This window comes from Telopea speciosissima, unplaced genomic scaffold (assembly GCF_018873765.1).
Source record: "Telopea speciosissima isolate NSW1024214 ecotype Mountain lineage unplaced genomic scaffold, Tspe_v1 Tspe_v1.0015, whole genome shotgun sequence".
NCBI lineage: Eukaryota > Viridiplantae > Streptophyta > Magnoliopsida > Proteales > Proteaceae > Telopea > Telopea speciosissima.
In genome coordinates, this window is record NW_025317351.1 from 659,331 (window position 1) to 731,419 (window position 72,089).

Sequence of the window (72,089 nt, forward strand, 5' to 3'; positions counted from 1 at the left end):
CTTCTAAGTCACCATGTAAGAAAGCATTCTTTACATCAAGTGTATAATGGCCAATCAAGGTTTGCGCCATTGAGAGGAGTACCCGAATGGAGTTATGCTTGGCCCTGGAGCAAAGGTTTCACGATAATCGATGCCATACACACAGGTATAGCCCTTAGCAACGATCTTGCCTTATATCTCTCTGATACCATCGAGACTTGAACTTGTGTGAATACCCATCTGCATCCAACAGAACTCTCCCCTTTGGGAGTTCAACAAGATCCCAGTGTGGTTCTTCTCAAGGGCCACCATCTCGGTATTCATTGCTTCTCTCCATTTTGGATCAGCCATGGCCTCTACTACATTCTTAGGAATAGAGATGGAGGAGATAGCCACTGTGAAAGCAATACCTGTAGGGGAGACAGAATCATAGGAGACAAACTTGGCAATGGGATTAGTACAAGCTCGAGTTCCTTTGCGGTGAGCAATAGGAAGATCTAAGTCTGAGGGTGTAGGAGTAGAGGAAGGTATACCTGTCTCAGGATGAGGAGACGAAGGAGGATTTTGGCAGGTCTTCTGTATAGGGAGCCATGAAGGAGGATTTCTCTTGTCCTTTGTGTACACAAGTAGCTCCCCCTCTCTCTGTTCACCTCTGCACTCGGAGACTCCCCCTCAACAACAGTATCCTCGGACCTTTTCTTTCCCTTGTCAATTTGAAATGGGGAAATAGGGACGAGAGAGGGGGAAGGAAATGATAGAAACTCAGGAGCCTCTTCAACCTCACTACCACGACACTCCCCCTGAAGAGGTGACTGAAAATACGGGAGATGTTCAAAGAAAGAAACATCTTTGGAGAGAAGCCACCGACGGGTAGGAGGGTGATAACATGTGTAGCCTTTAGAGGTAGAGGAATACCCAAGAAAGATGCACTTCGAGGACTTAGGATCCAATTTAGTGTGGGCAGATTTGCTAAGATGGACATAGCAGATGCAACCAAAGACCCGTGGGGGAAGTGAAAAAGAAGAAGAAAGTAAGGGTAAGACCGCAAGAGGTACTTTGAAGTTCAAGACACTGGAGGGCATATGATTGATAAGAAAGACTGCAGTGAGTAAGGCATCGGACCAAAAGGTTTTTGGAACATGCATTGTAAACCAAAGAGACCGGGCTACTTCCAGCAGGTGGCGGTTTTTTCTTTCAGCAACCCCATTTTGTTGAGGGGTATCAACACAAGCCACCTGGTGGATAATGCCACGGTCAGAAAAAAAAGGACTCCAAACCACCATACATATACTCTCCACCTTTATCAGAACGGACAATCTGAATACGAGTTTGAAACTGAGTGTAAACCAACTCATAAAAGTTTTTAAATGCAACATAGACATCACTCTTTTGTTTCAAGAGATAAACCCAAGTAACTCGAGAGAAGTCATCAATAAAGGAGACAAAGTAGCGGAAGCCACGTAAAGAAGTAACAGGGGAAGGGCCCCAAACATCAGTATGAACAATGTGAAAAGGTGAAATAGATCTATTGCTAGAAGATGGATAAACTGTCTTACAACTTTTTGCAAAAAGACAAGGTTCACAATGAAAAACATGATTGACGAGGAAAAGAGGTAAATAAATGTGGCAACATTTTTCTCATAATGAAAAGGAAGGATGTCCCAAACGCCGGTGCCAAAGCAAAATGTCCTCCTGTGTACGTCCGCCATGTTGCCCACACACATAAGATTGAGCTATCGTCACAGGGGAAGCACAAGTGTCCAGAACATATAATCCATCAGTCTCACGTCCACTGCCAATCACTCTCTTCGTCACCAAATCCTGAAAAAGACAATGGGTAGGAAAAAATGTGACAAAGCAGTTCAAAGATTTAGTCAATTGGCTAATGGAAAGAAGATTAGTGGCAAAGTTGGGAACATGAAAGACAGACTTCAAAGGGATAAGTGGAGTAACTTGGACATCTCCCTTACCCGAGATGGAAGAAAGGGAACCATCAGCAATTTTTACCTTATCTTTTCCGAACAAAGCGAGTAGGAGTTAAAAAGCTGAGACCTACCAGTCATGTGATCCGTGGCCCCTGAGTCAATTACCCAGGTGTAGTGGCAGATGAAGTAGAGACCAGAGAGCGATGGAAGTAGTGGGTGCGGAGAGGAGGATCCATCCAAGTGTGCTACAATCCGACGAAAAGCTGCTATGTCTTCTTTGGAGAGGGAGGATGAATCGAGACTCATGAACCCCAACATGGGCTTTAGGCCCATTCTTCTTCGGTCCTTTCTGTCCTCCAGATGCAGTAGAGGGTGGTTTCCCATGAAGATCCCAACAAAACTCCTTTTTATGCCCGGACTTGCCACAATAGTCACGGGAGAATCGGCCTCTACCAGCCCCCTTAGTGAAGGGAGGACGGTCTGTGGAGTGGATGAAACAAGAGCGAGCGCTCAACAAGTGGGAGTGGTCTCCATAGCACTTCTACGCGTCTCCTCACTCTGTAAATAACCACACACCTCCTCCAGGGAGGGAAGACTTGGTCGGCCAAGTATCTGTACCCGTATGGGTTCAAACTCAGAGTTAAGACCTCCAAGAAGGAACAGGACCCTCTCCTTCTCAAATAACTGATGCACTTTAGGCTCATCAACAGGACACAGCTGGAGATCTCTGTAGTGATCATACTCCTCCCAAAGTCCCACAACAAGGCTATAGTACTCAGAGATACTTTTGTCACCCTGACGCAGGCTAACAATCTGTTGAAGAAGTTGATAAACCTTTGTAGAGTCCCCCACTCTATCAAAAATACGAGCAACACTATCCCAAATATCTTTGGCTGTCTCCTTGCTCATAAACCTTCTTCCAATCTCCGGCTTCATTGAAAAAATGAGCCAAGTCATCACAAGGGAGTTCTCGGTTTCCCATTTAGAGTAACCCGGATCATCAATGGAAGGGGCCTTAAAGCTCCCAGATATATATCCCAACTTCCCCCTACTTCGAAGGATAAGCTTCATTGACCGTGACCAATCCAAGTAATTGTTACTATCAAGCTTAACAATGGGGAGCTGAACATTTGGATTCTCATATGATAGAGGGATTGGCAAGGCTGCTGTAACAGTGGGAAGTTCAGATGTCTCAACAGTTTTTCACCCATTGTGGTTTTAAAACAAACACTTGAGAGGAGCAATCAACAGCACTTCAAGCAAGAACAATAGATTCCCAAGTAAATGAAAAAAACAGAGGTAACCTAGACCACAAAGCTTGAAAAAACTTGTAGAGCCTCACACAAACAGAAAACAGCAGCGGAGTAGAAAAGAAAAGTCTTCCTTACCAAGAAACGACAGTGGGTAGTCCAAAACAGCTCCCAAACAAAGCTCTAGTGAAGAGCTATTGCCAATCCCACACTCGGGTGGCGGAAAAACAGGCGAGCAGTCCTGGCCGAGATTCACTCCTGTCCCTTGGATGCTCCCAAGCGGCTTGAGATGACACAATGGGAAGAAAGGTAACCTCCAAACGAAGCTAGAGCACTTGGTTGCTCTCCATTTGGATGAGAACCGAGAGAGAAAACAGATCTGTGAAGAACCGCAGGTTGGAGCTCAAACTCCAGCAACAACCAAGAGAGGAAACCACCTCTTGGTCCACTAAACACCCTTCTAACACCTTCAAACTCCAGGAAGAGTACGCTCTGATACCATGTTCAGTTTTAGAGAGGAAGGAGAAGAAGGAAAAGAGAGGGAAAGAGAAGAGCACATACGGTTGTGTTTAATCTCATCTATCTCAAACTAGAGACAAACTTCCTTATATTGAAAAAGAATAACTAATTACACAGGGGCCCCTGGCCTTATACAAATAACAGAAGAAATATAAAATACATGTGGTTATATACAAGAATACCCTTAAACTCCTATTCTTAACATGTTCTGCTTACTGTTTTGTTGTTACTATATCCCCATTTGAAGATCTCTATGGCCTTCCTTTACTCTCAACATGTCATGGAGAAGAGAGGGGTTAGTGTGTTGGTTGCAGTCCTGATATGCACCACCGTTCCAAGTTGCAGAGTGAGAGGGAAAGGAAGAGAGACAGTGAGATCGATTCGTAACAGAGGGATGGGAGCTCAGAGGGTAGAGATGGGAGTGGGTGAAATGTTAAAAGGGCAAATTTGGGATCAATTTGGGGTAGGACTAAGCTCAAAAAGAACCCCAAACATCCCTTTTAAAACTTGAGGTACCTAATAGGTACTTCAATCAAATTTTTGGGACCTTGCATGTAATTTACCCTTACTTTTATGGATGATTTGTATACACCACTTCCAGTTGCAACAGTAGCTAAATGTTGCATATGGCCGGGAAGAAGAAAGGAGCACAGTGGGGGAAAGGGACAGCTTAAAAAAAGGAAAAATCAGAATTGTAAAAAATGAGAGAAAGTTTCATGTACTCAGGTAACATAGTACATTCCTGTCCAACTTTTTCTTACAGAAACATTTCTATCTATTGACTTGTGGCTATTGTTCATCAGCAGCACCTGTGGAGAGCAGCAGAGGCAAACACGGTAGTTTCAAAATCATGCTTCTCAACAATAAAAATAAGGTCCTCCAGTATTTGTGCACTGCTGTTGAGAAGTAGGTAAAATAGTAAAAAAAAAAAGGGTTTTTTTAAAAAACTATTTACCCCTTTTTTTCTTACTGATACAGTAGTTTCAAAATCATGCTTCTCAACAATTATCACTTCGTTTTATACTTGAGTAGTATAATCTGAAGTTTTCATTTGAACAACAATGTCTAATATTGCATTTGCAGAGGATTGCTCCATTTTTGTCTAACTTTTTTCCTTTCTTGAATATTGATCTTGAAGCTGATCGACTGCCACCAGTATTTTGATGCTTTGCTTACTCATTTTGGTTGTTTTCTGATGTTTTGCTTGATACAGGTTGTTCAACCTCCTATGAATTCAGTTACGAGCCTTAGTTTCAGTCCGGACGGAAATTACCTCGTCACTACTTCTTAGGACAAGCAGGTTTTTTGATCGCCGCCACAACTGAATTTCTCTTCTTTATTTTTAGTCATTCCCTCACAGTGCTCATTCTAATTTGTGCTAATTTGAAGTGAAGATCGTAATTTATTCTTTTCGCATTTCCTTTTATGTGTGAAACGTTACTATTTCTTAGGAATTCAGGAGTTGAGGCAGTCACTCCAGTCAGCCATACACGCCCGTTTCATTCCTTCCTAAGTCAGTAATGCTCTCTCCCCCTCTCCCTCTCCTCGCAAAGACCTCATCTAGGTGCTTTCCATGTTGAGTTACGCTACCAGCAGAGACCACTATCCAAATTCTTTGAACAGGTGAGGGGAAATTTTTGGTTGGTTGAAGAAGTGCACCAATAAGTAAAACGTTCGCCATCCAAAAACACTGGATAACTTGATTCTTCTTCCTCAAGGTGAACCTCTCTCTCTCTCTCTCTAGAGAATCCATATGGGATAATTTTTTCATGCTTTGCTTACTCGTTTAGGTTGTTTTCTGATGTTTTACTTGATGCAGGTTGTTCAACCTCCTACAAATTCGGTTACGAGCCTTAGTTTCAGTCCCAAGGGAAATTACCTTGTTGCTACTTCTTGGGACAACCGGGTATCGCCGCCTCAATTGAATTTCTTCTCTCTTTTATCTTCCTTATTTTTTTAGTCTATTCTAATTTGTGCCATTTTTAAGTGAAGATCGTAATTTTGTCTGTTCGCATTTCCTTCCTCTTTTCTCTCCTTTATCTTCATTGAGCTCCAGATTCAAGCATATTAAGGACCGGTTCCATATTCGTCAGAACCGTTTTCTCTGCCGTCGTTGAACTCATCTATGCTTTACAGTTACAGAAGCCAACTCCAGAGCCACCAAGAACAATCCACCTCTGCGGAGCCTTTTGTTCTCACAACGCCTCTTTATTACATAAATGCCCCTCCCCACATGGGAAGCGCCTATACTACCATTGCCGCCGCCAAGAACAATCCGCCTCTAGTTTTGATTCATGATTTTCATCCTCGTTTACTGCACCGCCGGTATCTCTGGTGGGTAATCCATTTTTTAGCTTCTTATTCTGTTTTCTGTTGTTTACAATTTTATTATAAACAATTGTGTGTGTGTGTGTACAGGACGGCATATTAACCCCGCAGTGACGTTTGGGCTTTTCATAACCCGTAATGTGTCACTAATCCGTGCTGTGATGTACATGGTGGCACAATGCTTGGGTGCAATGTTTGAAGTAGGGCTAGTAAAGGCCTTCCAAAAGTCTTACTATGTTCAGTATGGTGGTGGGGCGAACGAGATCCCCGATGGCTACAGCAAAGGTGTGGGTTTGGCAGCTGAAATTATCGGTACCTTCATCCTTGTCTACACTGTTTTCTTAGCTTAAATCCAAGCTTAAGCTTATCTGGCGGGGGCTTAAATTTTGCTGGTTCAACGTTTTACATTGGAGTTTCATTTCTGTCTTATGATTGGCAATGTGAATTAGATAATTCTCAACTCAGGTTAGGCGCAAACTGTTGTTCCTGTGTTAGATACTATTATTATGATTGGCAATGTGAATTAGATAATTTTCAACATGCTTCAACATGCTTTGCCATGGATACTATTATTTGATTAAAGTACTTGGGAGGTACCTCAAATTTCAAAAGTATCATATGAGGTTCCTTGTGAACTTAGTCCTACTCCAAACCGAAGATATTTCCAATTTTACCCTCTCAACCCCACTCCTGGCCTCACCTTCACCTTCACCTCCTCCACCTCCACCACCTCTTTCACCCTGCTGCAACCACCCGCTCCTTCCCCTTAGACCACCGCCCCCCCACCCCCTTGTATAAACTAGCGTTGGGTTTACATAGTATAGAAGGTACTTCTATCTATCAGAACCACCCATCTCTTTAAGCTGCGCTTCTCACTATTTTCAACCCAGAATTCATGTCGAAATCTGGTTGAAATTGATGAAGTCACAGTTAGGAGAAAACGAAGGTCACAATCCATTGAGCTGAAGCATCCTCAGCTCCTTTATGGGAGAAGTCACCGGATTCAGGTGTGGAATTGATGTCTCCCGGAGCTGACTCACATCGGAACCGGTGTTATCCCAAGGCCACTTTGAGGGAGAAAAACAGATTGTAATGGTGGGAACAAGTGAGTGATTCTCTATTTCTTTTAAATGTGAGCTCTTTTTTTTCTGTTTCTCGTTTCTGGAATAAAACTCTTTTTTTCTTCCTCGATCTTTCTTCCTATCTAACATGAATTTTTATTCCCTTAATTTTTTTCCCGTTTGAAAATTTACAGCTAGAAGCATCCACGAACCAGGAATTTAATCAGCAAATTCCTATGTGTAATCTTCCTTTGAAGATCCTTTGTCGTGTTATACACATTGAGTTGCTGGCATTCCTCTTTGTAAATTCGCCTCTCTTTCTCTCTTTGGGTGTTTTGTATTTTTGTTGATTTCTACTATTTCCAGGCTGAACAAGAAGCAAATGAAGTTTATGCGCAAATTACCTTACAACCTGAAGCAGATGTAAGACTTACTTTTCAAATTTCAACCCGTTCAATTGTGAAGTTGTAAGTGGAGAAAATTTAAATTAAAGTTTTCTGATATAATTTGTACAGCAAAGTGAGCCCAGGAGTCCTGATCCAAGCAATCCTGAACCTCCGCGACCTATCGTTTACTCTTTCTGCAAGATTTTAACTGCATCTGATACAAGTACTCATGGCGGCTTCTCTGTTCTTCGGAAACATGCTAACACATGCTTTCCTCCATTGGTATTTCTCATTCTATTTTGTTGTTTCTATGTACTTCACTTCCTTTAGTAGTTTTCTTTCTTGAAGGATATGAACCAGTCAACTCCAATCCAGGAATTGACTGTAAAGGATCTTGTTGATATACGGGCCAGAATACCGTGGTGGTATTCTGGACATTTTTCCTTGTTATTTCGTTATTTTATGTATGTGGTTTAGTCCTACATTGCCAATGTACAGATTGGATTATTTTCTATTCATTATAAATATATGGCTTGGGGTCTGCCTTAGACATCCAAGCATTGAGTTCTAATTCTGATCCTCTTAACATGGTATCAGAGCTGGTTGTGAATTAGAACTCTTTACCATTCTCGATCCCCCTCCTCTCTCTAATTCTCGATCTCCCTTCTCTTCTCTTCTCTTCTCTTCTCTTCTTCCCTTTGTTTTGCTTTCTTTTTTGTCCATAGGGCAGCACTGATGAGGTGATCTGTTGATCCAGTTGCTGCCCTCCTTTTTTTACCTCATCCCATGATATTCAGACCTGATCGATAGGGTTTTTGCCTCTTTGCTGCGACATTTGAAGACTTCAGCCTTCCTGGGACAGATTCCATCTCTACTATAAGGGATTTGTTCACCTATTTTGAAGCTTAGGAACTGCAGCAGATTGGTATTCCAGCATCTACATCAAGTTGAAGACCCCTCAAGTTCGATTATTTTTTCACAATCTCAGGGTTTTTCAAAACCCTGACAATAATCGACCTTGGGGTTCCACCTGTCAGTTGATTCTGATTTTTTGAGGAGTGATTCTCCCCTATTCAAGGCATCTTCGACAGCAACTTCAGCCTCTTCTACTCACTGTTTGGGCATCTTCTCCTCTTATCGATTTCAGCACTTTCAGGGTTTTGTTCAAAACCCTGAAAAAATTGATCTCAAGGTTCTACTTATCTATTGTTGCTGATTTTTGGAGGCATTCATTCCTTCATTACTAGAAGGTTCTCATCCCTTTTTCAGCCCTTAACTTGAAGGTTTTGTTGGGTTTCCCTTCACTACAGCCCCATTCTGCGATTTGGGGTTCTCTCCTGTCTTCATGGGTGACTCTGTGGATTCGACTGCTACTTCTGTTGGTGATGGAAACAGCAAACCAGATTATCTTAATTTTTCCCCAAATCCAATCAAGTTGGATGGCACAAATTATCTGCTTTGGTCTAGGTTTGCCTCCTTTGCCATTGTAGGCCGTGGCCTTACTGGTCATATCAGGGGAACCACTGTTATGCCTACTGAGGTTGGAGCTGCTCAGGACAAGTGGCTTGCCCACAATGGAGTTCTTATGTCCTACCTGATCGGTTCTATGATTACAGAGCTACAGAACAATTTTCTTCTCCTTGACACAGCCGCCGAAATTTGGGCTGCTTACAAGGAGACTTATGGACAGCTTGGCAATGATGCCCAGGTATATGAAATCAGGAAGAAGGTCCTTCACACTACTCAGGGAGAGTTGACAGTCTCCAAATATTATGCTACCTTGCGCAGCCTTTGGCAGCAACTGGACCATTTTTCTAACTTTCACCCGAGTACAGCTGCTGATATTGCCTCCTATAAAAAGCATGTGGACAAGATTAGTATGATTTTCTGGCTGGCTTAAATGTGGAGTATGATCAGATTCGTGTTCAAGTGTTGGGCCATAAGCCTTTTCCCACACTTGAATAATCTTATGCCTTGGTGTCCTCTGAGGAGAACCGTCGGGCTGCCATGTTGCATCCTCCAGTTACTGACAGATCAGCTCTCAAGGCTGCTGCCCCTGCTATTCCTGCACCTAATATCACTGCTTCTCTTGGTGATTCTACCACAGGGACTGTCGTTTGTAAGCACTGTCACAAACCCTATCACACCATGGAGAAGTGCTGGAAACTTCATGGGAAACCGGCTGACTTTGAAGCAAAAAGGGCTGCCAAGACAAAGACAAAGCAAAAGACCAAGGCCCATCAGTCTGAAAGTATTACTGCAGCCCCTGCTACTGACACTGGTCTATCCCAGGATGATCTACAAGCACTCCTACGTATGCTCAGGTCTTCCGCTGCTGCCTCTACTATATCGGCTCTGCCGGTTCTTACTGCTCCTTCGAGGTTCACACTTTGCCGGTCGAGTATTGCATTTAGGGGTCATTGTGCTTCAGTAGCTTCCCATCCTTGGATCATCGATTGGAGCTACAGATCATATGACCGATTCTTCTAGCTTATTTCACAGATATTCCCCCACTTCTGGGAAGGACAAGGTCAAGGTAGCTGATGGTTCCCTTTCTGCCATTTCTGGAAAAGGAATCATCAACTGCACTTCTTCTCTTCCCTTGTCTTCTGTTTTACACGTTCCTAACTTTACTACTAACCTTCTTTCTATTAGTAGTGTTACTCGTGATCTTAACTGCAAAGTCACTTTTTTTCCATCTCATTGTGTGTTTCAGGATCTGGAATCTGGGAAGACGATTGGATTGGGTAAATTGTACGGTGGGCTATACCTCCTTGATGATGGTCGCTTCTCTCCACCACCATTGCCTTCTCTGTTACACCAGAACTCCATGGTCTCTTCTGAACTCTACCAATGGCACTCTAGGTTAGGTCACCCCCCTTTAGGAATTTTAGCTCATTTATTTCCTAGCTTGGTCACCCTTTATACTAAGGATGACTTTTTTTGTGAGGCTTGTGTTCTGGCCAAACAGACACGTTCAAATTATCCAATTTCTAATAAAAGGAGTTTTTGTTTTAATTTGGTTCATTCTGATGTTTGGGGCCCTAGTCGTAAACCGTCTATTTCTGGCCATCGTTGGTTTGTCCCTTTCATAGATTGTCATTCTAAGAATACATGGGTGTATCTTTTACACACAAAAAATCAAGTTTTTTCATGTTCTCAGCATTTTCATAAAATGATTCAAACTCAGTTCCAGGCTACTCTCAAAGTATTAAGAAGTGATAATGGAACGGAGTTTACAGAATCCCAATTTCAAAAATATCTTGCTGACCATGGCATCCTTCATCAAACTAGTTGTGTTGATAACCCTGCCCAAAATGGTGTGGCGGAACGAAAGAATCGCCATTTGTTAGAGATGGCCAGGGCTTTGATGTTTACGAGGAATGTCCCTTCTCAATATTGGGGGGATGCGGTACTCACTGTAGCCTATCTCATCAATCGGCTGCCTTCTCGAGTTTTTAACTCTCGTAGCCCCTCTGATATTTTGTTGGGCAATTCCTCCTTTATTGTACCCCCCGAGGTGTTTGGTTGTGTGTGTTATGCTAGGGATACTAGATCTCCCGGCAAACTTGAACCTAGGGGCCTTCGCTGTATTTTTTTGGGTTATTCTCCGACCCAGAAAGGTTACAAGTGTTACCATCCCCCTTCCCGTCGTATCATGGTTAGTATGGATGTTATTTTCCATGAGTCCCTTTCTTGCTATTCTTCACCACCTCTTCACGGGGAGAGTTCTAGTGAAGATGTGCCTTTTGAGATTCCTCTACCAGAGGTTCCTCAGGCTGCTGTCCAGCCTACTTTGGATACTTTACCACCACCTACGGCTGCTGTCCAGCCTACTTTACCACCACCCACGGCTGCTGCCCAGCCTACTTTGGATACCCCACTTCCTCTGTCTGTTCCTCCCTCACCTAATGGGAATCCTGTACAGGGGGAGACCATAGAAAATAGTGTTGTTAATGCTCCTATACAGGGGGAGCTGACTCCAGTCTAGAGAACTATTGGTGAATTTCAGAAGAGAATTGACAACTCCAACATCATCACCTATACGAGGGGCAGATCCAACAGAGGGCAGCTGCAACCCACTGTAGCACCAGTACCCATCCAATTGCCTGCTACAGACCCGGATCCTTCATCTCCTGGTAATCTCTCTCCTTCCGACCTACCTATTGCTCATCGCAAAGGTACTAGGACTTGTACTTTACATCCTATATCTCGCTTTGTTTCGTATAGTTCTCTTTCTCCTTCTTTCCGTGCTTTTGTATCCTCTCTTTCTTCTGTCTCTATTCCTAAAACTTGGCAGGAAGCATATACAGATGGAAAGTGGAAGGCTGCAATGTTGGAAGAAATGAGAGCACTACACAAAAATAACACGTGGGATCTTGTGACTCTTCCTCCAGGGAAAAAACCAGTGGGATGTAAATGGGTCTTCGTGGTCAAACAAAAGGCTGATGGTTCAGTGGATTAGTATAAGGCATGTCTGGTTACAAAGGGGTTCACTCAGACTTATGGAGTTAACTATCAGGAGACCTTTGCACCAGTGGCAAAGCTCAACACTGTCAGGGTATTGTTATCTTGTGCTGCAAATCTTGGGTGGGATCTTCAGTAGTTAGATGTGAAGAATGCCTTCCTCTATGGGGAGCTTGAGGAGGAGGTATATATGGACATTCCACCAGGCTTCTCTGATGACAAGACTAGGGGCAGAGTTTGCAGGTTGAAAAGTGCTCTCTATGGGTTGAAGCAGTCACCTACGGCTTGGTTCGGCAGGTTTCATAAGGCTATGATTATAGCAGGTTATAAGCAGAGCAATGTTGATCACACCTTATTGATCAGACGAGTTGGTAACAAGGTTACTCTTCTTATAGTCTATGTGGATGATATCGTGGTGCCTGGTAATGATGATGCTGCTATCCGGGATTTAAAGCTTCTCCTTGGTCGTGAGTTTGAGGTCAAAGATCTAGGTTTTCTAAAATATTTTCTAGGGATAGAAGTTGCTTGCTCTTCAAAGGGCATCTTTCTTTCTCAAAGAAAATATATCCTTAATCTATTGACTGAGACAGGGCTGCTAGGTTGTCATCCTTTAGATACTCCTATGGATGCTACTGCAAAACTTAGGGAGAAAGAGGGTGAACCTGTTGACAAAGGTGGTTATCAGCGGTTAGTGGGCAAACTAATCTACCTTTGCCACACCAGACCTAACATAGCGGTTGCTGTAAGTATGGTGAGCCAGTTCATGCATGATTCCTATTCCTCTCATATGGATGCAGTCCGTTGTATTTTGAGGTATTTGAAGTCTGCTTCAGGAAAGGAAATTCTCTTATCTCCCAATGGTCATCTCAAGATTGAAGCTTATACTGATGCCGACTGGGCTGGTTCTTCTGACAGAAAGTCCATCTCTGGCTATTGCTCCTTTGTGGGTGGGAACCTTGTTACATGGCGCAGCAAAAAGTAGAATGTTGTGGCAAGGTCCAATGCTGAAGCCGAGTTTCGTGCAATGGCCCAAGGCATTTGTGAACTTCTTTGGCTTAGAGGATTATTGCAGGATATTGGTGTTGTTGTCCATCTTCCAATGATGCTTTATTGTGACAATAAAGCGGCTATTAGCATTGCTCATAACCCTGTTCAGCATCATCGCACTAAACATGTGGAGGTTGACAGACATTTCATCAAGGAAAAGCTTGAAGCTGGCCTCATTTGTGTTCCCTTTGTCAAGACTACTGATCAACTGGCTGATGTATTCACTAAGGGGCTGAATTGCAAGCTGTTTCATCCTATACTAGTCAAGTTGGGCATGCATGATATATATGCTCCAACTTGAGGGGGAGTGTTGATATATGGGCCAGAATACCGTGGGGGTATTCTGGACATTTTTCCTTGTTATTTCATTATTTTATGTATGTGGTTTAGTCCCACATCGCCAATGTACAGATTTGATTATTTTCTATTCATTATAAATATATGGCTTGGGGTCTGCCTTAGACATCCAAGCATTGAGTTCGAATTCTGATCCTCTTAACAGATCTTCTTGGTTACGAGTGGCGATTTAAGCATATCTTCAGCGGTACCTGCAGTTGCGTTTTTCTGTTTTCTTTTATGGCAAAATTGCATTTTGGTTGGTTGTAGTTATTGATGTCCAAGTTATTTCAGATACATTGTCAAACAAATCAAAGCTAAACTTTCCATTCCGAATAGTATTAAACATGGTGGTATGCGGACATGTAAATGACTGAGGAGTCCTACCTCTTTCAAATTGAATGTACCAGGTCAACCGCGCAGGCATTTGCTTACAATGGGATGGAGTACGTTTGTCACTTCCAAGAGATTGGTTGCAGGGGATGCTTTTGTTTTCCTGAGGTATTTGAGCAGTGATTTTGTGTAGTTATACTTCTTATTTTTACTGACTAATTATGTAGGGGGAGAATGGAGAATTACCTATGTTCTGCTTACTGTTTTGTTGTTACTATATCCCCATTCGAAGATCTCTATGGCCTTCCTTTACTCTCAACTTGTCATGGAGAAGAGAGGGGCTAGGGTGTTGGTTGCAGTCCTGATATGCAGCTCCGTTCCAAGTTGCAGAATGAGAGAGTAAAAGGAAGAGAGACAGTGATATTGATTCGTAACAGAGGGGTGGGAGTGCAGAGGGCAGAGATGGGAGTGGGTGAAATGTTAAAAGGGCAAATTTGGGGTTGGACTAGGTCACAAAGAACCCCAAACATCCCTTTTAAAACTTGAGGTACCTCATAGAGTCATAGGTACTTTAATCATATATAGGGCACCTTACATGTAATTTACCCTTACTTTTATGGATGATTTGTATAAACCACTTCCAGTTGCAACAGCAGCTAAATGTTGCATAAGGCCGGGAAGAAGAAAGGAGCGCACTGCGGAAAGGGACAGCTTAAAAAAAGGAAAAATCAGAATTGTAAAAAAAGAGAGAAAGTTTCATGTTCTCAGGTAACATAGTACATTCCTGTCAGACTTTTTCTTACAGAAACATTTCTTTCTATTGACTTGTGGCTATTGTTCATTAGCAGCACCTGTGGAGACCAGCAAGGGCAGACACGGTAGTTTCAAAATCATGCTTCTCAACAATAAAAATAAGGTCCTCCAGTATTTGTGCCCTGCTGTTGAGAAGTAGGTAAAATAGTTTTAAAAAAAATTGTTTTTTTTTGGTAATATTTTACCTCTTTTCTTCCGTACTGATACAGTAGTTTCAAAGTCATGCTTCTCAATAATTCTCGCTTTGTTTTATATTTGAGAAGTATAATCTGAGGTTTTGACTTGAACAACAATGTCTAATATTGCATTTGCAGAGTATCACTTCATTTTTGTCGAACTTTTTCCCTTTCTTGAATATTGATCTTGAATCTTGTCTACTGCCACCAGTATTTCGATGCTTTGCTTATTCGTTTAGGTTGTTTTCTAATGTTTTGCTTGATACAGGTTGTTCAACCTCCTACAAATTCGATTACGAGCCTTCATTTCAGTCCCGACAGAAATTACCTCGACGCTACTTCTTGGGACAATTAGGTTTTTGGATCCTCGCCACAATTGAATTTCTTCCTTCTTCCTCTTTTCTCTTCTTTATTTTTAGTCATTCCCTCGCAGTGCTCATTCTAATTTTTGCTAATTTGAAGTGCAGACGTAATCTAATCTTTACGCATTTCCTTTTATGTGTGAAACTTTACTATTTCTCACGAATTCAGTGGTTGAGGCAGTGACTCCAGTCAGTCATACACGCCCATTTCATTCCTTCCTAAGTCAGAAATGCTCTCTCCCCCTCTCCCTCTCCCTCTCCTCAAGCGACCTCATCTAGGTACTTTCCATGTTGAGTTACGCTACCAACAGAGACCACTGTCCAAATTCTTTTAACAGGTGAGGGAAATTTTTGGTTGGTCGATGAAGTGCCCCAATAAGTTAAACGTTCTCCATCCAAAAACACTGGATAAATTGATTTTTCTTCACCAAGGTGCACCTCTCTTTCTCTTTCTCTATAGAGAACCCATATGGGCTAAATTTTTCATGCTTTGCTTACTCGTTTAGGTTGTTTTCTGATGTTTTGCTTGATACAACTTGTTCAACGTCCTACAAATTTGGTTACGAGCCTCAGTTTCAGTCCCAAGGGAAAGTACCTCGTTGCTACTTCTTGGGACATCCGGGTTTTTTTATCGCTGCCTCAATTGAATTTCTTCCTTCTTCCTCTTTTATCTTTCTTTATTTTTTAGTTATTCTAATTTGTGCTATTTTTAAGTGAAGATCGTAATCTGATCTGTTCTCGTTTCCTTCTTCCTCTTTTCTCTCCTTTATCTTCATTGAGCTCCAGAAGCAAGCATATTAAGGACCGATTCCATATTCGTCAGAATCTTTTTTCTCTGCCGTTGTTGAAATCATCTATGCTTTGCAATTGCAGAAGCCAACTCCAGAGCCGCCAAGAATAATCCACCTCTGCGGAGCCTTTTGTTCTCACAATGCCTCTTTATTACGTAAATGCCCCTCCCCCACATGGGAAGCGCCTATACTGCCATTGCTGCTGCCAAGAACAATCCGCATCTAGTTTTGTTTCATGATCTTCATCCTCATTTACTGCACCGCATGTATCTCTGGTGGGTAATCCATTTTTTTGCTTCTTTGTCTGTTTTCTGTTGTTTACAATTTGATTATAAACAATTGTGTGTGTGTGTGTGTGTGTGTACAGTGTCACTAATCCATGCTGTGATGTACATGGTGGCACAATGCTTGTGTGCAATATGTGAAGTAGGGCTAGTAAAGGCCTTCCAAAAGTCTTACTATGTACAGTATAGTGGTGGGGTGAACGAGATCGCCCATAGCTACAGCAAAGGTGTGGGCTTTGCAGCTGAAATTATTGGTACCTTCGTCCTTGTCTACACTGTTTTCTCTGCTACTGATCCCTAGAGAAGTGCCAGAGACTCCCATGTCCCCCGTAAGTTCACCTATTTTACTTGGAAAACAGAGTATTATTAGAAGTGATATAGAAATCATTCTCAATTCTCTTGTTAACCCACATGGAAAACGTTCTAATTGAGAACTTTTGCTTGGGATTTATAGGTATTGGCACCACTTCCAATTGGGTTTGCAGTTTTGTTCCCCCCCTTGGTGGGTGAGACAACCAGGTTTTTTGATCGCCGCCACAATTGAATTTCTTCCTTCTTCCTCTTTTCTCTTCTTTATTTTTTAGTCATTCCCTCACAATGCTCATTCTAATTTGCTCTATTTTGAAGTGAAGATCGTAATCTACTACTACTAGTATTTATATGCTTTACTTATTGGTTTAGATTGTTGTCTGATGTTTTGCTTGATACAGGTTGTTCAACCTCCTACAGATTTGGTTTCAGTCCCTAGTGTTTTTTTAAAATTTTTAACAGGCCCAAGCCCAACCCTAAAGGTCCGGCTCCACCTGGTACACTTCACCTTATTCAAGCAGTCAAAGCTCAAACCTGCAGCCTTGCACTGGAAAAAAAATTTCAGATGGAGTTGGTGTTTTCAATTGGAATTTGAACTGGGCAGGTGCAGAGGAGGAACTTTGGGAGTATTATTTGATGGCTGTATTCCGTTCAAGCTGAAGGTGAACTTTCATGGATTTAAGACAAGCATTGCTTTTCGGAGCTCATTGTTAGGAGACGAAAAAAAACATGTGCATAATTGAGTGTAGCAGAGATAATGATCTTGAGATGGATGATTGGGCAAGATTGGGAATGATAGTGGTTCTTTATTTAGCTTAAATCCAAGCTTAAGCTTACCTAGCAGGCTCAAATTTGGCTGGTTCAACGTTTTACATTGGAGTTTCCTTTCTGTCTTATTATTGGCAATGTGAATTAGATAATTCTCAACTCAGGTTAGGTGCAAACTGTTGTGAACTTAGTCTTACTCCAAACCGAAGATATTTCCAATTTTACCCTCTCAACCCCACTCCTGGCCTCACCTTCACCTTCACCTCCACCTCCGCCACCACTTCCACCCTGCTGCAACCACCCGCTCCTTCCCCTTATACATAGTATAGAAGGTCCTTCTATCTACCAGAACCACCCATCTCTTTAAGCCGTCGCTTCTCACTATTTTCCACCCAGAATTCATGTTGAAGTCCAAATCGATGAAGTCACGGTTAGGAGAAAACGAAGGGTACAATCCATTGAGCTGAAGCATCCTCAGTTGCTTTATGGGAGAAGTCACCGGATTCAGGTGTGGAATTGATGTCTCCCGGAGCTGACTCACATCGGAACTGGTGTTATCCCAAAACCACTTTGAGGGAGAAAAACAGATTGTAATGGTGGGAACAAGGAGTGATTCTCTATTTCTTTTCAACATGAGCTCTTTTTCTTCTGTTTCTCGTTTCTGGAATCAAACCCTTTTTTTCTTCCTCGATCTTTCTTCCTATCTGACATGAATTTTTTTCCCTATATTTTTTCCCATTTGAAATTTTACAGCTAGAAGCATCGACGAACCAGGAATTGAATCAGCAAATTCCTATGTTTAATCTTCCTTCGAAGATCCTTTGTCGTGTTATACACATTGAGTTGCTGGCATTCCTCTTTGTAAATTTGCCTCTCTTTCTCTCTTTGGGTGTTTTGTATTTTTGTTGATTTTTACTATTTCCAGGCTGAACAAGAAACAAATAAAGTTTATGCGCAAATTACCTTACAACCTGAAGCAGATGTAAGACTTACTTTTCAATTTTCAACCCGTTCAATTGTGAAGTTGCAAGTGGAGAAAATTTAATTTAAAGTTTTCTGATATAATTTGTACAGCAAAGTGAGCCCAGGAGTCCTGATCCAAGCAATCCTGAACCTCCGCGACCTAACTTTCACTCTTTCTGCAAGATTTTAACTGCATCTGATACAAGTACTCATGGCGGCTTCTCTGTTCTTCGGAAACATGCTAACGTATGCCTTCCTCCATTGGTATTTCTTGTTCTATTTTGTTGTTTCTTTGTACTTCACTTCCTTCAGTGGTTTTCTTTCTTGAAGGATATGAACCAGTCAACTCCAACCCAGGAGTTGACTGCAAAGGATCTTCATGGTTACGAGTGGCGATTTAAGCATATCTTCAGAGTTACCTGCAGTTGCGTTTTTCTGTTTTCTTTTATGGCAAAATTACGTTTTGGTTGGTTGTAGTTATTGATGTCCAAGTTATTTCAGATACATTGTCAAACAAATCAAAGCTAAACTTTCCATTCCAAATAGTATTAAATATGGTGGTCTGTGGACATGTAAATGACTGAGGAGTCCTACCTCTTTCAAATTGAATGTAACAGGTCAACCCTGCAGGCATTTTGCTTACAACGGGATGGCATACTTTTGTCACTTCTAAGAGATTGGTTGCAGGGGATGCTTTTGTTTTCCTGAGGTATTTGAGCTGAGTTCTTTAATATGATCACATCTTCTATCCGCTTTCCAATTTTCAGGATTTTGAGTAGTTACTTCGTATTTTTACTTGCTGATTTTGTAGGGGGGGAATGCAGAATTAAGTACGTGTTGGAGTTAGGCGTCTTGGGTGTCAAAAAAGTACCATGACATCCTCTGTGATATCTAGCCAAAGCATGCATCTCTGGTTTTTCTGTCGAATAAACGTTAGAGGGATGTTCTGCTTACTGTTTTGTTGTTACTATATCCCCATTCGAAGATCTCTATGGCATTCCTTTACTCGCAACATGTCATGGAGAAGAGAGGGGTTAGTGTGTTGGTTGAAGTCCTGATATGCACCACCGTTCCAAGTTGCAGAGTGAGATAGGGAAAGGAAGAGAGACAGTGAGATTGATTCGTAACAGAGGGGTGGGAGTGCAGAGGGTAGAAATGGTAGTGGGTGACGTTTTTTTTTTTTTGGATGAATAATAATATTAATGCAAGGAAAAAGAGGGAATATACAAGCCCAAGGGCAGACAAGCCGAAACTAGAGACTAGTTAGGGCGCAAGATGGAAGTAGGGAGACCCCAGGAGACAACAATGAGCCTGTTCCTTGGGGAATCCTTCACATCCATGAGGGGGAGGGATCTAGCTTTAGATGAAACATCAAAAAAGATGGCCTTCCAAATCAAGAGCCCCAAACATTGGGGTAGGACTAAGCTCACAAAGAGCCCCAAACATCCCTTTTAAAACTTGAGGTACCTCATAGGTACTTTAATCAAATATTGGGCACCTTACATGTAATTTCCCCTTACTTTTATGGATGATTTGTATACACCGCTTCCAGTTACAACAGCAGCTAAATGTTGCATATGGCCGGGAAGAAGAAAGGAGCATAGTGGGGGGAAAGAGACAGCTTTAAAAAAGGAAAAATCAGAATTGTAAAAAAAGAGAGAAAGTTTCATGTACTCAGGTAACATAGTACATTCCTGTCAAACATTTTCTTCCAGAAACATTTCTTTCTATTGACTTGTGGCTATTGTTCATTACCAGCACCTGTGGAGAGCAGCAGAGGCAGACATGGTAGTTTCAAAATCATGCTTCTCAATAATAAAAATAAGGTCCTCCAGTATTTGTGCACTACTGTTGAGAAGTAGGTAAAATAGTAAAAAAAAAAAAAGAGGTCTTTTTTTGACTATTTTACCCCTGTTTCCCGTATTGATACGGTAGTTTCAAAATCATGCTTCTCAACAATTATCGCTTCGTTTTATATTTGAGAAGTATAATCTGAGGTTTTCATTTGAACAACAATGTCTAATATTGCATTTGCAGAGGATCGCTCCATTTTTGTCTAACTTTTTCCCTTTTTTGAATATTGATCTTGAAGCTTGTCTACTGCCACCAGTATTTCGATGCTTTGCTTACTCGTTTTGGTTGTTTTCTGATGTTTTGCTTGATACAAGTTGTTCAACCTTCTATGAATTCGGTTACGAGCCTTAGTTTCAGTCCTGACTGAAATTACCCTGTCACTACTTCTTTGGACAAGTAGGTTTTTTTATTGCCACCACAACTGAATTTCTTCCTCTTTTCTCTTCTTTACTTTTAGTCACTTGGTCATTCTAATTTGTGCTAATTTGAAGTGAAGACGTAATCTAATCTTTACGCATTTCCTTTTATGTGTGAAACTTTACTGTTTCTCAGGAATTCAGGGGTTGTGGCAGTCACTTCAGCCAGTCATACACGCCCATTTCATTCCTTCCTAAGTTAGAAATGCTCTCTCCCACTCTCCCTCTCCTCACAGAGACCTCATCTATGTGCTTTCCATGTTGAGTTACGCTACCAGCAGAGTTCACTGTCTAAATTCTTTGAACAGGTGAAGGGAAATTTTTGGTTGGTTGAAGAAGTGCACCAATAAGTAAAACGTTCACCGTCCAAAAACACAATAGAACTTGATTCTTCTTCGTCAAGGTGCACCTCTCTCTCTCTCTCTTTCTCTCTCTCTAGAGAACCCATATGGGATAAATTTTTTATGCTTTGCTTACTCGTTTAGGTTGTTTTCTGATGTTTTGCTTGATGCAGGTTGTTCAACCTTCTACAAATTCGGTTACGAGCGTTAGTTTCAGTCCCGAGGGAAATTACGTCGTTGCTACTTCTTGGGACAACCAGGTTTTTTGATCGCCGCCTCATTTGAATTTGTTCTCTTTTATCTTCCTTATTTTTTAGTCTATTCTAATTTGTGCTATTTTTAAGTGAAGATCGTAATCTAATCTGTTCGCATTTCCTTGTTCCTCTTTTCTCTCCTTTGTGCTATTTTTAAGTGAAGATCGTAATCTAATCTGTTGGCATTTCCTTGTTCCTCTTTTCTCTCCTTTATCTTCATTGAGCTCCAGAAGCAAGAATATTAAGGACCGGTTCCATATTCGTCAGAATCCGTTTTCTTTGCCGTCATTTAACTCATCTGTGCTTTACAGTTGTAGAAGCCAACTCCAGAGTCGCCAAGAACAATCCACCTCCACGAAGCCTTTTGTTCTCACAATGCCTCTTTATTACGTAAATGCCCCTCCCTACATGGGATGCGCCTATACTACCATTGCCACCGCCAAGAACAATCCGCCTCCAATTTTGTTTCATGATCTTCATCCTCGTTTACTGCACTGCTGGTATCTCTGGTGGGTAATTCATTTTTTTGCTTCTTTTTCTGTTTTCTGTTGTTTACAATTTGATTATAAACAAATGTGTGCGTGTGTACAGGATGGCATATTAACTCAGCAGTGACGTTTGGGTTTTTCATAGCCCGTAAAGTGTCACTAATCCATGCTGTGATGTACATGGTGGCACAATGCTTGGGTGCAATGTGTGAAGTAGGGCTAGTAAAGGCCTTCCAAAAGTCTTACTATGTGCAGTATGGTGGTGGGGCGAACGAGATCACCGATGGCTACAGCAAAGGTGTGGGTTTGGCAGCTGAAATTTTTGGTACCTTCGTCCTTGTCTACACTGTTTTCTCTGCTACTGATCCCAAAAGAAGTGCCAGAGACTCCCTTGTGCCCGTAAGTTCACCTGTTTTACTTGGAAAACAGAGTATTATTAGAAGTGACATAGAAATCATTCTCAATTCTCTTGTTAACCCACATGGAAAACGTTTTAATTGAGAACTTTTGCTTTGGATTTACAGGTATTGGCACCACTTCCAATTGGATTTGCAGTTTTGTTCCCCCTCCTTGGTGGGTAGGACAATCAGGTTTTTTAATGCCACCACAATTGAATTTCTTCCTTCTTCCTCTTTTCTCTTCTTTATTTTTTAGTCATTCCCTCACAATGCTCATTCTAATTTGCGCTATTTTGAAGTGAAGATCGTAATCTACTGCCACTTGTATTTCTATGCTTTGCTTACTGGTTTAGATTGTTTTCAGATGTTTTGCTTGATACAGGTTGTTCAACCTCCTACAAATTCGGTTTCAGTCCCAAGGGTTTTAAAATTTGAACAGGCCCAAGCCCAACCCTAAAGGTCCGGCTCCACCTGGTACACTTCACCTTATTCAAGCAGTCATAGGTCAAACCTGCAGCCTTGCACTGCAAAAAATTTCAGATGGAAAAGCCATCATTGTCATCGAAATGCTGAGGTTTTCTCGTTGAGGTTCTCTACTTCACTTGGACCTGCATCTCTAGCTACCGCCATTTTCATTTCATTCAAGACTACTTCACTGTAACTCGAACTCATCACTATTTTCTGTTAGATTTTAGGTTGAAGAAGGAGAAGAGAAGAAAGAGAAGAGAGAAGCCACGGTTTTGGTGTTCTAGTGTTATGTCTCTAACCTAGAGACTAACATGCTTATGTTGAAAAGAATAGTAAATTATACCTAGGCCCTTGGCCTTATACAAATGACAAAAAATAAGAAAATAATACAAGGGGATATTTACACATATACCCCTGATACAATACAACCATTCTTAACACTCCCCCTCAAGCTGGGTGGCATATGTCATACATACCCAACTTGTCTAACATAAAACTAAAGTGATTGGAGCCAAGTCCTTTGGTGAAGATATCAGTCACTTGTTCATTCGTCTTCACAAAGGGAGTACAAATAGCCTTAGAGTCTATTTTCTCCTTAATAAAGTGTTTGTCAACCTCAACATGCTTTGTCCTGTCATGTTGAACTGGGTTGTGAGCAATGCTGATGGCTGCCTTGTTGTCCCAATATAGACTCATAGGTTCAGTTGTCTCAAACCCCAATTCTTGGACAAGCTTCTTCAACCACAAGACTTCACACACACCATGAGCCATGGCTCTAAACTCGTCTTGACTTGATCGCTACCACTGGTTGTTTCTTACTCCTCCAGGTGACCAAATTGCCTCCAACAAAGGTACGAGTATCCGGATGTGGATCTCCTATCGAGAGATAAACCCAGCCCAATCAAGCATCCGTATATACTTCAATTCTCAAGTGACCATTCCTAGAGAAGAAGACCTTTTCCAGGGCATGACTTCAAATACGAGGATCCTATAAACCGCATCAAGATGTCCCATCTTGGGTGCATGCATAAACCGACTCACTACTCCAACAGCATAGGTGATGTCAGGTCGGGTGAGTGAGAGGCAGATAAGTTTACCTACTAGCCTCTGATACTTTTCAGCATCCACCAAAGGTTCACCACAATCTTCCCCTAGTTTGTGGTTTTACTCAATAGGGGAGGAGATTGGTTTGCATCCTTAGTAGCCTGTCTCCTTAAGTAGATTAAGAACAAACTTCCTTTGGCAAACATTGATCCCTTGCTTAGATCTTGAAACTTCAATACCCAGAAAATACTTCAATAGACCAAGATCTTTGATCTCAAACTGCCAAGCCAAATAAAGCTTAAGCTTTGAGATTTCAGCTTCATTGTTTCCCGTGACCACAATGTCATCAACATAAACAATGAGAGCTGTAATAGTGCTGCCCTTCCTCTGTATAAACAATGTGTGGTCAGCTTGACTTTGAGTGTAGCCATTCTGTAGGAGGGCTTGTCTGAACCTCTCAAACCAAGCCTTAGGAGACTGTTTGAGTCCATAGAGAGCCTTCCTAAGTCGACACACTTTCCCATTATCACCAAGATGCTTGAACCCAGGAGGAGAGTACATATATACTTCTTCTTCTAGGTCACCATGTAAGAATGCATTCTTCACATTAAGTTGGTACAATGGCCAATCAAGATTTGCAACCATTGAGAGAAGTACACGGATGGAGTTATGCTTGGCCACTGGAGCAAAGGTTTCCTGATAGTCAATGCCATACACCTGTGTATACCCCTTGGCGACAAGTCTTGCCTTATACCTTTCTACAGTCATGGTTCAAAATCTCGCGATATTTCGCCGAAATATCGCTTAATTTCGTATATCTCGAGCTTACCGAGATGCGAAATCAGGTCGAAATGAAAAAATACCATATTTCGTCGATATCTCGTGAGATATCGTGAGATATCGACGATATCTCGTGAGATATCGACAATATCTCGATATCTCGTGAGATATCGACGAAATATGGTATTTTGGCTTAAAGTGTCACGTGAAGGGGGGCTTTAATACAATATTTCGCAAATTTCGGTCCATATTTCGACCGAGAGCTGCATTTGCTAAGGAATTTCAGTCTTTTGCCTATTCTTCCACTCTTCCAAGCTCTCATCCAACACTCTAGCCATTGTTCAAGCACATTGTTGTCGGATTTTCGCCGGTAAACTCATCGGAGGGTCATCTAAGCTCATCATCCAAGCTTTTTTCCACTATTTAAGGTAAATTCTATTCCTCTAAAACTATTTTTTTGAAAAGACTATGTACAAATTTTGTTGGATGGTGATGATATTAATATATGTTAGACACCGGAGGCCGATCTATAGCCTCACAGTGTCGAAATTTTTTTTCCATATGTATTTTTTTTTTTTTTTCTGGTTTTAAAAATTCATTTTCCTACAATTAAAATAGGAAATAATTAGGGGTAATATGACTTAGATGGTAATGAATTAAATATATGTTAGACACCAATGGCCGATCTACGGCTTCACGGTGTCGGATTTATTTTTCTGCTCTTAAATAATTATTTTAATTTTCGCACATACCACTCCATTGGCATCGGATTATGGTGCATCACAACCTTACGATGGATATAGATATGGATCATCATCATATGGGCAGTTTAGTGGGGTAGGGGACTATGACTACCAGTCCCAGTCCCAGGGACATACTGGATCATCTTTTGTAAATAACATCTTTGCATACCCTAGCGGACCTAACTACCAACCTCACCAGCCATACATGCAGCCAATGCCATCGCCTCTTGCGCCGGCGCCAACATCATATCACAGTGGATCATCTTCTTCACGGACTGGATCGATTGGTAACCCTAGTTTATATCCTAGGATAGGTTACCTACAGTATGTTGATGATTCCATTTACGTGACACTTGTGGATGACTACACTCGTTTCTTCTCCGATTCTATACCGTGGTCCACATATGTCCTTCAAACAGAGAGCAATGGACGTCGACTCCGAGAGGCATGAGTGGGATTGATCCAGGGAGGCACAAAGAACTACTATTAGCAGTTTAGCACTTGTAATTTATAACTTAAGTTGTGATTTCATTGATCTATGAACTTGTGAGTTGTGACTTGCGAGTTGCGAGTCTTGTGACTTACTAACTTTGACACTTAGTGTATTGCCTTTAAGGCTTTAAGCGAGTTATTGAATATTATGGAGTTTATGAGAATCATGGCACTCATCAATGTGTATTGGCTTTAACTTGATATGTGATGAAGTTAAATACTATTATTAAATATTAACTGCCTAATCTATGTGTATTTAACTATTTATACATTAGGGTCGGCGACCGTATGTCAATCAAGGGTGCAAGCCCAAAACACCAATTTGAATTCACATTTTTACAATTTTATGGTTTAAATGTGTTTGTTAAGCTTAAATAAGGCTGTCCATGAAGTTTCAGGCCTAGATATGGCCAAAAACCCCCCGAGATGGACCCCCGAAATATTGCAGAAAAAATGCAATATTTCGGTCATATTTCGCGATATCTCGGATATTTCGGATATCTCGGTAGGCCCGAGATACCGATATATCGCGAGATATAGTACTATGTCTACAGTACCATCAGACTTGAACTTGACTGTGAATATCCATCTACACCCAACCGGGATTCTCCCTTTAGGGAGTTCAACAAGATCCCAAGTGTGATTCTTCTCAAGAGCCAACATCTCTGTGTTCATTGCTTCTCTCCATTTTGGATCTGCCATAGCCTCTGTTACATTCTTGGGAATAGAGATGGATGAGATAGCCACAGTAAAGGCTTTACCTATAAGGGAGATAGAATCATAGGAAACAAACTTGGCAATAGGATTAGTGCATGCCCGAGTTCCCTTTCGGTGAGCAATAGGAAGATCCAAGTCTGAGAATGGAGAATTAGTGGAAGGTATACCTGTCTCAACTGATGAAGGCTTAGGATGAGGAGACGAAGAAGGATTTTGGTAGGTCTTCTTTATAGGAAGCCATGAAGGAGGATTTCTCCTATCCTTTGTATACACCAATAACTCCCCCTGTTCTCTGTTTTCCTGTGCACTAGGAGGCTCCCCCTCAACAACAATATCCACAGAATTTTTCTTCCCTTTGTCAAGCTGGAAAGGAGAAATAGGATCAAGAGAGGAGAAAGGAAATGACACAAACTCGGGAACCTCTTCACCTTCAACACCACCACTACACTCCCCCTGAAGAGGGGACTGAAAATACGGAATGTTTTCAAAGAAATTAACATCCTTGGAGAGGAGCCACCGACGGGTAGGAGGATGATAGCATTTATACCCCTTTGAGATGGAGGAATACCCAAGAAAGATGCACTTCAGGGCCTTAGGATCCAATTTAGTGCGGGCAGATTTGCTAATATGGACATAGCAAATACACCCAAACACCCTTGGAGGGAGAGAAAAAGAAGAGGACCTTGAAGGCAAGAGATCAAGAGGAACCTGGAAGGTCAAGACACTAGAAGGCATGTGATTAATAAGAAAGATAGCAGTGAGTAAAGCATCAGACCAAAAAGCTTTTGGAACATGCATGGTAAACCAAAGTGATCTAGCCACTTCAAGGAGATGGCGATTTTTTCTTTCAGCCACCCCATTTTGTTGAGGGGTATCGACACAAGCCACCTGATGAATAATGCCATGGTCAGAAAAAAAGGTTTCCAAACCACTATACATATACTCCCCACCTTTGTCTGAGCGGACAATTTGGATCCGAGTTTGAAATTGGGTATACACTAACTCATAAAAGTTTGTAAATGCAACATGGACATCACTCTTATGTTTCAAAAGAAAAACCCAAGTAACCCGAGAAAAGTCATCAATAAAAGAAACAAAGTAGCAGAAGCCACGCAAAGAAGTAACAGGGGAGGGCCCCCAAACATCAGTATGGATAAGATGAAAAGGTGAAGTAGATCTATTACCATTAGATGCATAAACTGTTTTATAACTTTTGGCAAATAGACAAGGTTTACAATGAAAAACATGCGAGACAGGAAAAGAAGTAAACAAATGTGGCAACTGTTTCCTCATAACAAAAAAGGAGGGGTGCCCCAAGCGACGGTGCCATAGCAGAATATCCTCCTGAGTACGTCCACCTTCTTGCCCACAAACATAGGACTGAGCTTGCAGAACAGGGGAAGTGCCAGTCTCCAAAACATACAAGCCATTAGCTTCACGACCACTGCCAACCACCCTCTTCGTCACCAAATCCTGAAAAAGACAATGGGTAGGAAAAAAGGTGACAAAGCAGTTCAAAGATCTAGTCAATTGACTAACAGAAAGAAGGTTAGTGGCAAAGTTGGGAACATGAAAAACAGACTTCAAGGGTAAAAAAGGTGCAACCTGGATGTCTCCCTTACCAGAAATAGAAGAGAAGGTACCATCAGCAATTTTTACCTTATCTTTCCCAGAACAAACATAATAGGAATTATATAGCTTTGACCTACTAGTCATATGATCTGTGGCACCTGAGTCAATAACTCAAGAGGTGAGGCCGGAGGAGGAAGCCTGCAGTGCAGTGGAAGAACCGGTGGCAGAGGAACCATCCAAATGAGCCACAATCCGACGAAATGCAGTAATGTCCTCCTTGGAAGGAGAGGATTCATCAAATTCAACAACTCCAACATGAGCCTTAGGCCCTTTCTTCCGCTATCCTCGCCCTCCAGATGAACCAGTAGGGGGCTTCCCATAGAGATCCCAGCAAAAATCCTTAGTATGCCCATTCTTGCCACAATGGTCACATAGGAATCGACCCTTCACAGCTCCCTTAGCAACCCCCTTATCGGCCCCCTTGGTGGAGTCCTGAGGGGGAGTAGAAGAAACAAGTGCAGAGTGCTCAACAGTGGGGGCAGTCCCTATAGCACCCCTATGGTTCTCCTCACTCTGTAGATATCCACACACCTCCTCCAGTGAGGGAAGACTTGGACGGCCAAGGATTTGCACCCTAAGAGGCTCAAAATCAGCATCCAAGAAGAAATAAGACCCTCTCTCTCTCAAACAACCGATGCACCTTGACCTCATCAGCAGGGCATAACTGGATATCTCTATAATGGTCATACTCTTCCCACAGGCCCACAACAAGGCTATAGTATTTAGAGATACTTCTCTCACCCTGGCGCAAGTTGACAATCTGTTGGAGAAGTTGGTACACCTTAGTAGAGTCCCCAACCCGATCAAAAATACGGGCCACACTATCCCAAATGTCCTTGGCAGTCTCCTTGCCCATAAATCTTCTTCCAATCTCAGGCTTCATGGAGAAAAGAAGCCAGACCATCACCAGGGAATTCTTAGAGTCCCACTTGGGATACCCTTGCTCAGTCGGAAGATGGGCCTGTATACTACCATTGATGTAACCCATCTTTCCCCTACACCGGAGAATCAATTTCATGGACCGGGACCAATCCAAATAGTTGTGGTTCTCAAGTTTGGCAATAGGGAGTTGGATATTGGGACTCTCAAAGGAGGAAGGAAGAAATGGGGCTGTTTGGGCTGTGTCTAAAAGAGGCAGGGGTGTTGCAGCATCTTTGTCACCCATTTTGACCTTTAATCAAACACTTGATAGGCCCAAATAACAAATATCTCAACCACAACAACAGTCCCACAAATACAGCAATAGAAAACCAGGAAAAACAGAGATAAATAGCCTAAAAATAGGCCTTTAAATCCCTAAAAACTGATCAAACAACCACGGAGTAAGGATGAGTATTGTTCCTTACCAAAAAACGATTCAAATAGACCAAAGAAACTGGTCAAACAAGAACCTATTGAAGCAACAAGAGCCAAAAACCACTGCAGTGCGGAAAACAGAGGAACAGCCTGGCCGAGATTCCCATCTACTCCTTGGGTGCTTCCAAGAGATGTGGGAGGACACAATGAGAAGAAACAAGACCTCCACACGAAACTAGAGCACTTGGTTGCTCAGTATTTGGACTGCAGACAAGAGAGAAACAGTCCGAGAAGGTATGCTATTTTCCTTCACAGACTGTTCTTCACCTTCCAAACAATCTTCGATCACCTTCAAACTCCAGAAGCAAACAGCTCTGATACCATGTTAGATTTTAGGTTGAAGAAGGAGAAGAGAAGAAAGAGAAGAGAGCAGCCACGGTTTTGGTGTTCTAGTATTATGTCTCTAACCTAGAGACTAACATGCTTACATTGAAAAGAATAGTAAATTACACCTAGGCCCTTGGCCTTATACAAATAACAAAAAATAAGAAAATAATACAAGGGGATATTTACACATATACCCCTAATACAATACAGCCATTCTTAACATTTTCTTATTTGTTTTAATTTTTTGGTATTCTTTTTATTTCCTTGTCGACCATTGGCACCTCATGACCACTGCTCAAATTTTCTCTTATCATCCAAGACATAACTATGATAAATTGTCCTTTGAAGAACTACATAGTTGAGTTTGATGCTGTTCTTGTGTTTGTATGACTTTAATTCAGAATCCATTTATGGATTTTACCAACAAAAAAGAAAAGTGACACAAATATCTTATCTAGCTGATAGCAAGTACTTATTTTCCTTTACTTATGGTACTTGTCATACCTGGTTGGTATCTTATTTATGTGGTCTTGTTCTATATTTTGAAATTTTATTGAGTTGGGTGGGTGAATTTTTTTTCTTCCTAATAGTTCCTCCCAAGGATTTAAGTATCGGTATAGGATATCGTATCGGTCAGGCGATTTTAAGAGACGTATCGTATTGTATCGTATCGGAGATACGTATCGATCAGTGCAGAAACGCATGAAAATGATCAAAATACACATGAAAATACATTTTTGGATACAAAAAACAATATAAACAAACAATTTGTGTCATATATCATGCATATATATTAAGAATTGTGAATAATCAATAAACAAACAAGTGCGGCACTTTGAAATTGTTATAAAAGATTAAAAGATGAAATTCCTTACATGTAGAGTCACTCTATTGCCATGAAGAATGTCAGGGTGCCCTAAACAATATTTAAACATTTTTATATTTTCTACAACTAGTTACACATTATTCAATTTTTTAAATAATGAAAAAAAATGACATAATGTACTACATATATGAATCTAAGTCTTTGATTCTATTTCAGCCAATTATACATTTTATCAAACTATAATGAAAGAGTATAGATGGAAAAATCAGATTTTTTACATTTTTTTAAGTATTTTATAAATTCAGGAAATACCCAAAAAATAAAAAAAAAATACAGATTTTAGGGTAAATGTATAATCTTCTTGGGTTGTCATACATCTATACATAATGTACTCCATATATTATAAACATTACCATTTGTTTTAAAGTTAAGAAGAAAAAAAAAAAATCATTTTAAAAAAGGAATTTTCGGTTTTGGGTAAAAAGGCCAAAGAAACATGGACTTGAAACCAAATCTTTGTAAATGCATACAAAGAATGCAATTTCTATGTTATTTTAACATATTCTCTCTGATTCATACCAAAAAACATACCAAAAATCAAAGATTAAAGCAAAAGATTCAAATTTTTTTCAAAAAACTTACCTAACCCTTCAAGAGCAGCTTTTGAATTCGAATGTGGGCTGTTAGATCCACCAAATGATGTGATTTCAGCTCCTCTAAGTTCGTTTTTGGCAAAGAATTGAAAGCCCTCAAGAAATCTTACCCAAAAAGCAAGTTTAATTGTGTTTTTGGAAGGGTTTCTCAAAGCTGGGAAGAGCTTTTTTCGGCCAGGACTGCTAGAAATCGACTTTCAGGTGACAAGAATGAAATTGCCATGTGTTTTTTAAGTTAACGATACGTATCGAGTCGTCTCGATATGTATCGCTATGTATAGGTCGAAACATATCGAGACGACTCGATACGTCTCGATACGTATCGTTTTTAAAAATATAATAAAATAAAAATTTTTAAAACTCTCCTCTGTATCGATATGTATCGTCTTGGTACGTCTCGGTCGATACGTATCGTCTCGGTACGTCTCGGTCGATACGTCTATATACAATTGAGACATTAACGTTTAAAAAAAAAAAGATACGTCTCGACCTGTATCGTATCGACCTCGACCGATACCGAGACGTATCGGCCGAGATGATACGATACGCTCCGAGACTTAATTCCTTGGTTCCTCCTCTTTTCAGTGCTATTTTTTCCCTAGTAATTCCTTGAACATAATTTTATGCCATTCCAGAAATTCTCTTGAAATTTACCATGGATTTTTGCATCTGCTGGCCCAAATGTACAAACCTTTGTTTGTTGTTAGCTTTTGTTGTATAATCATTTAGCTCCTCCCAATTCGCAGTGGGTGAATGATATCCTTATTCCTTTAGGAAAGAGAAGAAACTTAAGATACAACAACAACAGAAGGGCATGGTGCTTCATCAGGCAAAACCTCGATAAAACTCCTAGTCTAATACAGCGAGGCCCACTATTATCTGTTGCTGTTTTCATTGGTGATTGTTGTTCAATTTCAATGCCTTGCTTCACTTTGTTCTACTGGGTTCATTTATTTTCCTTATTTTGTTTTTGTTTCAAGTACTATGCTTATGTTATTCTCTGGATCCCCTTTCTTTCTTATATTTAAAAAAGAAAGATAGCTATTGAAGAGAAAGGAATTTTTTCAAGTAATGATTAATAGTTCTTGTCTCTCTCTTTTCCCCTCCAAATATTTGTGTCACTTTTCTTCCCCAAATTTATCTTTTGGAAGTAATGGTTGCTTTTTCTGTTTAGGCTTACTCTCTTTGTTGTTCCTTGTAGGTAACACACCTGTGTGCAAAATGATAGCAGCCACTTGTTGGGTGCCTAAAGGGGTTTCAAAGTCTCCTCCAGTCTTGGAAGAACCATCTTCTAAAGAGGAAATCAAAGAGATACTGAAGAGTGGTGCTTTAGATAGAAGGTAGGACTTGTTAACTCGACGTTCTTTCTAGTTTAACTAAGCATTTTAGCCACTTCGTGTAAAATTGCCAAGGGATATGATCGACTCCAGTCCACCCATTCAGGCACCTCTGAACACAGGACTTGCACTGTTTTATGGTGCTTAAGCATTGTCTTTTTATTGGAGAAGATATTGGTATCTAGACTATGAGTCATTTATTCGGGTTAAAAAAAAAAAAAAGACTGAGTCATTTACCATCACCAGCCTCTGAAGTTATTTTGAATTTCACGATCTTTTTCAATGATCTTTTTTGAATGGGATATGACTTCTAAGAGGAGTTTACCAAATAAAGTGAAACAAATTAGAAAAAGAGACAGAAATTATACAGATAATGATGCATCTCCGAAATCGTAGTGGCCTAAGAAAGCTGTGATTGTATATTTTGTATCCAGTGTTTTTTTTCTGATCACAGTATCAATGAGACTAAGTATTCAGTAAAGCTTCATTAATGATTTTAGATGCCATGTTCTTGATCTCTGTTGGATAACTGTGAGGGAGAAGAACAAACATATTTTCGTATACAACTTCAGTACAGTTAAGTGAACGGGATGGACGGGGAATGGATCCATGACCCGGAAGGGATGCAGGCTGCGGCAGTGCGTCATTTCCCAGACATTTTTGCTACTCAGGGCAGCTTGGTAAATGAAGAACTGTTGATGCCGACACCCACTGTTGTTACGGAGGAGGACAATGCTGCCTTGTTATTGCCACCTTCTTTGGAGGAGGTTAAGGAGGCTGTTTTTTCATTGTCTTGTGACAGTGCGCCAGGTCCTGACTGCTTCTCAGGTTCCTTTTTCACAGCTTGCTGGGAGGTGGTCGGTCATCATGTGTGGGCTGCAGTTGTGGATTTCTTCGAGGGTGGGGCCCTCCCTAGAAGCTACTCTTTAGCTAATCTTGTGCTAATCCCTAAGAAGGAGAACCCTGAGGAGGTGGCTCAGGACCTTAACAGAAAGACTCGGGGTAATAATGTGATCCTCAAGCTTGATATGGCCAAGGCCTATGACTGGTTAGAATGAAAATTTCTCTGGCTCGTCCTCTCTAGGTTTGGCTTTAGTGAGAACTGGATCAGATTGATCAGGATGGTAGTGGAGAACTGCTGGTTCTCAATTGTTTTGGGTGGCAAGCAGTCTGGCTACTTCAAGTCCACGAGGGGGGTGAGACAGGGGGATCCTTTGTCCCCAGCTCTTTTTATACTGGCAGAGGAGGTGTTAAGCAGGGGCCTCAAAAATCTTTTTGTGGAGGGGCATGCAGCTTACTACAGGCCACCAAGGGGATGCCCTGGGATTTCGCATAGTCTTTTTGCGGACGACACCATTATCTTCACCAGGGGCCTAAAGAACTCTCTCAAGCAAATCATGGGCTTTATAGGCAGGTATGAAGAATTCTCAGGGCAGCTAGTTAATAAGCAAAAAAGCTATTTTGTGGTAGGTAACAAGGCCTTACTGGCAAGGGCTCACATGATCGGGATGGTGACTGGTTTCCCTAGAAAGACGCTCCCAATCACTTATCTGGGAGCTCCTCTTTTAGCGGGCAAGCTTAAGATTTATTTTTTTGATGCTCTGGTTGGAAAAATTAGAAATAAAGTCGCAGGCTGGAAGGGAAGGCTTCTCTCTGCTGGAGGTCGAGTTACGCTCCTTAAGCATGTCCTCACCTCTATTCCCATACACGTCCTGGAAACTCTTAATCCTCCCAAGGCTGTCATTAAAAGACTCTACAGGATCTTTGCTGATTTCCTTTGGGGCTGCTCAGAATGGGGGAAGCAAAGACACTGGGTGTGCTGGCAAAAGGTCTGCAGCCCCACCAGGAAGGGGGCTTGGGGATTCAGCGGCTGGAAGATGTGGGGCTCTCACTTCGCCTTAAGGGGCTTTGGAAAGTATTCAGTGAGAGTTCTCTTTGGAGTGATTTTTTCAAGTCAAAATTCTTTAGGAACTCTCATGCGGTGCTGGCTGGGATTCAAGGTGTGGGGTCGAATGCTTGGCGTAGTACATTGGCCTCAAGGAGTTTATGCTGAGCAGGTCCAGATGGTTACTAGGCTCGGGGGAGATCTACTTCTGGCTGGACGATTGGACAGGTGCAGGCCCTCTTCTTGATCATATCAACAACGCACTACAGATAGATTTGAGATTGAGGGTCAGGGAGGCTTTGGATGAGGTCAGAGAGTGGAAGTAAGAGATTCTGGATACCATTCACTCAGAGGCTGTCAGGGATTGTATATCCCTCCAAAAGTTTATTCCCTCTTGTACGCATGATGTGCTTGCCTGGACCCCCTCTTCTGATGGGAAGTTCAGCACCAAATCTGTGTGGAACGAAGTGAGAAGTATTGCTTCGGAGGCTCCATATGCAAGACGGATCTGGAACCAGTCGGTCCCCCTTAAAGTGGCTTTCTTTTCTTGGCAGATTTTCAATGGAAGGATCCCCACCGATGATTCCTTAATGTCGGTGGGAATCCCTTTGGCATCCAAGTGTAATTGTTGTGGAAGTCCTAGGACCGAGACCACCGACCATTGCCTTGTGTCGGGTGTCCTGGCAGCCAAGGTTTGGGGGTTCTTCTCTAGGCTCTTCGACATCCCGGCTATCCCCTCCCAAGACACTCGCAGTCGTATCCACCTTTAGCAGGAGTCGGCCAGCTCCAACAGTGCAAGTGCTTTTATAATTGGCATCCTTCCTTCCCTGATAGTTTGGGAGCTTTGGAAGGAGAGGAACTCTAGAAGGCATGGAGAAAGGCGTCGCACTGCTAACTCGGTGATAGAGAGCATTAAAGCCTGGGTTAATGAGATTCAACTACCTACTAAGCTTGGTAGACAAGGCTCGGTTAGAAACTGCCTGATTCTTCAGTGTTTTGGCATTGGGGAACCCGCACCTAAGCTGTCCCACCCCACTCCGGTATATTGGTGTCCTCCGCTGTACTCAGTCAAGCTTAACGTGGATGACGCTTGTAGGGGCAACCCCGGTCTAGGAGGGGGTGGAGGTGTAATTCGGAACTCGAAAGGAGAGGCTCTGGCAGCTTTCTCTAATTTTTATGGTAGCTGCACGAATTTTGTTGCTGAGCTGAGAGCCATGAGGGATGGCTTAACCCTATGTCAGACCTTGGGCTATAGGGATGTGGTGGTTAACTCAGACTCTGCTTCAACGGTCAGAATGATAACCCAGAAAAGGTGCAACTTGTGGAAGGGCTGGTATTGGTTTCAGGAGATTTTGACTATGGTGTCGGATGGCCGAACCTCTGTGACCTTCGCTTTTCGGGAAATTAACAGGGCAGCTGACTGGCTAACTAATCAAGCCTGTGATTCAGGTGTGTCTTGCACCTTCCATCAGGACTGTATTCCCATAGGTAAGCTTCAGGTAATTCTTAAGGAAGACAAGGCAGGACTGCCAGTCCTTTGGAAGTAGGTTCTTTTTGGTGTTTTGTAAGGGCGTTGAGTGGTTTCAGCCTGTGAGAGTTAAATGTTTTGGGAAGGGGTAAGTCGGAATATCCCCCTCGTGTATTATTTGTTTCTTCTTTGAGAGCAATAAAATTCTAGGGGCTTACCCGGGTCCCAGGTAATATTCGGGCCAAAAAAAAAAAAAAAAGTGAACGCTTCAAATTATGAGCCATACTTTGTCTGTCACTTTCATGTTAGCTAATGACAACACAAGAAATAGAATCTTCACACCACAAAGTTGGATGATTTGCCATTTCGGGGTTATCTTGAAGCTTATCTACTGCCACCAATATTTCTATGCTTTGCTTACTCGTTTAGATTGTTTTCTGATGTTTTGCTTAATACATGTTGCTCAACCTCCTACAAATTCGGTTACGAGCTTTAGTTTCAGTCCCAATGGTTTTTTGTTGAATTTTTAATAGGCCCAAGCCCATCCTAAGGTTTGGCTCCACCTGGTGCACTTCACCTTATTCAAGCAATCAAAGCTCAAACCTGCTGCCCTGCACTACAAAAAAATTTTAGACGGAGAAGCCATTATCGTCGTCGTCGAAACCCTGAGGTTTTCTCGTGGAGGTCATGGGTAAGAGATTCCTTGACAATATGTGACATTTTAGAGAAGCCAGAGGCGTAGATGGCTGCATCAAGTGCATCATTCTTGGGTTTCCCAACTTTTACAATTGATTCAGTGGACTCCTTAGGTAAGGATGGGGTTTTTTATTATTATTTTTGTTATGATCTGAGTTTTCATCGTTATTCCTATCAGAAAAACTGCTGTTCTCAGCCTGTTTCCTCTTCTTTAATAAACTCACTAGTACTCTAAAGCAATAGTCAATCACTTGTTTACTCAGTATTCTTTTTCTTATTAAAAGAATTGTATGCCATATGTTTGCCTATTCTATTAGGTCTCAATAGCAGCTCTATGTGAAAGTTTATTTTCCAATGCTCTCTATAAGCTCTGAAGCATGATGGAACTGTTCAATTCTTCCTTTCTGATATTAATTGTGTTATAATTCTCTTTATGTATGTGAAACCCGGTCAAATTTCCGAATAAATTTGAACTTTTGGAACTTGTGTGATTTCAGGTTCCAGCTCTCAGTTTATGGTAGCATCGATGCTATGGACTATATCGGTCGAGGATACAGACGAATCTCTTGACACTCCTATGGAGGACTCCAGGGATTCTTCTGAGCTTGCTCTGTTGGAGTCAGAGGACCCCCGTGAAACCCCGCACCGGAGTTACCTGTGCCGGATCTGCTCTCTGGAGGCCAAGCAAAGGCTCTCCTCAATTAAAATTATAGTAAGTGTTATTTATTTATATTTATATCGTGTTTTGTACGACCGATTAGGATTAGAGGGGTGTCTATGTAAATTTACCCACTGTGGGACCCACTTTCCCAGTGAAGAACACCGTCCAGGGACATTTACCCATGTAGGATCACCCTTGATGTTGCATGACATCATCCGGTGATTAGATTATGGCTTTAAATACTAAAATACAGGTTTAAATCTAATTTATAGACCAATTGACCAAACTGCCCCTTAGTTGTTAAGTGAAATCTATATATATCAAAACCCATTAAAATCTATCACTATTCACAAATCTGAGTTAGCAAATGGAATCTGATACATGCTGATTTTATATATATACTAGGTCTGTCTCTGCTGTACTTTGACTGTCTTGCTGGATACTTGTTGGGTTAACTGACTAGAGATAGACTACTCATCAGGTAAGGGGATTCGACCTTAATTTCCTGCGTGTTTATCACGATAATTTCAACTTTATGCTGAATGCCATGCCCATGCATCATTACCTCTATACTTGGAGCATGTAGTTTTCTAGCTTTTATTTAATGCATTAGACTGCATATAAAATAGGTTGCACAAAGACATACTGCATTGCATTTGCATTGATTATTTATATGAAGTGAATTTATGATGATGGAATTCGGTAATTTATAACTCGAGATCATGCTTGCCTCATCATGTTTAGACCTGACCGGGCTAGGTTGATATTCATTACCCGATCTGCGCCCCCTTACCAACAAGGGGAAAGGTGTTGGACAACCCGTGGCGAGAGACCGATGTGTTAGTTCCGGGATGCCATCTTCTGTCCCATGTTAGCGGGTCCCTAATTCCGCTGTGGGAATAAACAGGCAGAGTTGGGTCTGTCGGGGTCCAATGTGTTAGTTCCGGAACTGGCGGGTCCTCACCGTGGTAGAATGGTTTCGCTCGGGTGACTGAAGGGTTAGTTCCGGGACCGAGGTTAGCATCTACCACTAGTAATGGTACTTATACCTCATGAGACTTAGTAACTGTGCTAGGAGCATACTAGTTAGGACATGCATCATGATTTACTGTGTATGTATGTTTCCCCCACCCCTTACTGGGCTCAGTTGAGAGCTCACCCCAGTGGACGTCCTTTTTTTTCCAGATGATACTACTGCCGTTACCGTTGCTTGTTCTGTGGGGATTGCTCCTTCTCAAGATGCTTTTCCTGTTGCTGGAGTTGATACTCCTGTCCTTATTGAACACGATGCTGCGTGCTCCTACGATGACTGCGCGTTCTCCTGAACGTCCGGGCTAACCAGGCTACTCTCCTTCCTTTTTGGTTTATAACACTTTTGTATAGCTATAGTTACTAACCTATTGGTTTTTTAGCTTATCTTATATCTTTTTGGGTATCAATGTAAACGATGTACATACAACTCCTTTTGAATATAATACTATCACTAGTCTTTCCTTATTTACTGTTTTACTGCTCTATTATTGCTTCCGTTGCATCTAATTCTGATATTTGTGAATGAGATTGCAAAAATAACACTGCATTTGCGATCCTAGTTGGATTGATTGGGTGTCTGAGACATCCAGTCACACTTGGCCCTTATTAACCGGGCCTGGGTGTGACATATAAGTGGTATCAGAGCACATTGCTCTAACTCTTTTCGCAGTCAAATTCATAATATGGCAGCTCTTGGACTCATTAACCTGAAGGTGAGTTCAGTTAGGGATAATTAAAATTTTAAAAAAAAAAAAAAATCTCAACTAAAAGCTACCAAGTAAAAAAATGGAATTGATTGTGAAACTCAAGTAAGATTAAGAAAAGAAAAGTAAATATGTATCTATGTACTTGATGTATCTTTACAAAATTTCAGCCCTTAGGCTGATTGTGTACATCAGTTTAACACACTACACAGGACCTAGTCCTTACAAGTTATACAAAAGGAAGTGCAGACCACTACTAGCATTAACTGAAGACAATTTAAGGTGAAACCTAAACTAAGTTAGGATCAAGGCGTCATCACTGCTGTGGTGGTGGTGGTCGTCCCTGACCAGAGAAGAAAGATCTCCAAATGGTCCTTTGGAATGATGGTAAATCCTTAATGACAAGGGACTTCAACATCATTGAACGAAGGATTGGATATCTCCAATTCCACACCACCCGCATCGAGTCCATCTTTTACAGATGGGCGGATATACTACAATGTCTCATCTAATTCTGCTAAGTATGACAAACCCTATTCCATTATTCCTACTGTCTTTTAAGCTTCTATGCTCATTATGTCAAACTGTTACCCGTGCTTATAGTTTGATGTTTACCCTTTTCAGCTGATCATTATGGATCCATGGCCTTCTGCTACTTATCAGAGGCGTACTGCTGAGAGGCGTGCACAGGCAGCCTCCTCATCTAATCCTGCCCATATTGATCCTCCAGTTGGGGGTGCACAGCCCAATCCCAATCCTCCTCCCGTTCCTGTTCTTGACATGCCTACTCAGGACATTGCTTCCATTATAAGAACTATAATGGAAGGACAGCAGCACCAAATGCACCAGATGATCACTGACATGGGTGATTAGTTCCAGGTAGCCATAAGGAACATTCAAGCAGCCCCTGCAGCCACTGCTGCTCCTCCCCCTCCTGTTCCTCCACAAAATGATACTGATGGGCGCATGATGGAGAGATTTCTTAAGATGCAGCCCCTTTGCTTTGCTGGGATCACCAAAGACACCCTATTGCCTGTTAACTGGGTGAAGGAGATGGAGAAAGCTTTTGAATTTCTGGGTTACAATGAGCAGCAGAAGCTCACTTGTGCGAGGTATAAACTTTAGTATGAAGCAGAGGTCTGGTGGGAAACCACCAAGCCTATTCTCCAAGCTGCCCATCCAGTCTTAATTTGGGACATATTCAAGCAAGCTTTCTTCGGGAACTATTTCCCCACTAGTGTGAAGAAGAGGAAAGAAGTTGAACTGGCTGACTTGACACAGGGACCTAAATCTGTGTTAGAATACCAGCAGAAGTTTGAAGAACTGTTCTTCTTTGCCCCTCCTCACATGGGTACTGATGAAGCTAAGGCTTAGAAATTTGAAGATGGACTGAGGCCGTAGATTGCTTCAATAATGGCCACCAGACCAACCCAAGGATACTCTGAAGCTGTGCAGACTGCGAAGAAGGTAGAGGATAAACAAAGGGATGCTTATCATGTTGGTCAGTCAATTGGCAAGCGGATAGCCCCGTTCTATGATAAGGGATACAGCAAATTCAGCAAGCCTTCTAGATCTACTGCAGCACCATCCTTTCCACAGAAGACTCAGTCTGAGTCAATAGCTTCTGGATCGGTGTATGCCAACCTCAGTACCAAGGCAACAGAGACAGCAGCTCCAACTAGTGCATTGACCAAGAAATGCTTCACATGTGGCCAAGTTGGGCATACCTCTTGGTCATGTCAATACAGGAAGCCTATGTACCCTCCTCCTCAGCCTAATAGCAAGCCTCAAGGACGAGTCTATTCTGTAACCACCAGTGAAGCCGAGGCTAGTCAGAATGTGGTGACGGGTATTCTTCAAAACTCATAATTAAATAAGCTTTTAATTGAATAGTATCATGCATACATAATCATTTGATCATGGCGTATAGGTACTATTCTCATCTGCTCTACCCCTGCATACACTTTATTTGATACTGGAGCAATGCACTCCTTTGTGTCACCGACATTTGCTAAGAGGACTGGTGTATCACCCAAGAGTCTAGAAGAGGGTCTAGCAGTTAGTACACCTACAGGGTCGAGGATAGATTTGGATACACTATATGAGCTATGTGCTGTGACAATTGCAGGCAGAAATATGAATGCTCACCTAATCCAACTTTGTACGATTGACTTTGATGTCATATTGGGGATGGATTGGCGGGCGGCACATAAGGCTAGTGTACTCTATGCTGAAAGGAAGATAGTGTTCCAACCTACAGGCGAGGAGGGTTTTGTTTTTCTGGGAGGCAAGAAGAAGAAACCAAGAAAGATGGTGATTTCAGCCCTGAAAATGAAGAAGTTGCTAAACAAAGGATGCCTAGGATACCTTTTGTCGGTGATGGATATCAGGACACAGGTTAGGCCTATGTCAGAAATTCCTGTTGTAGAGGAATTCCCTGATGTCTTCCCAGATGATTTGACAAGTTTGCCTCCACCTAGAGAGAATGAGTTTGTGATTGATTTGATACCTAGAGCGGCGCCAGTATCTGAAGCACCTTACAGAATGGCGCCGAGTGAACTGAAAGAATTGCAAACTCAGCTTCAAGACTTATTAAAGAAAGGGTTTATAAGACCGAGTATCTCTCCTTGTGGTGCTCCAGTCTTATTTGTGAAGAAGAAAGACGGCTCAATGCGAATGTGCATTGATTATAGAGAGCTGAATAAGCTGATAATCAAGAATAAATATCCTTTGCCAAGGATTGATGATCTATTTGATCAGCTTTAGGGTGCCCAAGTCTTTTCGAAGATAAATCTCAGATCAGCGTACCATCAGCTTCGAATTAAGGAAGCTGACAGTAGCATGACAGCTTTCAGAACTCGATATGGACACTATGAGTTCCTAGTTATATCTTTTGGGCTTACTAATGCCCCAGCAGCCTTTATGGCCTTAATGAACAGAGTATTCCACGAGGTCCTAGACAAGTTTGTGATAGTCTTCATTGATGACATCTTGATTTACTCCAAGAATGAAGAGGAACATGCCCAGCACTTGAGGTTTGTTCTACAGAGATTGAGAGAGAAACAACTGTATGCAAAATTCAGCAAATGTGAATTTTGGTTGCCTCAGGTTGGGTTCTAGGCCATATAATTTCAGCCAGAGGGATTGAAGTAGACCCTGGGAAGGTTGAAGCTGTAGTAAATTGGGAGAGTCCCAAGACAGTAACTGAGATCAAGAGTTTCCTGGGTTTAGCTGGTTACTACAGGAGGTTCATAGAGAATTTTTCCAAAATAGCTATGCCTATAACGCAGCTTACCAGGAAAAGTGCTAAGTTTGAATGGAATGAAGACTGTGAGAACAACTTTCAAGAGTTGAAGAAAAGATTGGTAACAACCCCAGTTCTAGTCCTTCCTGAAGGAACTGAGGGGGTGGTGGTGTATACTGATGCTTCCAAGTCAGGTTTAGGCTGTGTATTGATGCAGAATGGGAAAGTCATTGCCTATGGTTCAAGACAGTTGAAGGACCATGAGAAGAACTACCCTACACATAACCTGGAATTGGCTGCAGTTGTCTTTGCACTGAAGTTGTGGAGACATTACTTGTATGGTGAGAGAATTGAGATCTTCACTGACCATAAGAGTCTGAAATACTTCTTTACTCAGAAGGAGTTAAATACGAGACAGAGAAGATGGTTGGAACTCATCAATGACTATGAGTTCGATATTTCATATCACCCAGGGAAAGCCAATGTGGTGGCAGATGCACTTAGCAGGAAATCTGTAGATTGGGATACTGGAAGGGTATTCATTAAAGATGAAAGTTCTCAAGGATCTGAGTGCCATGGATGTGGAACTCATATTTGGAGAGACTCAAGATTTGAGTTGATGATAATGGTAACGACCATCATCGGGCTCAAATCATATTAGCCTGATCTTCGATGAAGAGTTCCAACACATTGTGAGTAACATTCGAGCCGGAACACATAAGGATACGAGACTTCACGGTGATGACTAATGGAGTTCTAATGTTCGAGAGACAGATCGTGTGTGTGCACGACACTCGGTTAAAGGAAATGATCTTGAAAGAGGCCCATCGATCTCCTTACACTGTACATCCAGGTGGTACAAAGATGTATCGAGATTTGAAGCAGTATTTGTGGTAGCATGGGATGAAGCATGATGTGGCAGTCTATGTTTCTAAATGCTCTACTTGTCAGCAAGTAAAGGCTGTCAGACACAAACCTCAGGGACTTTTGCAGCCTTTAGCCATTCTAGAGTGGAAATGGGAGGATATAACTATGGATTTTGTCACTGGCCTTCCTCGCACTAGGAAGGGAATGGATACAATCTGGGTAATTGTAGACAGATTGACCAAGACAGCCCATTTCATTCCCATGAAGATTACTCATTCCGTGGATCAGTTGGCTAAGCTTTATGTGGATAACATTATCAGACTTCATGGGGTACCAGTGAACATAGTATCTGACAGAGATCCCAGGTTCACCTCTAGATTCTGGAGAAGTTTGCAGAAGGCTATGGGTACAGAATTGAGCCACAGTTCAGCACATCATCCTGAGACGGATGGACAGTCTGAGAGGACAATCCAGACCTTAGAGGATATGCTTAGGGCATGTGCTCTTGAGATGAGTGGCAGTTGGGATGAACACTTGTCCTTGGTTGAGTTTGCTTATAACAATAGCTACCATGCATCCATTGATATGACTCCGTTCAAAGCCCTATATGGAAAGACATGTCGCACTCCGCTGTGTTAGGATGAAGTTGGAGAGCGACGTATGTTGGGTCTTAAATTGATTCAGAGAACATGTGAGCAAGTTGACTTGATAAGAGAGAAGATCAAGGCTGCATAGTCTAGACAGAAGACTTATGCAGATAGAAGAAGACAGCATATCCAGTTCAAAGTTGGTGAGAAGGCATTCCTGAAAGTATCTCCAGTTAAGGGTGTTGTGAGATTTGCGAAGAGAGGAAAGTTGAACCCTCGATACATCGGTCCATATGAGATTATAGCCAGAGTTGGTGCAGTGGCCTATCAGCTTGCACTGCCCCCATCACTTGCCGGTGTACACGGTGTATTCCATGTCTCTATGTTGAGACAATACATCCTTGACTCATCTCATCTGCTGCCCCAACAACCACCTGAGTTGATTGTTGATCTGGCTTATGATGAAGTACCTGAAGAGATTGTCGACAGAAGAGAGCATAATTTGAGGAATCGAACTATCTCTTTTGTGAAAGTAAGGTGGAGTAACCACTCTGAAGCTGAGGCGTCTTGGGAAAGAGAAGATTCAATGCGAGAGAGATACCCTTATCTCTTCAATCTTCCAGGTACGTCAATTTCGAGGACGAAATTTTTATAAGGGGGGTGGAGTGTGAAACCCGATCAAATTTCCGAATAAATTTGAACTTTTAGAACTTGTGTGATTTCAGGTTCCAACTCTCAGTTTATGGTAGCATCGATGCTATGGACTATATCGGTCGAGGATACAGACGAATCTCTCGACACTCCTATGGAGGACTCCAGGGATTCTTCTGAGCTTGCTCTGTTGGAGTCAGAGGACCCCCGTGAAACCCCGCACCGGAGTTACCTGTGCCGGATCTGCTCTCTGGAGGCCATGCAAAGGCTCTCCCTCAATTAAAATTATAGTAAGTGTTATTTATTTATATTTATATCAGTGTTTTGTACGACCGATTAGGATTAGAGGGGGTGTCTCTGTAAATTTGCCCCTGTGGGACCCACTTTCCCAGTGAAGAACACTGTCTGGGACATTTACCCGTGTCCGGATCACCCTTGATGTTGCATGACATCACCCGGTGATTAGATTATGGCTTTAAATACTAAAATACAGGTTTAAATCTAATTTATAGACCAATTGACCAAACTGCCCCTTAGTTGTTAAGTGAAATCTATATATATCAAAACCCATTAAAATCTATCACTATTCACAAATCTGAGTTAGAGAGGCAGAATCGAATTTTCTCTTGGAGAAGCAAGGAAAAAACGAGAAAGAAGAGAAAGAAGGGAAGAGAAGGAAGGAAGGAGAGAGCTTATACCCGAAATTCATCTCTCCACCTGAAATTGAGCTGAAATCTACCATTAGAAGGCTGCAAGTGTCAATTTCGGGTAAGTCTCAGTGAATTCCTTGCTGTAATTGCCTTCTACTCCTCTAAATTCCTTCTAAATCTGCTCTAAACCTACCCTAATTCCATTCTTGCTCAACCTATGTGCTGTCCAAGTAAAAGGCAGCCATTAAACTCTAAATTGAGCTTAACTTTTATGAGTTTTGCCATTTATAATGCTGTTTTGCTGCTGTTTATGTTCAGTTAGACCTAAATCTTCATGGCAGTACCTCTGTTCAGCTCTATTGCTGTTCTATTTATCAATTAATCAGCCTAACCTCATGAAATTGGGGATTAATTGGTGAATTTCCAGAATTAGGAAACAAATCATCAAATTGAAACCCCATACAGACCTACCCACTTCTATTAGGACTTAAAAACCCAAAATTAGGTCTTGCCTGTGACAATCTGACCTCTAGGAGCAAAAGCCCCAAATTCGGACAAACTCCCGGATGGAGTTGCAGACCAAGGCCGGTCGAACGGCCCTGGTAATCTCTGAATCTGGCTGACATTTTGATGCCCCCCTGCTGCCCTGTTTTGCTGGGAAAAGACCAAGCTGCAAATGGAATCGATACATGCTGATTTTATATATATACTAGGTCTGTCTCTGTGCTTTGATTTCTTCTTGGATACTTATTGGGTTAACTGACTAGAGATAGACTACTCATCAAGTAAGGAGATTCGACCTTAATTTCCTGCGTGTTTATCACGTTAATTTCAACTTTATGCTGAATGCCATGCTCATGCATCATTACCTCTATACCTGGAGCATGTAGATTTCTAGCTTTTATTTAATGCATTAGACTGCATGTAAAATAGGTTGCACAAAGACATACTGCATTGCATTTGCATTGATTATTTATATGACGTGAATTTATGATGATGGAATTCGGTAATTTATAACTCAGATCATGCTTACCTCATCATGTTTAGACTGCACTGGGCTAGGTTGATATTCATTACCTAGTACTGTGCCCCTTACCAACAGGGGGAAAGGTGTTGGACAACCCGTGGCAGAGACCGATGTGTTAGTTCCGGGATGCCATCTTCTGTCCCATGTTAGCGGGTCCCTAATTCCGCTGTGGGAATAAACAGGTAGGGTTGGTCATTTGGGGGTCTGTCGGGGTCCGATGTGTTAGTTCCGGAACTGGCGGGTCCTCACCGTGGTAGAATGGTTTCGCTCGGGTGACCGAAGGGTTAGTTCCGAGACCGTGGTTAGCATCTACCACTAGTAGTAGTACTTATACCTCATGAGACTTAGTAACTGTGCTAGGAGCATACTAGTTAGGACATGCATCATGATTTACTGTGTATGTATGTTTCCCCCACCCCTTACTAGGCTCAGTTGAGAGCTCACCCTAGTGGACGTCCTTTTTTTTCCAGATGATACTACTGCCGTTACCGTTGCTGGTTCTATAGGGATTGTTCCTTCTCAGGATGCTTTTCCTATTGCTGGAGTTGATACTCCTGTCCTTATTGAACACGATGCTGCGTGCTCCTGCGATGACTGCGCGTTCTCCTGAATGTCCGGGCTGACCAGGCTACTCTTCTTCCTTTTTGGTTTATAACACTTTTGTATAGCTATAGTTACTAACCTGTTGGTTTTTTAGCTTATCTTATCTCTTTTTGGGTATTAATGTAAACGATGTACATACAACTCCTTTTGAATATAATACTATCACTAGTCTTTCCTTATTTACTGTTTTACTGCTCTATTATTGCTTCCGCTGCATCTAGTTCTGATATTTGTGAATGAGATTGCGAAAAGAACACTGCATTTGCGATCCTGGTGGGATTGATTGGGTGTCTGAGACATCCAGTCACACTTGGCCCTTATTAACCGGGCCGGGGTGTGACAATGTATGTCTCATTTCAAGGCAAGTTAAGTGCAAATTATTCTATATTTTCTCAATTGACAGGTTGAAACAGCTGCGTTTGAAAGGGAGCATTTATTGCTTATGAAAATTTCAGAGCTTGAAGCTAGGTGGATCATATTGTGAATCAAGTAAATGGGTTGAACCTTCATTTGTGCACATTATCTCTTTCTGTAGGACTTCGTGATTGCTTCACCAAATGAACCAAGAATCTGAATTACAAACAAGACATAAAAGTGACTCTGACATCTTTTTACAAAAGAAAAAGGAATCTCTCTTTCCTCTTATGTATTTACTTTCCTTTTCCTTTGATGTAGGATGATTAATCTAACTGACGAGGTAGCTGAGGCAAGGTTGAAACATATGCGTTCCTCCATTGGTATTTCTCATTCTACTTTGTTGTTTCTTTGTACTTCACTTCCTTTAGTGGTTTTCTTTCTTGGAGGATATGAACCAGTCAACTCCAACCCAGGAATTGATTGCAAAGGATCTTCATGGTTACAAGTGGCGATTTAAGCACATATTCAGAGGTACCTTCAGTTGCGTTTTTCTGTTTTCTTTTATTGAAAAATTACATTTTGGTTGGTTATAGTTATTGATGTCCAAGTTATTTCAGATACATTGTCAAACAAATCAAAGCTACACTTTCCATTCCAAATAGTATTAAACATGGTGGTATGCGAACATGTAAATGACTGAGGAGTTCTACCTCTTTCAAATTGAATGTACCAGGTCAACCCCGCAGGCATTTGCTTACAACGGGATGGAGTACGTTTGTCACTTCTAAGAGAATGGTTGCGGGGGATGCTTTTGTTTTCCTGAGGTATTTGAGCAGAGGGCTTTAATATAATCACATCTTCTCTCCGCTTTTCGATTTTCAGGATTTTGAGTAGTTATACTTCGTATTTTACTGACTGATTATGTAGGGGGAGAATGCAGAATTAAGTAAGTGTTGGAGTTAGGCATCTTGGTCGTCAACAAAGTACCATGCCATCGTCTGTGATATCAAGCCAAAGCATGCACATCTGGTTTTTCTGTCAAATAAACGTTAGAGGGATGTTCTGCTTACTGTTTTGTTGTTACTGTATGTCTATATCCCCATTCGAAGATCTCTATGGCCTTACTTTATTCTCAACATGTCATGGAGAAGAGAGGGCTTATGTGTTGGTTGCAATCCTGATATGCAGCACCGTTCCAAGTTGCAGAGTGAGAGAGGGAAAGGAAGAGAGACAGTGAGATCGATTCGTAACAGAAGGGTGGGAGCACAGAGGGTAGAGATGGGAGTGGGTGAAATGTTAAAAGGGCAAATTTGGGAAAATATTCAATTTGGGCAAAGAACCCCAAACATTCCTTTTAAAACTTGAGGTACCTCATAGGTACTTTAATCAAATATTGGGCACCTTACATGTAATTTACCCTTACTTTTATGGATGATTTGTATACACCACTTCCAGTTGCAACAGCAGCTAAATGTTGCATATGGCTGGGAGGAAGAAAGGAGCACAGTGGGGGAAAGCGACAGCTTAAAAAAAAGGAAAAATCAGAATTGTAAAAAAAGAAAGAAAGTTTCATGTACTCAGGTAACATAGTACATTCCTGTCAAACTTTTTCTTAACAGAAACATTTCTTTCTATTGACTTTGGCTTTTGTTCATTAGCAGCACCAGTGGAGAGCAACAAGCGCAGCCACGGTAGTTTCAAAATCATGCTTCTCAACAATAAAAATAAGGTCCTCCAGTATTTGTGCACTGCTGTTGAGAAGTAGGTAAAATAGTTTAAAAAATATATATTATTTTTTTTACTATTTTACCCATTTTTTTCCATACTGATACGGTAGTTTCAAAGTCATGCTTCTCAATAATCTGAATTAATACAAGACATACAAGTGATTCTGATTTCCTTTTGCAAAAGAAAAAGGAATCTCAATTTCCTCTTATATTTTTACTTTCCTTTTCCTTTGATGTAGGATAATTAATCCAACTGATGTGGTAGCTTAGGCGAGGTTGAAATATCTGCAGCTAAGTGGCTGAGGGAGGTTTGTTCTGAGATCTTCTGAATTCAAAGGTGCCACATGATTTTGTGATAGAAACACTGACTTTACCAAATAATAGAGAGAGAGAGAGAGAGTACATATACAGATGTGTTTTCCTATCTAGTTTGTAGGGTTGTCATGTTGGATGTCTTGTATCCTTATTTGAGATAGACGCATCTATCTTCTTGTTACATGATCTTATAAAATCAGAGTAGTCCTACTTATCTTTTTAACATCCAGGATAATGATGTCTTGCTGTGTAATTTTGTAGAACGGTGCTCCAAATGAACAGAAAATTATTAAATTGTGTGAATATGCTGCCAAGAACCCCCTCCGAATTCCGAAGGTACTCCCTTCTTTCAACATAAACCTTCTTTCATTATTTGCGTATCAATGGCTTCTACTTGGAGGTTATTTTGGTTTCCTTTTCTTTACTGCAGATTGCTAAGTATCTTGAACAAAGGTGCTTGAAAGAGTTGGCTTCTTGTAGATTGGTGATGCTCCACCACTGTTTGATTTGATGGCAATGACACTGGAGAAGCTTCCATCTATGGGTTCTGTTGCGAAGGCAACTGTTGGGTCATTGTTGATTCTGGCTCATGCAATTTCTTTGGCATCTGTGACCTTGCATTCACAACAGGTATGAATTTGATCTCCTTTCTGATTTTCGTCTTAATTTGGTGTGCGGTGTGCCTCATTTCTGCTGACCCAAAAATGAATTTCTCTTTGATAACAATATTTTTTTAAACTGAACTGGGTGTTGGACCATTTTGTTTTGGTAGTTTGCAGTCCCGGTCAATTAAGAAGGGATAGGATTTTTCTACATAGAAGAGTCCTTATGAACAATATTTTATAAGTAAATTATCTCTTAGATTTAATGTTATTTTGAAGAACCAAGTTGGTTGCATCTTTTGCAACCAATAAATTATTATATTCTATAACTCATCAAATTTGGGGATTTTCTTCTGAAATATATGCTATAAGAGAGAATTTCTGCGTGTGTTGAGGGGGGGGGGGCATGGTTGCTCATATCTTGTGTCTAGGGCTGGCATTCCAAGACTTCACACTCTTGTTAGATTTTTGACATGTTTACTCATATTGATGCACGATTGACGTAGTTTGGGTGTGTCTGCAGACTGCATTTAGTTCTAGGAGATCATTCAGTTTGATATGTATCCATTTAACATTATCTGCGTCAAACGCTAACACATGTAATGGTAGTTGCATAGGATCAACAGTTTGTAAACGCTAACACATGTAATGGTAGTTACATAGGATCAACAGTTTGTAAACGCTAACGCAGGCGTATTCATTTATATATGCGAATCTGATAATCAAGTCTCTCTACTTGTGAATATACTTCCAATTTAAGCTTCTGTTTGTACATGTCAAAATTTTGGCTATATTAAATTTAATTGGGTTCGTCAATCATGAATTTCTTTTGATTGAAGGATTTATACTTTGCACAGATTGTGCATGCCACACTGGATAACTGCGAACCAGATATAAATCTTGTGGATGATGGTGAAAGGGGGGAGCCAGATCACAATTGGGTTGATGGAGTAGTTAGATGTGAAGCAAGGGGTGGTGTGGGTGTTGGCAGTGATCTCAGCCTGAGCTACCTTAGGCCAAGACGAGAAAAAAAAGATTGCACACTATTGACTCGGTAATAATAAGCAACCATACATGTTTAACTCCAAAAATGAGGTCCTTCATTATCCTATTCTTGATTCATTATGCATTTTTCTGATGGAACTTTTTTCTTTCCATTCCTCCAAAGATTAAAAAAAATAATGTAGTGGACTGTGGTTAATACATTGGTTTACTTGCACAACAGATCAGAGATTGAAAATCCAAATATATGGGCTCAAATTTGTGTCCAGAAAATAGTAGAATTGGCCAAGGAGAGTACGGCAATGCACTGTAATCAAACTCATCACTATCTTCTTATTTGTTTTTAATTTTTTTGTATTCTTTTTATTTCCTGCTCGACGCTTGGCACCTCATGACCGCTGCTCAAATTTTCTCTTATCATCCAGGACATAACTATGATATCTGGGTTTGGCAGCTCAAATTATTGGCACCTTCGTCCTTGTTTACACTGTTTTCTCTGCTACTGATCCCAAGAGAAGTGCCAGAGACTCCCATGTCCCTGTAAGTTCACCTGTTTTACTTGGAAAACAGAGTGTTATTAGAAGAGATATAGAAATCATTCTCAATTCTCTTGTTAACCCACATGGAAAACGTTCTAATTGAGAACTTTTGCTTTGGATTTACAGTTATTGGCACCACTTCCAATTGGGTTTGCAGTTTTGCTCCTCCCCCCCCCCCTTTGGTGGGTGCGACCGTGCGACAACCAGGTTTTTTGATCGCCTCCACAATTGAATTTCTTCCTTCTTCTTTTCTCTTCTTTATTTTTAAGTCATTTCCTCGCAGTGCACATTCTAATTTGCGCTATTTTGAAGTGAAGATCATAACCTAATCTTTACGCATTTCGTTATATGTGTGAAACTTGATGGGGCTTTTAGAATTAATTCAAGATTAAAGTCCTTAGTTGGCCTAGCAAGGTGTATGTAAAATTGTGCGTGGTGATTATGCAGCTTACGTACATGAGTCATACTAAACTACAGTTGATTTGTATCTTTGATATCACCTCCTCTATATAAATATTTTCCATTGACAGTTTTCTGTTTGCTCCCTTTCAAATCAACTCTATTTTCTCTTCTCCCTCTCTTTTTCTTTGTTCATTAGAAACAATATAGGAAGGATCAGATTTTTGAAATATCATTTTTGAAGGTGTAGAAAGGGCTGAAAAAAATGAGAGTTTTTATGGCCATTACTCTTTTCCAAGGCAAATGTGACCAAATAAGGCTGGAGCTGTGTCTTTATAACAATGATTAACTTCTATTTAGCTATAATAATGAAGATGCTTAATTCTACTCATGTGGTAAGCTAGGGTGATTCTAACAATGTTTTAGGCTGGAGGTCATGGGTCAGAGATTCCTTGACAATATGTGTCATGTTAGAGAAACTAGGAGGGTAGACGGCTGCATCAAGTGCATCGTTCTTGGGTTTTGCAACTTCCACTAATGATTCGTTGGACTCCCTAGGCAAGGATGGATTTTTTTTATTCTTTTATTTTTTGGCAAATAATTATATTACCGAGCCCCAAGAGGGGGCAGGGAAGAAAGAACCAGAGAACCAATATACAAGAGGGAGAAGAAAAGGAGGGGGAGGGGAGAGAGAAAAAAGAAAAAAAAGGGAGGGGGGCGATCCTCCAGCCTATGCAGATGAGGAGGACCGCAAAAGGGCAATATCAAAGCCCCAACAAGTCAAATTGTGTCTATTCCTAGGGATGTCCGAGAAGGGCCTCTGACGGATACAGCTGAGCTTGGAGGACACATCGATGGAGATGGCTTTCCAAATCACATCAAAAGATCTAGAGTTGGAAGTCCATCTCCTTAGATTCCTTTTGTGAAACCCAAAAAAAAAAAAAAAAAAAAAAAAACTTTCGGAACTTGAGTGGTTTCAGGTTCTGGTTCATTGCCCAAGCTAGTCTCTATGTGTTGGACTGTCTCAATTAAGAAATTTCGACTAATCTCATGACTCGTCTATAGAGGGCATTTCGAACAGCCAACTACCTCGCCCTTCTAGAGTCAGAGAACCCCAATGGAACCCTGCACCTAAGCTACCTGTGTCGTATCTACTAGCTAGACAACATGTAGAACCCCTCCATTAATTAAACCCATTGTAAGTACAATTTATTTGTATTTTATAGGGTATCGTTCTGACCGTTTAGAGTTATAGGGGTATTTTAGTAAATTTACCTCTGTTGGACCCACATCCCCAGTGGGGAATCCTGTTCCTAACATTTACCCGTATTCGGATTACCCATTATGTCATATGACATCACTCTATGGTTAGATTAATGTAATAAGTACGAAATTCTGGTTAAAATTAGTTTTAGGAATTAATTTTAGGAAACTGATTTTTGTTGTATTAAAACCAAACAGCCCTTAGTCAATCCACTACACATATATATATATATCAATCTATCTTTATTATTCACAATTCACAAAATCAAAAGAGAGGAAAATTGATCCAACCTAAGGAGAAGAAAAAGAAGAGAAGAAAAGAGGAGAAGAAGAAGGGAAAGTGAGGGCTTTGCATGGGGCTTGGTTCCTACACCTGAAATTGAAGTTTTGGGACCTCCATTGACAACTTAGCTGCATAAATCAAGGCTGCCTTCACCTCTTCTCATTGCTGTACTCAGGTAAGCAGAAATTCCTGCTGTACCCATCTTCTTCTCCTAATTTCTCTATCCCTAATTGATCTTTATAACAAATTCTTCCATTAAAGCTCAACCTATTGGTTTAATAAGCTAAGACCCATCCCTAACCTTTTTAATTAGACCCAATTGAGGATCAAATCTTGAATTAAGTTGTATAATTCTCTGCGTACCTCAAATCACAAATTGAAACATGAAACCTAATGAACCCTAGCATAGTGAATTAGGTTAATTTGATCAATTTCTCAAATTGGTTAATGATTTTGAATTAAATTAACCAAAACCCCTAATTTTTGCTGTTCCCCATCTTGTTCTTCTCTAATCTCAATCCTAATTAACTCCTAAACCCTAATCAGCCATTAAAGCTTAGAAATCTTAGGTTTATTAAATTAATTTCAGTATTTAAGCCTTGTTTTGAACCAAAGAATGGTTCAGATGTAACTATGACTTGAGAATTTCAGCTTAGAAACCCAATTCTCTGCTGATTTACTCAATTAACAAACCCTTGATAATCAATTTGGGTTAATTTATTAAACCCCTCAAATTGATTTTTCAATTTTGGAATAAATCATGAAATTGGACCCTCAATTAAATGGACCCACCTTAGAATTAGGTGAAACCATGAAATTAAGCCCATGCATGTCAAGATCTGACCATTAGGAACAAGACCCCAATTCTCCCCTCTGAATCCGGTCCAATATTTTTGGACAGAAATGCCCCTAGACCCTTGGTTAGACCTTAGACTGCCTTCTGACCCTAACACTTGATCTTTTCTAATGTTTTAGGACTGTGTTGGGCTATATACTCTATTCTTACCTGTATTGCTGGGATCTTTGAAGGGTAACTGACTTAGTCTAGCCTGCAACTTCAGGTAAGGGAATTCTGACTTTAATTTTGGAGTGTTTATCATTTTAATTTGTTATTGTTCTGATTGCCATGACATGCGTCATCAAAATTATCCTGTTCATATAGTTTATTAGCTTTTATTTACTGCATTAGAATCTACATGTGAATTAGGTTGCTTTGGCATCTTGCACTTGCACTGATATTTACTTGTTACTGATGATTATTACTGGAGAAATATTGTTCTATTTAAATTCAGCTATTCATACTTGTGCTATCATGCATAGTTTGCACTGGGCTAGGCTGTTATATCATAACCCAGTACTACGCCCCTTACCAACAGGGGGTAAGGTGTTGGACAACCCGTGGTACAGCCGAAGGGTATGCCGGGGTACCATTCACTGTCTCATGTTAGCGTGTGTACTCCGCTATGGGAATAAACAGTAGGGTTGGTCATTGAGGGTCTGTTGGGTTAGCTGCCTGGTGATATGCTTTCCTGGCAGGTCCTCACCGTGGTAGAATGGTTTCGCTCGGGTGACCGACGTCTGGAGCTGCCTGGTGTCATGCTTTCCAGTTGGTCATTGGGGGTCTGTTGGGTTAACTGCCTTGTGTCATGCTTTCCTGGCGGGTTCTCTTCGAGGTTAGCATCTACCATAGTAGTACTTATACCACATGAGACTTAGTATCCATGTTAGGAGCATGCTAGATTAGCACATTCATCATAAATTATTGTGTTGTGTTTTGTATGCATTTCCTTACTAGGCTCAGTTGAGAGCTCACCCCTGTGGATATCCCTATTTTTCAGGTGATTTAATTACTTTTAATGATGGATTTGCGGCGCTGGAGTTTGAAGTGCATGATACTTCGTGCGCATGTGATGATTGCGCAATCTTCTGATCTTGGCCTGACAGTCCAGGCTATCTCCCCACTCTTTTATGCTTATAAATATTTCTATATTGATATAATATAGTTTTTGTATAGTTTTACCCTGTAGTACCTTTGAGAACTGTATAGTAGCATCACAAGCTTTGTCCTTTATATAAATGAAATATCACATAGACTTCTCTTACTACTGATGTTACTTTTATTATTTAATTGTTTCTGCTGCCTCTGATTACTGTATTTGTGAGCAATGATTGTAAATAGGGTACTGTACTTGTGATCCTTGGGGATTGGTTGGATGTCAGAGATATCCCGCCACACTTGGCCCTTATTAACCGGGCCGGGGTGTGACATTTAAGTGGTATCAGAACCTTTGTGCTCTACTCCTATTTACAATCAAGTTCACAGTACAGCAGCTCTTAGACTCATTGATCTGAAGGTGAGTCTACTTAGGATGAATAAAAGCTTCAACTAAAAGCTACAACTAAAGTAAATTTTTTTTTTTTATTTGATTGTATAACACAAGAGATTAAATAGAAAAAAAAATTAAAAATTAAAAACTTTATAAGTAAGCTGTGTCATTAGTACAATGGTTACAACTTTTTACAGACTTTAAGGAAGTACAAATTCCTACAAGGAACAACTGAAGGAAGTAAAGTAAAAGCTAGACTAGGATGCATAAGTCATCACTGCTGTGGTGGTGGTGGTGGTGGTCCCTGACCAGAGAAGAATGATCTCCACTGATCCAACTCAATCTCCACTACCTGGACACGGCTGCTAAAATGAGTGAAGTCCCTCCTCATGCCATCAAACCCCTGTCTCATGGATCTCTCTAAGCCCTCAAACTGGCTAAAGAGCTGTCCCCAGGGAGTACCATCTGCAGGAACAGCTGCAACAGATGAGGAAGAAGCACCCGCATGACCATATGAATGCCGAGCAGGAGTAGGTGGATCCCTGTGTGCCCCTGCATGTCCCCTCTCTGTAGTATACTCAGCATCAGTGGTCCGTCCCATGTTAGTGCGTCTGGATGACCAAGTTCTAGAGAAAAAGGAGGAAGCTCTATACCCATCTTCACCAGAGTGATTCGGTTAATGCTCGGAGACTTCACCCCCGAGGCCTCCTCAATTGATAGGTTCACCCCAAACTTAGGAAATACCTTGGTGAACAGCCTTCCAAGCAACAGATTTCCACGCTCCGGGTTGTCATGTAAATGTGCCATAGTACGTATGATGGCATAGGGAAGGCAAATCTGAAATCCTGTGTTGAGACAGTGGGTGGCCAGGATCTGCATGGTGGATAACTCAGTGCGATGCCCACTCTTCGGGACCACATTATGTCTACAAATCCTAGACAACACCCTAGCTGAAGGAAGCAGATCCAACTCAGATTTCATCCTGTCATAAAACCTCCCATCTGTCAGGACTGAGTACAACCACTCCTGCTCTTCATCAGCTGAGAACTCAGAAGCATCAGCACTTGGAGTGTAATATCTCCACTCCCCTTCAATTGATATCTTTTGTATGATAACCAACTGAGCAATTTTGAAGGTAATAGGCATGTCTTCCACATAGGGACAAATAATAAACTCTTCTCCTTCATACCGGTAAGATTGATTGCTCAAGAAGAATCGCACCAATCGAGGGTAGCAATGTCTCTCCGGTTATAGCATGGATAGCCACCCTAGTTTCTCAAAAATTTTTCCTGGAGCTTGAATGGGATAAGGTCAGCCAAGACTACATTCCTTTCCTCTTCCACTTTCCGGAAGAACCTTGGGTTGAATTCAGTTGGAACTGCAGCTGCATGTCTACCTCTTCCCCTACTACCTCGACCTCCTCCATGACCATGGGCTGCAGCCATATTTGATCGAATGCTGCAAATACAAAGAGAAAGGGAAGAAAGGAACATATGAGAATTTGTGTAAACATAATGGGAAAGTTGGGACAGCAACATAGTTAAGGTAGACAATGACTAAGATTCAATAGAGACCTTAGTTGCAAACATGCTAATGGGAAAGAATGGAAATCACAAGGTTAAGTAGACTAGTAAGGATTTGGCTGATTATACAATGAGAGGATAGCTATTGGTTGATAATAGATCTATTTAGAAATTTAGTCATATAAAGCACTTAGAAAATTCTTCTTTTATGTATTTTCATGCTGTCATTGATAAAATGATTGGAAACCTAACCACTTTCATGTAGAAGAATATCTAAAAGTTTGATAGATGCTAGGAGTACCTTAAGTTTTAAAATGGACAAGAAGTTAGCTAAGAAGACTCATTAGGACATTTTATCGAACACTTAGTGCGCACAGCCTAGTATATAATTAGAAGTAAAGTTTTGGATAAAAGAAGATTAGTAAGAAAGAACTTAGAAAAGAAGAAAGGAACCCAAATGTGTCCCAAATTGTGAACCAAAACATGTCAGAGATATCCCGCCACACTTGGCCCTTATTAACCGGGCCGGGGTGTGACACCTTTCCATCCAAATATGGTGAATAGCGGCGCTGAAGACCAACTTTCCGATAGTGTCACAAGTGAAGTTCCTAGAGAAGGTTTTGAGCAACCAAAGCCATTCACGGTCAAAACTCCTGATCCTTCTGCTACGTGGCCAAATGGAGGATAAGACCTTTTTCGAAATGGAGGAGGTAAAGGGGCAGTCAAAGAAGAGATGAGGGGTATCTTCACAGCCGATCCAACAAAGGTTGCAAGAGGGGGAGGTTGGGATGGTGCGGTGAATTAGAAGGCTTGGGTAGGCAGGCAAAGTCTGAGGGCTCTCCAAACAGTTAGGCTGTGGCGGGGTATGTGGCCTTTGAACCAGACGAGGTTGTACCAGGGGACAGAGGGACTAGGGTCTATGGAAAAGCTTCAAGCAGAAGAGGAGGAGAAGTTACCGGTGGGGGAGGGGAGCCAGATGACCTTATCCACGCGGGGGGAGGGGTTTTGCATTAACGGGGGAAGGGTTGCCCAGATTTGAGAGATGATATCTGGGTTGAGGGAGGGGTGGGGGGTCAAAGAACCAGAGGAGATGAGGAAGGAGACCGGGGCGGCCTTGGGGAGGCCAGAGGAGTATATGGCTCTAGGGCCAAGAAGATTGTAAAGGATACCTGAGGGGTACCAAGGGTCAAGCTAGAGAGAGGTGGAATTGCCATCAACAATGGAGGAGGAGATACCACGGAGGGCCAGAGGGCGGAGGGAGAGGATCTTACGCCAAATCCAAGAGGAGTCTGCATGTATGGGGACAGTCCAGATGGAGTTAGATTTAAGGAAATGAGAATGGACCCATGAAACCCAGATAGAATCCTAGTGGGAAGAGATTCTCCAGAGGAGCTTAAGGATGCCTGCCGTGTTGGAGTCACGAATGCGGCGAATGCCTAGACCACCCTCAGATTTGGGGAGACAGATAGATTTCCCGCTAACTGGGTAGAGAAATCTGGGGGTGTCACTACCCTTCCAGAGGAATGCGCAGAAGATGCGCTCAATGGCCTTGATGGTGGAGTTAAGGATGCAGAAGATACCAGTCCAATAGATGTAGGTAGCTTGGAGAACCAAACGGATACATTCGAGTCTACCAGCGTAAGAAAGAAGCTTTCCCATAGCTGGAGACGCTTGCGAATGTTGTCGAACATAGGAGTGCAATGATGGTTCGTGAGCCTGGCAGGGATGAGGGGAAGGCCAAGGTAGATGACAGGAAGAGAACCGATGGAGAAACCAATTAAGAGACGAAGGAATTCTTTAGAAGAGTCCGAGATACCTGAGAGAAAGATTTTGGATTTAAGAAGATTGACTCGGAGGCCAGAGAGACTCAAAGAGATGGAGCGAGTCCATGATTGCCGAGATGGAGGAGTGGGACGCCTTAGAGAAGATCATCAGATCATCAGCAAAGGCCAGATGGGAAAGGTTGGTGTGCTTGTATTTTGGAGAGGGGAGATGAGGTGGAGATCAGTTTTGGTTTGGAGGCTTCTGGAGAGGACTTCCAGGGCAAGGGAGAAGAGAAAAGGGGAGAGGGGGCAGCCTTGGCGAATTCCGACTTTGGAGCGGAAAAAACCAGCTGGAGAACCATTTACTAGGACAGAGAAGGAGGGGTAGGAGATACAGACGTAAATCTAGCGAATGAAGACAGAAGGGAAGCCCATGAGGGAGAGCATGTCACACCCCGGCCCGGTTATTAAGGGCCAAGTGTGGCGGGATGTCTCTGACATCCAACCAATCCCCAAGGATCACAAGTGCAGTACCCTATTCACAATCATTGCTCACAGATACAGTAATCAGAGGCAGCGGAAATAATTTAATTAATAGAGATAACATCATTAGTAAGAGAAGTCTAAATGATATTTCATTTATATAAATGATAAGGCTTATGATACAACTATACAGTTCTCAAAGGTAGCACAGAGTAAAAGTATACAAGAAACTATTCTATAACTATATAAAGCATAAAAGAGTGGGGAGGTAGCCTGGACTATCAGGCCAAGATCAGGAGGTTGCCCAATCATCACGCGCGCACGAAGTATCGTGCACTTCAAACTCCAGCGCCGTAAATTCAACATTAGAAGTAACTAAATCACCTGAAAAAGAAGGATATCCACAGGGGTGAGCTCTCAACTGGGCCTAGTAAGGGGGGTACAAGCATACAAACATAATAAATCTATGATGCATGTGCTAAACTAACATATTCCTAGCACAGATACCAAGTCTCATGGGGTATAAGTACTACTACTAGTGGTAGATGCTAACCTCGGTCCCGGAACTAACCCTTTGGTCACCCGAGCGAAACCATTATACCACGGTGAGGACCCGCCAGTTCCGGAACTAACACATCGGACCCCGACAGACCCCCAAATGACCAACCCTGCCTGTTTATTCCCACAGCGGAATTAGGGACCCGCTAACATGGGACAGAAGATGGCATCCCGGAACTAACACATCGGTCTCTGCCATGGGTTGTCCAACACCTTTCCCCCTGTTGGTAAGGGGCGCAGTACTGGGTAATGAATATCAACCTAGCCCAGTGCAGTCTAAACATGATGAGGCAAGCATGATCTGAGTTATAAATTACCGAATTCCATCATCATAAATTCACTTCATATAAATAATCAATGCAAATGCAATGCAGTATGTCTTTGTGCAACCTATTTTATATGCAGTCTAATGCATTAAATAAAAGCTAGAAAACTACATGCTCCAGGTATAGAGGTAATGATGCATGAGCATGGCATTCAGCATAAAGTTGAAATTAATGTGATAAACACGCAGGAAATTAAGGTCGAATCCCCTTACCTGTATTGGAGTCTAGTTCAACTAGGGAGTTCTCCAATAGATCAGCAAAGCACACAAAGACAGCAGAGAAATAGACCTAAATATCATGGCAAAACAGTGTTTATGAGGTTCATGAAGTGTCAAGGCAAACCCCAACATAACAGAGCATCAAAGGCATAAAAAATGACCAGCCGGATGCAAACTCCAAAGGAGCCGGTCGACCTCCTCTGGGCCTGCAACTCCATCCGGGAGTGTGTCTGAATTTGGGGTTTTTCCTATTTTTGGGCAGATCCTTACATGCAAGGGTAAAATCTTGGTGTTTTAACACCATATTAAGGTGGGTCTACCTACATAGGGGTTCAATTTCATAAACAACTTCCTAATTTTGATAATTTCAAGAATTAAACCTAATTAACTAGATTAGGGTTTATGAAATACTATTAAAAACAGCAATACAGCCTGCAGACTTGATGAATTACTGAATTTCAGGTCTCATAGGGACAAAAATTGTTCCCAATTAGTCCAAACATGCTCAATCTCTAAATCCCATGCTTGGTCTTCAAGCTTTAATGGTAGAATTTCCTAATAGATGAACTAGAGATGGAGAAGAAATGAAATAAAGAGGGAGACAGCAAGTATTCAAGGCTTACCTTAATATAGGAGCAAGAAACAAGGTACAGCAGCCTTCTAATGGAGTCTCTAAGTTCAATTTCAGAAGTAGAAGGTAGGTTGTAGGGTTCTTCTTCTTCTTTTCCTTTCTTCTCTATTTTTCCTTCTTGCTTTCTGGTTCTTCCAAGAGAGAATTCGTTTCTCTCAGCCCCTTTAGTTTGTTGTGATTGTAATAGTAAAGAGAAGGTTTTATATATATATATGGTAATGGCATTTAAGCACTAAAGGGCATTTCAGTCTTTTTAACTGAAATTAGATTTAAATCAATTTCTATAACAGTTTATATATCTGAAATTTGTATTTAATACACTATTCTATCTATAATTCGATGCCGGACAACATTAAAGGTCATCCGAGTACGGGTAACTATCGGGGACAGCATTGCCTACTGGGAAAGTGGGTCCCAGATGGTCAATTTTACTAAAATACCTTTCTAACTCGATTTGGTTGTACAAAACGTTATATAAATATATTTTAAATTATACTTATATTGAGTTTAATTAAGGGGGAGGTCTTGCAGTCTGTCCAGCCAGCAGACCCAACATAGGTAGCTCTGGTGCGGGGTCCCACAAGGTAAAAATTACTATTCTGCCCCTAATACATTAATTAATTAAAAATACAACATATATACATATAAAATGGGATTCTTATCTGGGATTCGGCCTAAGACGGAGAGAGGCTTCGCAGGCCCTCAATCCAACATGCCAAGCTTATGTGTTATCTACCACTAGACACCTCAGACTCATTTAAGGTCACGGTAGTTGGCTGATCGGAATGCCTTTACAGACGAGTCATGAGATAGGTCTAAATTTCTTAATCAAGACGGCACACAACTTAGAGGCTAGTATGGGCAAAGTTGAACCAGAACTTGAAATCACACAGATTCCAAAAGTTCAAATTTATTCAGAAATTTGACCTGGTTTCACAGAGCACATCACAGATGAAATCCCAACGGATGGAGTCAAAAGCTTTGTGGAGATCGATTTTTAAAAGAGCCGCCGGGGAATAAGATTTACGGTCAAGCCTCTGACGATCTCAAAGCAGAGGATGATGTTGCCCGCAATGCTTCAGCCGGCGATGAAGGCCGACTGGTTGGGACTAACAAGGGAGGGAATTACCGCTTTAATCCGATTGGAAAGAATCTTGGCCATGAACTTATAGATGAGATTACAAAGGGAGATGGGCCAAAAGTCAGTCAGAGAAATAGTCCCGTACTTTTTAGGGATAAGGCAGATGAAGGTTTGGTTGATCTGAGCCAGCTGACCAAGCTTGAAAAAGAAGCTGCGGATGGCTTTGAAAACCTTAAAAGGAGTCCCAGCAGCTGAGGAAGAAGCCCATACGAAAGCCATTAGGGCCTGGAGCCTTGTTGGTCTTATAGGAAAGGATTGCCTGGGGAAGAAAGGATGCATGGGGGGAATAAATTTATCAATGAGAGCCGGGGGAATAGGGGAAGAGGGAGGGAGGGAGGGATTGAAAAGGGTGGCGAAGAAAGAGGAGGCAGCTTCTTTGATTTCAGAGGGAGAGGAGAGAGAGACCCCATCAGAATCGAGGAGGAGGGTGATGTAGTTTAAATTCTGCCTAGCTTTAAGGGAGCGGTGGAAATAGGCAAAATTCGAATTACCCAGTTTCAGCCATTTGGAACGAGATTTCTGGTGAAGAAAGCTTTCCTCAGCGAGGGAGAGAGAGAAAAGCTCTTCGGAGAGGCGCTTCTCATCGGCGACAAAAGCCGGGTTGAGAGGATCAGACTGGAGCTTGAATTGGATCAGAGAGAGATCAGATCGACAGGAAGAGAGCCTGGAGGGAATATTACCAAAGGTGGAGAGGTTCCACCTTTGGAGGGTAGATTTGGTATTTCTGAGCTTGCGAACTAGGGCAACCAGAGGGAGAGAGTGAGAAGAAACCGGTAAGCGCCAAGCTTTCTTGATGGTAGGCAGATAGAGGGGGTAGGATGTCCACAAGTCAAAGAACTTGAAAGGTTTGGGGCCAAACGAGGAATAAGGCTGAAGGGAAATGAAGCAGGGGCAATGATCCGGAAAGGCCTTGGATAAGAAAGGATGCATCCGAATGGGGGAGAGAGGAGAGCCAGACATCATTGACAAGAAAACGGTCAAGCTTGCAGCCGATGCGATCAGGACCAACACGACGGTTGTGGCAGGTAAGGGGGGAACCTGACCACCGAAGATCATCAAGGCCAAGATCCTCAATGCAGTCATTGAAGGGGTCAACCGCCGAGAGCTCAATGGGCCTGCCGCCCAGTTTTTCAAGTTGGGAGCGGACCACATTGAAGTCTCCTCAGATTCCCCAAGGTAGAGAATCCAAACCGGGCTTAAGGAGGGAGAGATCGGTCCAGAGGGAGAGGCGGTCGATGGCCTGGTTGAAAGCATAAACCACAGTGAGAAAGAAGGGAGAGGGGGAATTGTGAAAAGTAAGACGAAGGTGGACAAATTGGGAAGAGGAGTGAGAGAGGGAGATGGATGAAGTAATGTGGGAACTACTATTCATAAACATGGGGATATGTACAAGTATACCCCTGAAACTACTATTCTTAACACTCCCCCTCAAGCTGGGTGGTATATGTCATACATACCTAGCTTGTTCAACAAACAGTCAAAATGATGAGAGCTAAGGCCTTCGGTGAAGATGTCGGCCACTTGTTCATTTGTCTTCACAAAAGGAGTGCAGATTGTCTTTGATTCAATCTTTTCCTTGATAAAATGTCTATCAACCTCAACATGCTTTGTCCTGTCATGTTGCACTGGGTTGTGGGCAATACTTATGGCTGCCTTGTTATCACAATATAAACTCATAGGTTTAACAGTCTCAAATCCCAACTCTTGAACAAGTTTCTTCAACCACAAGATTTCACACACTCCATGAGCCATGGCTCTAAATTCTGCCTAAGCACTCGATCTAGCCACCACAGGTTGCTTCTTACTTCTCCAAGTAACCAAATTTCTACCAACAAATGTACAATATCTTGAAGTAGATCTTCGATCAGAAATAGATCCAGCCCAATCAGCATCAGTGTATGCTTCTATCCTCAAGTGACCATTCCTAGAGAAGAGCAGACCTTTTCGAGGGCATGACTTTAAATATCTGAGAATTCTGTAAACTGCATTAAGATGTCCCATTTTGGGCGCATGCATAAACTGACTTACCACTCCAACAGCATAGGCTATGTCAGGTCGGGTAAGGGAAAGATAGATCAGCTTGCCTACTAATCTCTGATATTTCTCAGCATCTACAAGAGGTTCACCACAATCTTCCCCTAGTTTGTGATTTTGTTCAATAGGGGAGGAGACTGGTTTACATCCTAAGTATCCTGTCTCTATAAGCAGATCAAGGACAAACTTCCTTTGACAAACATTGATCCCTTGCTTGGATCTTGAAACTTCAATCCCCAGGAAATACTTCAAAGGACCAAGATCTTTGATCTCAAACTGCCGAGCCAAGTAAAGTTTAGGCTTTAAGATTTCAGCCTCACTGTTTCCCGTGACCATAATGTCATCAACATATACAATGAGGGTTATAATAATGTTGCCCTTCTTTTGTATAAACAAGGTGTGATCAGCTTGACTTTGGGTGTATCCATTCTGTAGGATAGCTTGTCTAAACCTCTCAAACCAAGCCTTAAGAGATTGTTTGAGGCCATAAAGAGCCTTCCTAAGACGACACACTTTTCTATTGCCATTAGGATGTTTGAACCCCGGAGGAGAGTGCATATAGACCTCTTCTTCTAAGTCACCACGTAAGAATGCATTCTTTACATCAAGCTGGTACAATGTCCAATCAAGATTTGCAGCCATTGAGAGAAGTACCCGAATGGAATTATGCTTGGCCACTGGAGCAAAGGTTTCCTGATAATCAATGCCATACACCTGTATATATCCTTTGGCAACCAGTCTTGCCTTATACCTCTTTACCGTACCATCAGACTTGGACTTGACTGTGAATACCCATCTGCAACCAACAGGAATTCTCCCCTGTGGGAGTTCAACAAGATCCCAAGTGTGATTCTTCTCAAGAGCCACCATCTCTGTATTCATTACTTCTCTCCATTTCGGATCAGCCATAGACTCTGCTACATTCTTAGGAATAGGTATGGAGGAGATAGCCACAGTGCAGGCAACACCTATAGGGGAGGTAGAATCATAGGAGACAAACTTGGCAATGGGATTAGTACATGCCCGTGTTCCCTTGCAATGTGCAATGGGGAGATCTAAGTCTGAGGATGTGGAAGTAGAGGAAGGTATACCTGTCTCAATAGATGTAGATCCAAGATGAGGAGACGAAAGGGGGTTTTGGCAGGTCTTCTTTATGGGAAGCCATGAGGAAGGATTTTGGCTGCCATCCTTCTTTGTATACACCAGTAGCTCCCCCTGTTCTCTGTTCACCTGTGCACAAGGCGGCTCCTTCTCAACAATAGCATCTATAGAACTCTCCCCCTCAACAAGAGTATCCACAGAACTTTTTTTTCCTTTGTCAATCTGAAAAGGGGGAATAGCCGAATAGGAACAAGAGAGGGTAAGGGAAAGGAAACAAGCTCAGGAACCTCTTCAACCGCACCACCAAGGGATGAACTCTCCCCCTGAAGAGGTGACTGAAAATACGGAATGGATTCAGAAAAATGGACATCTTTGGAGAGAAGACACCGACGGGTAGGAGGGTGATAACATTTGTATCCTTTGGAGGTAGAGGAATACCCAAGAAAAAGGCACTTCAAGGCCTTAGGGTCCAATTTAGTACGGGCAGATTTGCTATTATGGACATAGCAAATACAACCAAACACTTTTGGAGGAAGAGAAAAAGAAGAAGAAAGTGAGGGTAATACATCAAGAGGGACTCTGAAGTTCAAGACACTGGAGGGCATATGATTAATAAGAAAGACAGGAGTGAGTAAGGCATCGGACCAAAAAGTTTTTGAAACATGCATAGTAAACCAAACAGACCGAGCCACTTTCAATAGGTGGCGATTTTTGCGCTCAGCAACCCCATTTTGTTGGGGGGTATCAACACAAGCCACCTGATGGACAATGCCATGGTCAGAAAAAAAGGTTTCCAAACCACCATACATATACTCTCCACCTTTATCGGAACGGACAATCTAAATGCGAGTTTGAAACTGAGTATACACCAACTCATAAAAAATTTTAAACGTGGTATAGACATCACTCTTTTGTTTCAAGAGGTAAACCCAAGTAACCCAAGAGAAATCATCAATGAAAGAGACAAAGTAGCAGAAGTAACGGGGGAAGGACCCCAAACATCAGTGTAAACAATGTGAAAAGGTGAAATAGATCTATTACTAGTAGATGGATAAATTGTCTTACAACTATTTACAAAAAGACAAGGTTCGCAATGGAAAACATGGTTGACAGGAAAAGAGGTAAATAAATGTGGTAACAGTTTCCTCATAACAGAAAAAAAGGGGTGCCCCAAACGACGATGCCAAAGCAAAATATCCTCCTGTGTACGTCCGCCATCTTGCCCACACACGTAAGATTGAGCTTTCGCAACAAGGAAAGCACAAGTGTCCAAAACATATAAGCCATCTTCTTCACGTCCACTGCCAATCACCCTCTTCGTCACCAAATCCTGGAAGAGACAATGGGTAGGAAAGAAAGTGACAAAACAGTTCAAAGATTGAGTCAATTAGCTAACTGAAAGAAGATTAGTAGCAAAGTTGGGAACATGAAAGACAGACTTCAAAGGGATAAGTGGAGTGACTTGGACATCTCCCTTACCCGAAATGGAAGAAAGGGAACCATCAGCAATTTTTACCTTATCTTTCCCAGAACAAACAGAGTAGGTATTGTAAAGTTGAGACCTACCTGTCATATGATCTGTGGCTCCGTAGTCAATGACCCAGGGAGTGGTGCTAGAAGAGGTAGAGAACTGTAGAGGAGTGGAAGTAGTGGTAGCAGTAGAGGAGGAACCATCCAAGTGGGCTACAATCCGGCGAAATGCAGCTATGTCTTCGTTGGAGAGAGAGGATGGATCAGGCTCATGAACTCCAACGTGGGCCTTAGGCCCATTCTTCTTCTGTCCTTTCTGTCCCCCAGATGAGGCAGAGGATGGTTTCCCATGAAGATCCCAATAAAACTCCTTCTTATGTCCAGACTTGCCCCAATAGTCACAAGAGAATCGACCCCTACCAGACCCCTTACTGAGGGGAGTACAATCCTGAGGAGTGTAAGAAATAAGAGCAGAGCGCTCAACTGTGGGAGTGGTCTACATAGCAACCCTACGGGTCTCCTCACTTTGTAGATAACCATACACCTCCTCCAGGGAGGGGAGACTTGGTCGGCCAAGGATCTGGACCCTTAAAGTTTCAAATTCAGGGTTAAGACCTCCAAGGAGGAACAGGACCCTCTCCTTCTCAAACAGCCGATGCACTTTAGGCTCATCGACATGGCACAGCTGGAGATCTCTATAGTGATTATACTCCTCCCACAGTCCTACGACCAGACTATAGTATACAGAGATACTTTTGTTGCCCTGGCGTAAGCTAACAATTTATTGGAGAAGTTGATAAACCTTGGTAGAGTCTCCCACTCTATCAAAAATACGAGCAACACTATCCCAAATGTCTTTGGCCGTCTCCTTTCTGATAAACCTTCTTCCAATCTCCTGCTTCATCAAAAAAATAAGCCAAGTCATCACAAGGGAGTTCTCTGTTTCCCATTTGGAGTAACTTGGATCAATGGAGGGAGGAGCCTTAAAGCTCCCAGATATGTACCCCAACTTCCCTCTACTCCGAAGAATGAGCTTCATAGACCGTGGGAAGGGGTTAAAGGCAAGGCTGCTGCAACAGTGGGAAACTCAGATGTCTCAGATATTTCAGATGGAGGTATGACTGTGTCTCCATTTTTTTCACCCATTGTGACTTCAAAGCAAACAGTTGGGAGCCAAACAACAGCACCACAAGTAAACACAGTGGGTTCTCAAGAGATAGCAGCAAAAAACAGATACAAACCAGGACAGAAATTGGAATAGCTTGTAGAACTTTAAACAATCATCAAATAGCAGTGGAGCAAAGAAGAAGAACCTTCCTTACCAAGAAACGACAGGGTATAGCCCAAAAAAACTCTCAAACCAAGCTCTTTCGAATCAGTCCCTCTGGCTGGCGGAAAAAATTACAGAAATGGCCTGGCCGAGATGTAGTTCTGATCCTTAGGAGCTTCCAAGATGCTTGAGAGGATACAAGGGAAAGAAAGGGCACTTCCAAACGAAACTAGAGCACTTGGTCACTCATCATTTGGATTGCAAACAAGAGAGAAATCGATCTAAGAAGGTATGCTAGGTTTTCCTTCAAACGAACTGTTCTTTACCTTCCAAACAGCCTTCTACCACCTTCAAACTCTAGGAGCAAGATGCTTTGATACCATGTTAGGTTTTAGAATGGAAGGAGAAGAAGAGAGAAGAAGCTCTAAGAGAGCAAACACGATGTTGGGGATTATGTGTTATGTCTCAAACTAGAGACTAACAGGTTTATATTCAAAAGAATAAATAATTATAAAGAGGCCCCTGACCTTATACAAATAACATAAAAAAGATAAAAGCATGGGGCTATGTACAAGTATACCCCCGAAACTACTATTCTTAACAACAACATGGGAACTAAGGTAAGGGGGCAGCTCAATCCTAGGAGGGGTGCTCTTGTGTCGCCTACGGGCATAGGCGACCACTGGGTTGCTCACTAAAGGCCGACGAGGGGGGAAGGGCAACGCTACCCCGGGAAGGAAGGGGTGAAATTTAGCAGATAAGGCTAGCTGGGTAGGGGAGGGGGGGACAAGGGAGGAGACAGAAGGGGGTGGTAGGGGGACCAAAAGGAGAGAAAAGGGGTTCCGAAGTGGAATGGGAGAGGGTTGGGTTAGAGGAGAAGGGAAAGGAAAGTGGGTTGGGGTAGGATTTTTGGTAGAGATGGGTCGGGGGTTGGATGATGGGAAGGTTGTAGGTAAAAAATGATGTGGGCTGTGAAGGAGGGCTCGAGTGGGCTGAGAGGGGGTTGGTGAGATGGAAGGGGAGATGGGCCGTGAAGATGGGCCTGAAAGAGGGGGTGAATGGGTTAAGGAGGTTGCAACATTGGGATTAAAAAGGGTATTGGGATCACGTGCCGGAATCCACGTGGAGGGGGGTGGATAGGAGGGGTGGTAGATTTGTAAATATAGATTGATCAAGGGATGGGGACTTAAAGGTCGACAAAAGGGGGGGTCATACCTGTGCGCAGGGACCAAGGTTTTATCGTGCAAATGGCTAAGGCACCGAGAATGGGAACTTGCAGTGACCAAGCCAGGCTCGCAGATACCCATATCTGGAAAGGGAGGATCATCGATGGGGATGCCAATCTCAGCCAAATCTTCAGATCTTGAAAGGAGAGGCGACAACAGCGACTTTTCAAGGCTCGCAGGCAATAGGGCTTCATCATCGTCAGCAATATCAGGTTGACCAGAGCTTTTGCCGAGAGAGGGGACAGAGCTACTGCCGAGAGAGAAGACAGAACCAGGCGCAGAGGGCAGGACTGCAGGGGCATCAGAGGTTGCAGGTGCTGCTTCTTTCGAGGGCTCCACCGTGGGGGGAAGTATACAGCAGCGATTGGGGTGTTTGTTACCCAGTCGGCCGGAGATCAATCGTCCTCTTTGTGGCGAGACAGACGCAGCAACAGTGAGAGGGCCTGGAGCAGGGGCAATCATAGGATCTGGAGCAGACTGAGGAGCGGGAGCATTGACAGGTTCTGAGACTTCAGCGTAAGGCATCGAGGGAGGCATCTCTGAGGGAGACGAAGAATTGACTGCCGACAAGGCTGCGAGGGAAAGGGGAGCTGCTGCACAGTCCTTCGAAGAGTGGCCAAAAATCTTGCAGTGGTCACAGCGAGGAGGTATCCAATAGAATTTGACGGGCTCAGCGAAACTAAACCCATCATCTTCAACAACTGTGATGAAAGAGGGAGGAGCAGACTCAGCAGATATGTCCACACAAATTCTGGCAAATGAAAGTCGATCCATCTTGAGTGTACGAGCTTCAGTATGCAGCGGGAATCCAATGACGGAACCAAGGCGACTGAGGCAGTCACGAGACCAGTAATGGAGGGGAAGATCAGGGAGGGTGATCCACAAGGGAACAGTGCTAAAGTCGACCTTGTGGAGCAGGAGATGGGGGGTCCATTGCCTAAGGAAGATAGGCTTGGAACCAACCATCCAGGGGGCACCATCGATGACACGGGCTTTAGCTTCATCGGGGAAGAAATGAAAAACGAAAACCCCAGTGTTGAGGTGAAAGGTGTCAAAGGAGCCAAAAGGTGTCAAAGGAGCCAGAAAGTTTCCATTGCTTCAACAGGGAGGCTTTCACAAAGTTGAAAGGAGGTCTGGGTCCAAGGAAGTGTCCAACCAGACAGGAATTTTACTTAGGAATTTCAGGGGACAGGAGAGAATCAGGGCAGTGGGCAACCAGGAGCCTATTTTCAAGAGCAAGGGGGATGAAGAGGAGAGAAGAGTCAGCAGAGCAGGGGGGTTGAGGGTGGCTGGAGAAGGGATGACCAGGATTTGGTACTGAGGTTTTGCGAAGCAGAAGGAGGGGCTGATGGAGTTGTTGGTGGCAAGGAGGAAGAGAAGGTAGGTACTGAGGAGGAAGATGCCAGAGGGGGAGGGGCTGATGGAGTCATTCCATGAATTTCATCCAGATTGGTATTGGTTTGCTTTGTTTTTTATTATTATTATTGTTATGATCCGAGTTTTCATCGTTATTCCTATCGAAAAAACTGCTGTTATCAGCCCGTTTCCTCTTCTTTAATAAACTCACTAGTACTTTAATGCAACAGCCGATCACTGGTTTACTCAGTATTTTTTTTCTTATTAAAAGAATTATATGCCTTATGTTTGCTTATTATATTAGGTCATAATAGCAACTCTATGTGAAATTTTATTTTCCAATGCTCTCTACTAGCTCTGAAGCATGATGGAACTGTTCAATTCTTTCTTTCTAATATTAATTCTGTGTTATAGTTCTCTTTATGTACGTCTCATTTGAGGGCAAATTAAGTGCAAATTGTTCTATGTTTTCTCAATTGACAGGTTGAAACAGCTGCGTCTGAAAGGGAGCAGTTATTGCTTGTCAAAATTTCAGAGCTTGAAGCCAGGAAGATCATATTGTGAATCAAGTAACTGGGTTGAACCTTCTGTAGGACTTCGTGTTTGCTTGGCCAAATGGACCAAGAATTTGAATTAATACAAGACATAAAAGTGATTCAGACATCCTTTTACTAAAGAAAAAGGAACCTCTGTTTCCTCTTATAGTTTTACTTTCCTTTTCCTTTGATGAAGGATGATTAATCCAACTGATGAGGTAGCTGAGGCAAGATTGAAATATCTGCAGGTAAGTGGCTGAGGAAAGTTCCTTCTGAGCTCTTCAGAATTGAAACATACCACATGATTTTGTGATAAAAACACTGACTTTCCCAGATAAGAGAAAGAGAGAGAGAGAGAGAGAAAGTACATATACAGATGTGTTTTCCTATCTAGTTTGTAGGGTTGTCATGTTGGATGTCTTGTAACCTTGTTTGAGATAGACGCATCTATCTTCTTGTTACATGGTGTTATAAAAACAGAGTAGTCCTACTTATCTTTTTAACATCCAGGATAATGATGTCTTGCTGTGTAATTTTGTAGAAGGGAGCTCCAAATGAACAGAAAATTGTTAAATTGTGTGAATATGCTGCCAAGAACCCCCTCCGAATTCCAAAGGTACTCCCTTCTTTCAACATAATTTAACCTCCTTTCGCTATTTGCGTATCAATGGCTTCTACTTGGAGGTTATTTTTGTGAAAACCCGCAAAAAAAAAAAAATTAAACTTTTGGAACCCGAGTGATTTCAGGTTTTGGTTCAATATTTCCCATGCTAACCTCAAGCTATGGGCAGCATCACATCTTTTTCCTGTGCTTAGCATGCTGGTTTGATGGCCTGCGAAGCCTCTCTCTATCTTAGGCCGAATCCCAGGTAAGAATCCCATTTTATGTGTATATATATTGTATTTCTAATTAATTAGTGTATTAGGGGCAGAATAGTAATTTTTATCTTGTGGGACCTACATCCCCAGTGGGAAATCCAATTCCTAACATTTAACCATGTTCGGATTGTCCCTGATGTTGTATGATATCATTATATAATTAGAATAATGAAATAGGTACGAAATTCTAATTAAAATCTGTTTTAAGAATCTATTTTAGAATCTGATTTTTAACTTAGCTAAACAAACAGCCCCTTAACTTAAGCACTATATATATAGAACTTATTTCCAAATTTACTATTCACATATCTAAACTAAAGGGAAATCGATTCAGCCTTGGTACCTTAGAGAAGAAGAAAGGAAAGTGGGAGAAAGAGAAGGAGAAGAAGGAAAAGAAGAATCACCTTAGAGCCTTTCATCTTGGTATTGGCTTGGGAGCTTGAAGATATCCATTAGAGACCT

The 72,089-nt window shown here is 41.9% G+C and overlaps 1 protein-coding gene and 1 pseudogene across 1 annotated transcript; both read left to right on the forward strand.

Moving 5' to 3' along the window:
* Positions 1 to 17,881: 17,881 nt before the first annotated feature.
* On the forward strand, positions 17,882 to 20,977 carry LOC122647258 (annotated as a pseudogene).
* A 454-nt stretch (positions 20,978 to 21,431) lies between these two features.
* On the forward strand, positions 21,432 to 32,808 carry LOC122647259 (aquaporin PIP2-4-like). Its single transcript, XM_043840695.1, has 5 exons — positions 21,432 to 21,471; positions 21,554 to 21,849; positions 21,975 to 22,023; positions 32,088 to 32,226; positions 32,724 to 32,808. The coding sequence occupies exons 1-5, from the start codon at positions 21,432 to 21,434 to the stop codon at positions 32,806 to 32,808; spliced, it is 609 nt and encodes a 202-aa protein (XP_043696630.1).
* The last annotated feature ends 39,281 nt before the right edge of the window (positions 32,809 to 72,089 follow it).

Coding starts and splice junctions, on each gene's coding strand:
- LOC122647259 (XM_043840695.1), top strand. CDS start 21,432: ATGATCTTCATCCTCGTTTACTGCACTGCTGGTATCTCTG. Junction 21,472..21,553: donor CTGCACTGCTGGTATCTCTG/GTGGGTAATTCA, acceptor GCGTGTGTACAG/GATGGCATATTAACTCAGCA. Junction 21,850..21,974: donor CCAGAGACTCCCTTGTGCCC/GTAAGTTCACCT, acceptor TTGGATTTACAG/GTATTGGCACCACTTCCAAT.